At 33.2% G+C, this 69,590-nt stretch overlaps 7 protein-coding genes and 2 non-coding genes across 18 annotated transcripts in view; 4 read left to right on the top strand and 5 right to left on the bottom strand.

Moving 5' to 3' along the window:
- Positions 1 to 5,641, top strand: part of LOC8263847 (serine/threonine-protein kinase STY17) — an 8,326-nt gene extending 2,685 nt beyond the window's left edge. The window contains exons 5-16 of one of the 2 annotated variants that reach the window (XM_048373717.1): positions 133 to 187; positions 563 to 673; positions 1,200 to 1,250; positions 2,226 to 2,401; positions 2,477 to 2,584; positions 3,127 to 3,200; positions 3,621 to 3,796; positions 4,445 to 4,540; positions 4,836 to 4,916; positions 5,047 to 5,100; positions 5,193 to 5,327; positions 5,397 to 5,641. In XM_048373717.1, coding sequence (XP_048229674.1) covers positions 133 to 187; positions 563 to 673; positions 1,200 to 1,250; positions 2,226 to 2,401; positions 2,477 to 2,584; positions 3,127 to 3,200; positions 3,621 to 3,796; positions 4,445 to 4,540; positions 4,836 to 4,916; positions 5,047 to 5,100; positions 5,193 to 5,327; positions 5,397 to 5,477 — 1,198 coding nt within the window. In that variant the 3' untranslated portion in view covers positions 5,478 to 5,641. The remainder of the gene's footprint in view (positions 1 to 132; positions 188 to 562; positions 674 to 1,199; positions 1,251 to 2,225; positions 2,402 to 2,476; positions 2,585 to 3,126; positions 3,201 to 3,620; positions 3,797 to 4,444; positions 4,541 to 4,835; positions 4,917 to 5,046; positions 5,101 to 5,192; positions 5,328 to 5,396) is intronic. The other variant, XM_048373718.1, reaches the window with a different exon arrangement.
- LOC8267089 (protein IQ-DOMAIN 7) lies at positions 5,343 to 7,440 on the bottom strand. The gene is made up of 2 exons (XM_002530682.4): positions 6,359 to 7,440; positions 5,343 to 6,237 (listed from the first exon to the last, which is right to left on the bottom strand). The coding sequence occupies exons 1-2, from the start codon at positions 6,824 to 6,826 to the stop codon at positions 6,067 to 6,069; spliced, it is 639 nt and encodes a 212-aa protein (XP_002530728.2). The 5' UTR covers positions 6,827 to 7,440; the 3' UTR covers positions 5,343 to 6,066.
- A 122-nt stretch (positions 7,441 to 7,562) lies between these two features.
- On the bottom strand, positions 7,563 to 10,180 carry LOC8267090 (thiosulfate sulfurtransferase 16, chloroplastic). The gene is made up of 7 exons (XM_002530683.4): positions 9,822 to 10,180; positions 9,645 to 9,722; positions 9,428 to 9,538; positions 9,223 to 9,296; positions 8,598 to 8,668; positions 8,429 to 8,482; positions 7,563 to 7,872 (listed from the first exon to the last, which is right to left on the bottom strand). The coding sequence occupies exons 1-7, from the start codon at positions 9,905 to 9,907 to the stop codon at positions 7,798 to 7,800; spliced, it is 549 nt and encodes a 182-aa protein (XP_002530729.1). The 5' UTR covers positions 9,908 to 10,180; the 3' UTR covers positions 7,563 to 7,797.
- A 4,483-nt stretch (positions 10,181 to 14,663) lies between these two features.
- LOC112536608 lies at positions 14,664 to 14,859 on the bottom strand. Its single transcript, XR_003080595.2, has one exon. It is a non-coding gene; the product is annotated as a U2 spliceosomal RNA (small nuclear RNA).
- Positions 14,860 to 22,932: 8,073 nt separating this feature from the next.
- Positions 22,933 to 26,372, top strand: LOC8267091 (thiol-disulfide oxidoreductase LTO1). 3 transcript variants are annotated; one of them, XM_025159398.2, is made up of 7 exons: positions 22,933 to 23,152; positions 23,248 to 23,512; positions 24,131 to 24,387; positions 24,484 to 24,596; positions 24,952 to 25,102; positions 25,647 to 25,784; positions 26,102 to 26,372. In XM_025159398.2, exons 1-7 carry the CDS (start codon positions 23,045 to 23,047, stop codon positions 26,180 to 26,182), a joined length of 1,113 nt encoding a protein of 370 aa, XP_025015166.2. In that variant the 5' UTR covers positions 22,933 to 23,044; the 3' UTR covers positions 26,183 to 26,372. The 3 variants fall into 3 exon arrangements, with proteins under 3 accessions (XP_025015166.2, XP_025015167.2, XP_025015168.2); XM_025159399.2 differs by having other exon boundaries at positions 22,934 to 23,152; positions 24,955 to 25,102; XM_025159400.2 differs by having other exon boundaries at positions 22,935 to 23,152; positions 23,251 to 23,512.
- A 1,728-nt stretch (positions 26,373 to 28,100) lies between these two features.
- LOC8267092 (ganglioside-induced differentiation-associated protein 2) lies at positions 28,101 to 29,203 on the top strand. The gene is made up of 3 exons (XM_002530685.4): positions 28,101 to 28,386; positions 28,492 to 28,756; positions 28,860 to 29,203. The coding sequence occupies exons 1-3, from the start codon at positions 28,263 to 28,265 to the stop codon at positions 29,077 to 29,079; spliced, it is 609 nt and encodes a 202-aa protein (XP_002530731.1). The 5' UTR covers positions 28,101 to 28,262; the 3' UTR covers positions 29,080 to 29,203.
- Positions 29,204 to 35,622: 6,419 nt separating this feature from the next.
- Positions 35,623 to 41,783, bottom strand: LOC8267094 (ATP-dependent DNA helicase Q-like 3). 4 transcript variants are annotated; one of them, XM_015726341.3, is made up of 19 exons: positions 41,444 to 41,783; positions 41,248 to 41,355; positions 41,145 to 41,152; positions 40,968 to 41,072; positions 40,600 to 40,740; positions 40,426 to 40,460; positions 40,028 to 40,111; positions 39,828 to 39,916; positions 39,074 to 39,226; positions 38,864 to 38,960; positions 38,481 to 38,484; positions 38,251 to 38,400; positions 38,055 to 38,147; positions 37,911 to 37,976; positions 37,683 to 37,813; positions 37,177 to 37,265; positions 36,924 to 37,051; positions 36,420 to 36,526; positions 35,623 to 36,233 (listed from the first exon to the last, which is right to left on the bottom strand). In XM_015726341.3, the coding sequence occupies exons 1-19, from the start codon at positions 41,604 to 41,606 to the stop codon at positions 35,792 to 35,794; spliced, it is 2,193 nt and encodes a 730-aa protein (XP_015581827.1). In that variant the 5' UTR covers positions 41,607 to 41,783; the 3' UTR covers positions 35,623 to 35,791. The 4 variants fall into 4 exon arrangements, with proteins under 4 accessions (XP_015581827.1, XP_048230797.1, XP_015581828.1 ...); XM_048374840.1 differs by having other exon boundaries at positions 40,968 to 41,042; XM_015726342.3 differs by having other exon boundaries at positions 40,968 to 41,051; positions 41,444 to 41,782.
- Positions 41,784 to 41,842: 59 nt separating this feature from the next.
- On the bottom strand, positions 41,843 to 41,914 carry TRNAD-GUC. The gene has a single exon. It is a non-coding gene; the product is annotated as a tRNA-Asp (tRNA).
- Positions 41,915 to 43,375: 1,461 nt separating this feature from the next.
- LOC8263846 (protein ANTHESIS POMOTING FACTOR 1) lies at positions 43,376 to 47,815 on the top strand. Of its 4 annotated transcripts, none has more exons than XM_002530688.4 (13): positions 43,376 to 43,534; positions 43,620 to 43,711; positions 43,825 to 43,925; positions 44,333 to 44,433; positions 44,560 to 44,626; positions 44,731 to 44,830; positions 44,911 to 45,024; positions 45,136 to 45,273; positions 45,392 to 45,476; positions 45,818 to 45,867; positions 46,705 to 46,888; positions 47,035 to 47,128; positions 47,294 to 47,815. In XM_002530688.4, the coding sequence occupies exons 1-11, from the start codon at positions 43,528 to 43,530 to the stop codon at positions 46,846 to 46,848; spliced, it is 999 nt and encodes a 332-aa protein (XP_002530734.1). In that variant the 5' UTR covers positions 43,376 to 43,527; the 3' UTR covers positions 46,849 to 46,888; positions 47,035 to 47,128; positions 47,294 to 47,815. The 4 variants fall into 4 exon arrangements, with proteins under 4 accessions (XP_002530734.1, XP_015581815.1, XP_015581816.1 ...); XM_015726329.3 differs by having other exon boundaries at positions 46,705 to 46,895; XM_015726330.3 differs by having other exon boundaries at positions 46,705 to 46,921.
- The last annotated feature ends 21,775 nt before the right edge of the window (positions 47,816 to 69,590 follow it).

Below are 69,590 nucleotides of genomic sequence, written 5' to 3'. Positions count from 1 at the left end.
GTCATGTTTATTATTTTCATGAGCCCTTAGTATTTGGATTTTTGGAACTTGATGTTCAAATTTAAAATTTCTCTTTTCAGTTAGCTTTAATTCATATTTGACATTATTATTATGTGATTAAAACTCCTGTAGGCCTATGCATGAGATCACTTTTTCAACAGTGGATAGGCCAAAACTGCTCAGTGAGGTTGGTGGTTATTACTTGTACAATTTGCACCACATGTTTTGTCTTTGTGAATCAATTTTTTATTATTGTTGGTCTGGTAGGTAATCTATGATATTTTTTGGGTACAAATATGGTAAAATATTTTCAGATTCGCTTCACCTAGTAGTGCTACAGATACAATAAAATTATCTACCTTGTAGAACAGTATCTTAGAAAGGAAGCAAGGGAAGTGAAAATATGTACCCTTGAAACATTGTTACATATTTGATGATGGCACTTCAGTTACACTATAGTTCACTAGTTGTCAATATGTTTAAGAGATGACATGATTCATCACATTCATGCACCAGATAATAAATATGACCATACAAGTAAATACTTCAAATTATATTTCAGTTGACATTCCTACTTGCGGAGATTGGATTGAACATTCAAGAAGCTCATGCTTTTTCCACTGTTGATGGGTTTTCTTTGGATGTTTTTGTTGTTGATGGCTGGCCACGAGAGGTAAGGCATTACTTCTTGATTTCTTTCTCTCTCCTGTGCTTGCTATACACTATTATCATGATTTATGATTATCTTTTAAATCCTTGAGGGTCCTAAATTTCAACTACAGTGTGGTGAAAGAATGTTGCTTTTCAATTTTTCTTTTCCCAAATTATTGCACGTGTTCAGAATTATTATTTTATTCACCATATAAGAGTCATAACATTGATATTCTCACTGGAGTATGGAAATACTGATATTAATAGAATTTGAATTTAAGTTATAGAACAATCAAGACATGGCTTTGAAAATATTAATGATAATTAGTTTTATGTTAGCTATATCCATAAAACAGAATTTCATCATATCTTATCATTTTGATTTACTTTCCCTGTGCTTGGCTGATTAGCAGCGTTTACTTGCATTTTTATAGATTTTTTACTTGTGCAAACATGTTTAATCTTATCAATTTCCTTTATTTGGTAATTGCTGGACTGACACCTCTCACATATCTGTGTTGACATAATTGCATATGTAAAAACTTCAGGAAACTGAGGAGCTTAGAAATGCTTTGGAAAAGGAAATCTTAAAGTTTAAGGTAGTTTTCTCCGCACTACTCTTTCTTATAATACAATTTTCTTTGTCTCTAGAAAAACATCTTGAATGTGTCACTGTTGATTGCTTGAAGTTGGTAATGCTTTGTAGTGCTCTGACTGAATAAACCAGGGCTTATGTATACACACACAGTCACAGATGCAGGCGCACACGCACACACACTCACACATATATATGTTTATATATTTATTTATTTAGTTATTTATTTATTTTGATGCATATTAGGATAGTATGCATTCAACTGGCTGTAGAAAGTATGTCCCTAAACAGGGAGGTATCTATGCAGCCAACCCCAGCTTGATTGGGAATGAGGTACATGTGGATTGGATTTAGTCTCTCTGTTTGATACAGTAGTTGCTCTATCTTGCGTTTTAGAGGTCATTTCGAGTTCATTTGTATCAGTTTAGATTATATCTTCTAGGTCTTTTTTTCTCTGTTGCGATTGGCACGGTTGCAAACTAACTACAGTTATATGATAATCCTTTTAAAGGAGGAAGTGCTAACCAGACGTTGAAAGGAACAATATTAGTCTAGGTGTTCAGTCTTGCATGTTTGCTAGTAGTTTGTTCATTTTTTATTCTTGATTTACATTTTCTGAGGAATGCGGAAAGGGAGGTTCTCACCAAGGATTGCAACTTGTGATTGAATCATAAACTTTTGTTACCACTAAATTATTCTTTGGTGAATCTTGGAAACTTTGTCACTCTAATGCGGATTGTGGAAATTAGAATATGATTCTGCCCATTCATTGCTTAAACTAATTTCATTGTCTTGTAACTGTTAAATTCAACCATTATGATCGTAAGTATTAAATGCTGGCTATTATTTTTTGTATGTCTAAATAAGTTTGATCCAGCTATGTTGCTTTACCAACTCACTGTTACGTAGATATGTCATATTGTAGATTAACCAGAAGCAGGAATGATACGTTTCTCATAAAAATTATGATATTTTACAGGAGCAGTGTAGTTCTAAACAGCCTTCTGTTTCTGCTGTGAGCAAGCAGAATGACATAAGGGTTGAATCTCTTCCTGACTACATAGAAATACCTAGTGATGGAACTGATGTCTGGGAAATTGATTCCAATCAGTTAAAATTTGAAAACAAAGTTGCATCTGGATCATATGGAGATCTGTAAGTTCTGTCTGTTAAAAATGGTCTTTGCATGTTTTGCAGGTTCCAAGTTGATTTATCTTTTGACCTTATCAGGTACAAAGGCACATATTGTAGTCAGGATGTGGCTATCAAAGTCCTCAAGCCTGAGCGTGTCAGTGCTGAAATGCTTAGAGAGTTTTCCCAAGAAGTTTATATAATGAGGTTCGTCATGATGCGTGCTTGAGAGAGCCTGCTGCCCATTTCTCAAAATTTCATATTTTTGTACTCTGATTAGATTATTCATTCTTTAGTACTTCAAAAAGTAAAGCAAAAAGAAAAGACAGAAACCAAAAAAGAAAGAGTAGAGTTATTTTTGGTTGCATTTGTCTTCTGATTCCTATTGAAGTTTTGTTAACATGCAATAGTATAAATACCATGGGTATTTATCAGTTAAGTTTTTAGAAAACTATGGCAGGTTAACCCTCAAGTATCTTATTTTTACAAATTGTGCAACTTCAAATGAGTAAAAATGTTCCACTTGACTATCAATAGGCATAAAACTGAAGGCGATAAGACTCTTACCTATAGTGGTACTTGAGGGCCTCATTTTGACCCAAACAGTATTATCAAATACTGGAGTATACTTTACTAGTTTGCATGTTGCATTATTCTTCTCTCTCAAACCCAACCTCCTCCCAACCAACCACCCCCACCCCTTCTATTCTTTTATTATCTATTCTGCAGTGACTTGCTTTAATTTGCAGGAAAATTCGGCATAAGAATGTTGTGCAATTCATAGGTGCATGCACCCGACCTCCAAACTTGTGCATTGTGACTGGTAACTCCTAGTCCTTCTTTGACATCCATGTCTGTAGCTTAATGCAAATTTTATATAACTTGTTAAAAGTAGTTGATATTTGTAGGTTTGATGTAATGCTGTTAAGAATTTCGTTCCTCATACTTGAATACACCGTTTGACATTTGTAGATATTATCTAATGATGTTGTTGAGTTCTTTTCTTCTCCATCCCTTCTCTTCTTCTCCCTTTATTGTATATATACATTGTTGCTAATAAATAGGAATTTTAATGTCAATGGAGTGGTCAAGTGTGAGATTGGCAGAAAACCAAGTAACCACAGAAAGAGTTCTATGAACTCCAAATTCAACATTTAAGATTCATATTTGTTGGTTGACATGATTTGATTCTTCTCTCTTTACTAACAGTCACTGTCTTTGCGCTACATTTCTGCTTTATCAGAGTTCATGGCTAGAGGAAGTATATATGACTTTCTGCATAAACAGAAGGGTGTTTTTAAGCTTCCATCTTTAATCAAAGTGGCAACTGATGTCTCCAGGGGAATGAATTATCTTCACCAAAATAATATAATTCACAGGGACCTGAAAACTGCTAATCTTCTGATGGATGAAAATGAAGTAAGAAGTTCTCATTAATATGTATCACTGGGTTTCGTGATCCTTCTGTGTATATATAAAAAATAATATATGAATGCATTGTTCTTATTATTTCTTGATTTCCGATGCAAGAAAATTTCATATCATCAGTAATGCATTGATAATCATCCTTCATTTGGGTTTCTTATTCTTCTGCATCACTAATATAATCATTTATTGGTAGCACTCATGTTTTCATCATTTTATTATGCATGTAATTGCATAGAATGCACATTTTTCTTAGTCACATTATACCAATTAATGCCCAAAAATTACAGAATAAATTTGATTCTTCAGTTGATTTGAGACTCCAGCACCTTGGCTGTCTGCTGCAATATTTTAATTAATAGTTGTTGTTTCCTGCATTCTATTGGAGATTGAATAACCTGGTCATTTAATGCTATTAATGTTTCCAATATTTGGATAATGATTGGACTGGAAACATTTTAATAACATTTGGATTGGATGATTCTCTATGCTGCATATATCCAATAATACTTGTATGCAATTGTTCCAGCTGGTTCAAATGAATGTGAAACTATATCACTAAATATATATCCCACAAGTATTGAACTAAATGGAAATAATTTGGATTATGACTGTTCTAAATCCTAGTTCCTTCTGATGCAGGTTGTTAAGGTTGCTGATTTTGGAGTTGCCAGAGTGCAAACTCATTCGGGTGTAATGACAGCTGAAACTGGAACATACCGCTGGATGGCTCCTGAGGTATTCCTTTACTTGGATGTGGACTTCATGACACAAATTTACAGCATAAAGGGGACATCTGATCTTCCATGACAAATGTGTTATTCTATGTCTAATGACTTGCAATAAATGATGTTTTTTTCTCTATTATAATCGAAAAGACCTGCTCCCTAATGATGCAGAATCAGGCATTGATTCATGGAAAACAAATAACTTTTTGAACTAGTAACATTACTGATTAAATAAAATGATTCTCAATTCTTCCTTCTGTTTCTCCATCATCCTTAGCATTTCATGTTGTTTTGATTATATGTAGGTCATTGAACACAAACCATATGATCATAAGGCAGATGTTTTCAGTTTTGCAATAGTGTTATGGGAGCTCTTAACAGGAGAAGTATGCCCCTGCATTCTTTTAACAGTTTTTTTTTAATAAAAAAAAAAGGCTTTTCATGAAATTCTATATTAATTGATTTGTTGTGCACAAATCTTCTCTTGTTGATAACTTTATGTTACACTAATCTCAGCTCCCATATGCCTACCTAACCCCCTTGCAAGCAGCTGTAGGCGTGGTGCAAAAGGTAAATATATGTTCTCTTTCAAGTTAACGTGGAACTGAAACAATCTTTTTATCTTTAAATTGATAATTCATTTATAACCAACTCCTTTTTAGGGCCTGCGGCCTACAATCCCCAAGCATACTCATCCAAAACTTGCAGAACTGCTTGAGAGATGCTGGCGACAAGATCCAGCTCAAAGACCCAACTTCTCAGAAATTATAGATATCCTTCATCAGATAGCAAAAGAGGTATTTAATCGCCCATAATTTAATTTGTTCTCCCATTAAACAGTTCTACTTCTAATAATTAAACCACAGGTTCCAAATGAGAGGGAGGATAGACGCAAGGATAAATCTGCCGGTGGCTTTTTTTCAGCACTGATAAGGGGTCACCACTAAGTTGGGAGAAGAGACCAGCTGTTAATAATGCATCCATGTGCAGGCAATTTTCATCTTACATATATTTAAATTGTACAAATGCTTCTTCTTTTTTCTAACACAGTATTAGCTTCATGTTTTTCCCTTTTTTCTTCAATATAAGCTCATAGGTCTTTGTCCTTTTATTTCTTGACCCTTGCGTGACTTTCCTCTTTTCTCCATTCTCTTCTCACTGCGCATACTGGTATTGGTAGTCTATAATGATATATGTAAGTGTTATAAAACAGCTGAAACCAGTAGTGAATCCAACATTCTGTTGGTGGGTTATAGCTAGAACATAATGTTGAAGGCTCTTCATTGGGATAGTAATAGGGGGTGGATGGGGGTGTTAAATAGAGGACGCAAGCAGTCAACTTACAGTTATTGAACTAATTCGTCTACATTGTTGCTCCTAAGAAACTTTGATATCAATTGAAGATATCAATATGTAACAGAAGTTAGTTTTCCAATTACAAGTGGTCAGTGCAGATGATAAATAAGTTACCGGGTATGGGAGGTCAAGAAGTTTTATTGAGTTGTGAAGCACTATCAGTTGTTGAGATTCAGTGTATTACTCATCACTGCACCTTCCGAGGAGTTGCCTTGCTCGAATTCGGACCTGCAACCGAACAAGTGCATGCATGCAATGCAGGGCTATGCGAGTTTGCTTCCTTACGTACGCCCCTCGAACTAGTGCTTGCACTTTAACCAGACTTCTGAGTGCTTGAAATGCCCTTCTTGCCTGATTAGTGTATAAAAACCCAGGGAAAAGAAAAGGAAATAATGATCAGTTTATGTGCTGGAATTACAACCATGAAGAGATCTTTGAAAATGAAAGTGTAGTGGTGGATCAGATAACGTACAAGATGACCCCTGAAAGTTGCTTGGATTCTTAAAGCAGCTATATCTTCTTGGGTGATTTCTTTCGTAGAAGACAGTGAGATTTCACTCATAAGTTCCTCATAACCAGCTGTTTCATCCGTGACTCCACTTGTTTGAGCCTCGTCAGGACTTGAGCAAGCATTAGAATGAAGAATCACGGTGGTGGTTTTACGAGACGACCTGAAGAACTTCCTTCGAACAATGTCGAACCATTTCCGAGATGTTCTCATTCTTGCCATCTCTGAGTTATTGTCTCCTTTTCCTGGCAACGGCGATTGCGGCAGATTTAATGTCTTTCTCCACCCATAAAGCTCTGCAAGGAGACGCGTAAAGATGGGAGATGGTGGCCACCATGTTGGGGGTTGTTTACTTTGCAAAACGGTTGTCAGAAGCTGAAAACGTGGCTGGATGAATTCTGTGTGTCCCCAGTTTTTGTGTGTTTGAAGCATTCTAGCTATAACTTAACAACTTCAATAGAGCCCAAACCATAGAGGAAGTAAACCAACAAATAATAATGATAATAATAATAATTATAATAACAATATAATAATAAATTTTGATTAAGTGAACAGTTTGAGGCATACTTGTATTAGATTTTTTTACCTTATACATAGCATAGAATTGTGGGATTGTCAAATTCCAAATTTTAATTAGGTCTTTTTTAATTCTATATAATTGATATATTCATCATCAAATGAGTTAGACCTTTCTTCAATGATTTGGTAGATACTTAGAAGAGCTAATATATTAACTACTAATCTCTTTCCTATCAATTACTTAGTCCTACAAAAGTCCAAAAGCCTATCTATAAATACATATATTTAAACACAGATATGGAAAGTGCAAACTAAATATAATTATGAAAGATTCATAGAAGTAGTTGGTCATAGCCAATCAATTGATATGATAGAGAAATTACACCTGGGGAACAGCTTGCTGCTTAATTCTTAAAAGCCATATGGACTGAATGTTTTACATTGGAATGATCGGCACTCATTTAGTACTAATAATATGAGTCGATGAATTATCCATTGACTTGATATATAAACGAAAATATATATCTAAAATAGATAAATACTCGTAAGCTCTTATATATTTTCAAGTGTTTTATACTTAAATATCAGATGACTGACATTTAATTACTAATATATATATATATATAGAGAGAGAGAGAGAGAAGGAATCTTTTGTACAAAGTTGACATCTTATTCTCAATGACATTTACAACAGTACATTTGTTGATATTTACGGTCCATGACAACATCTACCCATATAAGCGCAATATGCATTACAAGATAATCTGGGGTAGTAATATGTCCTGTCTGTTACTATGCTGTTTCTGTTCACCACCTTCTCTGCTTATGACTGTTAACTACGGCTTATAGTAGCCATAACACATTATACTTCCAACAAACACACATCAATTTTCTGTTGGAAGTCCATTCTGTGTCCAAGCAGCATATCCCCCAGCAATGTCTGTAACAGCAGTATAACCCTGCAAAAGGGCAGGTTGAAGCTCAGCCTTTTCACTTCCCCCCAAAAAAACAGCAATGGTTATGAATATTTGTTAGGCGAGTCCAATTGGAAACTTATTCAAAGATTCCCAAACTGATCTTGCTTCATTTTAAACATTATTTAAGCGCAGTAGCGACTATTCAACTGTCATAGAACAAAATGGTTGGCCTAATAGCTCAATGATCGAGTGTGTGCAGGAGTTCATGGATTCAAACCCCTTCAAGTCCTTTTTCACCTCAACACATTGCTAGCTATGACTACAAGGAAGCTATAATTTAAGGGACTCGTACTTAAGATTTAAAAAAGCATCCCATTTATGATCCTAACCTGTTCAAGGATATATAAATAGTAAACTTTGCTTATATTAGATCTTTAGTAGGTGAAAGCAACTATCAACGCAAACCATTTTGTGCCTTCCAAGCAAACTTTCAGAAACACCTCTTGATGTTTGATGTCCTACCAAACTATGATGTTTAAACCTAGCAAATGATGAGCAAAACCAAGTTCAAGATTAATATATAGGATGATATACTTACAGCAGATAAGAGATCGGTTGCGGCCATCATAGATCTTTTCCCACTCTGGCAACCCTGTAAAGGCTGGAAGTTACACACTAGACCAGGAAAAAAGAAAAGAAAGAAAGAAAAAAAAAAAGAGTACAGTTTGAAGCCTGTGGAAATAAAAAATTTTACTTGAAACACATACAATGATAATTTCATTATATTTCCCAAAATGTGAAGATACTTGCTCCAGAAACTTGGTGTTCTTTTTCATTCCTACATCAAGAGACAGAAACATAATTAGATTTTAATAGAACATGAGAGATAAAGAGTAGTAGGTGGAATGGGAAAAGGAAGTAAAAAAAAATGCTAGTGTAAAATCCCAAAATACAAAATCTATTTTGGGACCACAGTCCTTAAATTCTGGAATCATTTTTGCACTTGCACTTGGAAATTAAAACAAACATTTGCTGTTCTTATTTGGCCTCTACTCTGACAGTTTTCAGAATATAATTGCATCTCTTTCAGAGTGACTAATTGAAGTCAAAAGGCATCAAGTATTGTCACTAGTTAAAATTATCAATTGGCATCTAACAAAGAGAAGGTAAAACCAATTGGGAATTGCAATCTCATTTCATAATGGCACCTACCAGTACAAACAGAGTAAATGAACAAGACTGCAAAACACCAGTAAGACTAGAAAATTAAAACAAGGCTTGATATTATACTCTTATATTGTGATTCTTGAGTTATATATAAGGAAACTAAGTTCATACAGAAATTCAAAGAAAACTAAGTTGCCTTAACATATTCAAGAAAAGAATAAGAACCTGATCCAACTCTGTACATATATGGAATGTTGATTGCCCCCACTACATGTCCAGCACTGAACTCTTCAGGAGTCCTACAACGTTTTCCATACGTAATCAAAACAACTGCTTTTCTTGTTTATTATTTAACCAAAGAAGCAACAGACATTTCGCTTGCAAAGAAGCAATGAAAATTACTTCCAAAATAGTTAGCAAGAATCAATACCTGACATCCAAATACCGGTGACCAGCAAGAAGAAGTTCATGTGCAACTCTAACTGGCACAGAAGTTGGAACTCCAACAGCTTCCAGATTTCCTCTCAGACCAGCCTTAGGACTTCAAAGTACCAAAACATTAAATCATAACCAAAACAGACCAAAAAAAAAAAAGAAGAAAGAAAAGACTACCCATTAACTGAAATCCTTTTTTTTTTAATCAATACCAGAAGCTAACACTTTTCTGATTGATACCAATGCTCAATCTCCTTGGATTATTTATTAAAGGCAACAGCAAAAGCTTCCTATATCAAGAAAGTAACAAGAAGTCATGCTTTCAAATTAAGCAAGAGAAATAAGAACAAGAAACTAATCAAAGAAGCCAAGAAATTAAGAGTAAAGACCTGTTATTCAGATTAGAAGGACAAAAGGATGGACAAAGTGAAGTGCTAGTAAAGGTTGCAGATGAAACAATAGACTTAGCTTCCATTCTGCTTTCAGGGTATTCTTGATTATGTAAATTTACTTACAAGAAGAGGAGTTTTGGGTTCTTATACAAATGTTAATTATGTTATAATAGCAGTAGCAGTAGTAAAGAAGAGAAATGGTTACGGAGGTTAGAGTGGATATGTGTGGCTTAAGTCATCAAGCACAAGGTATGGCTGCCACGTCAACAATCGCTGTTTCCTATTCAATTTTTACTGTGCTTTCTCCCCTTCTTCTCATATAAATCCAAGGGAATCAAAAACAGGCACACATATCCTTGCATAGGATAAGCTTTAACGAAACAAAAACTTACACAATACATACATATATAATATATCCAAATATATGCACATTTCTCAATGCATGGTGGTTCCTTGCACACGTGGCATATCCTGGCGGTTGGAGGTTGGAACAAAACCCTTGGTGATGGTGGCGGTGATGGCTAGTGGCTCAACTTGTTTTGGGGTTTTGTAGAGAGAGAGAGAGAGAGAGAGAGAGAGAAGAGGTGAGGGTGGTGGAGATTGTATTGGGGGGCTATTGATCAAAATCAACAAAATATCCAGTTCAATTTGTATTAGTAATTGTTGTGGTGTGGTCCAAGAAAAGATTTGTAGAGTAATTTGGTTCACAGATCATAGGTTGATGATTAGTACATGTTTTTGCATGTAATAATTTAGAGTTGCATTTTGGACAAGAAAATGGTCAGAACCAAACTGAGAAAATGGTCTAAGTTTATGATTTTAGTTCGTGGCCTAAATCAAGGGCGCAGATGGTGGTCCTGGTTGAATAGCTCCCTGGGATCATTACTGAATTTATCCAAGGATAAGTCTCTTAAAAATCATACCGGATCTGCCAGTTCAATTTATTAATCACAAATTATTAACTAAACCGGTTTAATTAGGTTTTAAAATCAAAATCTATAGTCAAATTAGAATTTGATCATATTTATTGATTGCACTCATGCCTAGTTAAATGAAATTCTGTTATTAATATAAAAAGTTGAACTGAAATTTTTTTTTTTTTTTCGAATCAATCAATCAGTTAAATCAATCACCAAGGTTTAGTTTTTAAAATAAAAAATAGTTACTGCATATTTTTTATATTTATTTTTTTCAAATTACACTGTTTATACTTTATTATTTAAAAATTAAATTTATATTTATTTTTTATTTTATAAATTTATACTAAAAAATTATTCCGTTAAATTGTTAAATATTTGTTAATTAAGTTTGAATAATATTATTATTCTTGAGTTTTTAATGTTATATATAAATTGTACTCTACGTTTTATTTATTATACTAGAAATTTTCTTGTCTTTTAAAAGTTAATACAATCAAAAAACTAAATTAATAAAAAAAACTTTTTAAAAATATTTCAAAATTAACAAAAAATATTATTTTACTGTGTAAACTTTTTTCAAAAACATTATTTTTAAACTTTTTTAAAATTTAATGTGTTTTTTTTTTTCAATTTTTCTATGGTTATTCCAAAAAAAATAAAAAAAATAAAAAAAAAATTATTTTTGTATTCACACCATAAAAATAATAGAAAATTTACATCGTATATTTATTAATTTTCAGAAAATATAATTTGAGCCTTAAACCTTTTTCTTGAAGTTGTAATTCTAATATAACATTAAAAATACGTATTATATTGGCAAAAAGTACAAAAATGCTCTTGAATTTATTAGAAAAGTTCAATTATGTTTTTATCCTTTTTTTTTCTCAATTAAACCCATTAACTTTTATAAAAAGTTCAATTAAGTTTTCATCCTATTTTTTGCTCAATTAAACCATTAACTTTTATAAAAAGTCCAATTAAGCCATAATATTAACAGCATTTAAAATGTCGTTAAGTGTAAGGGTTCCATTATTTTGAGAGCGCAAATAATAACATCTCTAAACGTTTTAGAGTCACGCCTATATCACGTGAGTGAGAGAAAGTCATCTATTCTTTTTTATTTTTACACAATTAATATCTATAAATCCTAATTTATAAAAAAAAGTAATGATTTCTTTCCTCATTTGAAATGAAAGTAACATTTTCGTCTTCTTCATCATGCTCATTTGTAAGTAGAGGGTGAGTATAAGTTATTTAGTTAAATTACATCCCGCCACCTCCAATATATTTTTGCAATAAAACTACAAAGATGCACACTTTATGGAGTTAGACTAATCCTAGAATGAGGTTCTACAGTTGTAGGAGCTATGATGTAAGTTAATAAAGAAGAAAAAATGATTTTCTCTCCCTCGCATGATTACTTTAAAATATTCAGAGCGGTTATTATTTGTACTCTCAAAATAATAAGACCTTACACTTAACGGCTTTGGACGATGTTAACATTAAGGGTTAATTGGACCTGTATAAAAATTAATGGGTTTAATTGGCCAAAAAAAAGAATAGAAACTTAATTAGACTTTTTATAAAAGTTGATGAGTTTAATTGAGAAAAAAAAATAATGATAACTTAATTGGACTTTTCTAATAAGTTCAATGACATTTTTGTACCTTTTGCCTATTATATTTATTTTTGAGAATTTAAAATTAAATTATATAAAATTTTATTAAATATAAATACTTTTAAAATATTTAAATTTTATTAAGATAAATTATACCAAAAATTAGAGTAAGTAAAAAAAATATTAATTAATTAATTTATACAAAAACTAAATTAATTTTTGCCAGAAAATTAAAATTCTGCTCTAACTTGATAAAAAAAGAATTTTAAAGAGGTATGTTACTTGATTTAAATTTCATAATTAAATTCAACGTAATTTTATCAACTAATTTTTTAAATTGTCTTGATTTTAAATAAAAGAGAGTTGTTATGTAATAAATAAAAGGCTTAATAATGTACAAATCAGCTCGCCAACTTCATATAGCATTCCAACTTTCAAGCCTTCGTCCTTTTTCGTAATAGCGTCAAATCTTTTGTCCACGCTTCTGAAGAAGAGAGACGAGTGTAAACAGTTATATATAATAGTTATTTTTGGACTCTTTTCCATTACACACGTGAATAGACTTGATAAAACCCAATTCTATCTTATTAAATTCTGAAAAAACAAGCACTTGTTGAACCAAACAAAACATTTCAGAGCAAAATTGAGGGTTCAGTGTAGAACTCTATTATCATTACATACCATTGAAGATGAAAGTTACATAGTTAATGAAAAGAGTATTAATTTTTTCACATGGAAAAATAGAATTGGATTTGTTCGACTACTACCTATGTGGATAATGAAAAAGAGCGCTAATTTTCTCTCTAAAAATAACTATTATATTATTTTAATCACATATAATTTCAAATAACTATTTACATTCATCTTTCTTGTCTAAAATATTAAAAATTAACTCCGCATGGATAAAAATATTAATGCCGTTATTTTTATATCTAAATGATAGAACACAAAGAAAATGAGGACTCATATAAGAAAAAGTGAAGATTGAAGTACTATGTGGAACTAAAATTGAGGGATCAGTACATTAAAGCCTAAATAAAATATAATTTATAATTTATATTAGACAAAATAAATCAGGATAAATAGTATATAAAAATCCAGTAATTGTATAATAAAAATTGAACGGAAGAACATTTTAGTGTATATTTATAAAATAATAAATAATAAATAATAAATATATTATTTTTAGAAATAACTAATTTAATATTTTAAAAAAAAACTTTAACGAACCAACACGCTATCATATTGGAGATCAGTAATGTATCAGATATTCTTGAACTGATAAGAATGTAAGATAAAGTTTTGAAAGGTCTTGTGTTTATCCATTTCACTTATTGTGTTATACTATTTTCGGACATCTGGGATAAGATTTGACGGTATTGGTATTGGCAATTTAATTAATTTCATTAACTAAATTGATTATATATATGTTTATAAAGTCGAAAAATAATTGAAATCACAATGGGCTATTTCAAAACTTTTGGATTCTTCTTATGTTAAAGTTTGTTGGCTTTTAATTACAAACGAGATTTTATAATAAAATTAGAAATTTTAAAAAAATAAATTCAATTTGATAAAATAAAATAGACTTGGAAGAAAGCTATTTATTTTTATATCTATAAAATATATTTTTATTATAAATTAAGAGTTTATGAGATTTTCATTAAAAAATCACATTATATAATATCCAAATATTTAAAAGTGGCAGTTACTTTTATATGAGATTTAACTGGTGAGTTCTATATGCACTAGCAAATAACTATTTAGTGCACATTAATGTTTAGTAGAATTATTATTATTATATAGAAATACTAATAGAAATTTATTTATTTTTTCTTTTATTGGGTCATGTCATAATTATATTTTGCAATTTTCTTTCATGACTTTGGTAAAATTTATATTGAAATGGAAAATGAACGGATGAGATAATTAGGAACAATTATAAATGAGTATAATTAAAGTTATTCGAAGAGAATGTCAACAAACAAAGCAAAATTCATATCATAAATCATAACCCCCTTTACTGAAAAAAAGATAGCCCTTATATTTATTTGTTTCGATGTGGGATGTGAGCTAGCCAACCATAAAGATATTCTCAGAGACGGACCAAACACTATTTTGGGCGTCCTGAGAAGCATGGTGCTTGTATTGTTCACTGACTGCATAGGAGGAAGGAATATATACATTTTGCCCTACTTTCGCCATGTGAGTGATGAACCTTGAAGGCCCACCCCTGATTCACAGAAAATATGGCTCGAAACCCCTGAAGAATTAGCCTAAAAATATTTTAAACTATAATTGGCAGGGTGCGCCAGGCCCGTGCAGTAGTGCAACGCATGGGCGACACATGAGGACTCCAATAGCAAGCTACTGTTGTGAGCCCTCCCCCTCAAAAAATTAATTTAATATCGTGTGGATCATTGATCCACGTATCAGATATTAAACTGATAAGAACAGATACTACACTTGATCTTAGCCAAAAGGCCGAGAAAGGTATGATTTGTAATGTTTCTCAAATTGCTCTATATAGGCCTCTTCTACTCTCCTATCCTTACTCATTAACGATGTGGGTTACATATTGCAATTCCCACTTAAGTCATGCATGAGTAAACCAGTCAAATGAATTTACCAATTGGCTCTTGTTAAGGGAAGAAGGTCTTTTGCTTGAAAAACTGCAAAAAAGAGAAAAAAGAAAAGAAAAAGAAAGGTAGTCATTTTATCTTTGATTAGTTGCATAAGCAAAATCATTCAATCTGAGCCATGTTTGCAGGTGTAAAGTTTGATCTTTAACTACAAAATCAAGACTGACTAGAACTTCAAAATCTATATGACCATTATTATCACCAACCAAACACAGGACAATCATGATTTTGAAAAGACGCTGGTGGCTCTGTGGAATTGAGAACCTGAAAATTGGATCGAGAAACTTGTGGATTCCAAAAATGACCAAGGACCCTTCATCATAAACAGGGAAACCATTAATCTTCTTCACACCATTAACTTCAATAATATATTATTCTTTGTTATTTCATCTAGGAGATGAACCCAACACTCATATTTGATCTACTTTAAGCATAGATGAGCATAAAAATAATGCTTCTAGTACCATCCAATTAAAAGTAATGAAATCAACTCTACATCTCAAATCTCTTCACAAAAAAATTTCTATAATTTTTAAGTTATTATTTAAATTATAGTGACTTTAAGAATTCATATGAGAAAAAAATTACTAAAACATAATAATTGTATGAATATTAAAGAAGTGGGTTAACTTTCTAAAAAGATATATATTAATTGGTATTAAAAATATTATATTTTTATACTTTACCATTTAATTGCTTTAAGTTATTTTTCTCCCCCTATCATCATAAGAATTATTTTAAATTTTTTAATCCATGTTATAAATTTAATCTAATTTTTATATGAAAATCTCTATAATTTCTCTCATTTATTTAATTATTTCAAAGATTTCTCCTTAATCTCTTTCATAAGAATTATATTAATATTTTTAATATAATTTTAATATAATTTTATATATTTTTTGTTCGATTTCATAAAAAAAACTCTAATTTTATATTTTAATGTAAAGATTTATATGTATATCTAAATAATGTATGATTAATAAATTACTACATCCATATTAATGTCTAATTCACATAAATACTTTATGACTAAATATATAAATGGATCTTTGAATTTATTCCGTTTTTACAATTGACCATCTGAACTCAATTTTGATTCAATTGGACTTCTCAGCTTTACAAGTTATTATTTCTAACCCCTCTACTAACGAGTAGTAATAAAAAATTAATATTATCACTAACAACGTTATTTATAACAAGCAACACACCTAATTAAACTATTGAACTTGTATTATTTTCACAATTGGCCTCCTAAACTCAATTTTAATTCAATTGCGCATATGAACTTCATGAGTTGTTATATTTAAATCCTTCACAGATGAAAATTAAATGCTTTGGATTAACCTCATGTAAAAAGTGTGTTCCACAAAATCTAATATATTGTTTATTGTATATTAAAAATATTTTATTAATTTATTAAATAAAATAAAAAAAATATAATTTTTAAATGACTAAAATAAACCATTGTAATCCTTCAACTTTTCTATCATCGAGTTTTTCTTTTTATAAATAATAAAGGAATATATACTTCATAAGTGATGAATCTAAAGTTCATGTTTAATGAATTTGACATTAATAATAAATGAATATATATCTTATAAGTAATAAATATAGCGTCTACGCATAAAACAAATAAGTATTCATTAATTAAAAAATAACAGGTTTATTATCTATAGACTATAAGTTGATTAAATGTAAACTTGAGGTTCATTTAATATAATACATATATTAATATTTATGAAAGAATCATTTAGTCTCAATCAACTATTTGTTCTTTATAATTAAGCTTATTAATTTTTTTTAATCTAAATACAATACTAAAAAACGTTATTAGTATGGAATGAAGAGAGTAACTATAAAAAAAATTAAATAAAACAATAATTAATATTTAATAATAAATAAAATAATTATTAAAATTTAATATTTAATAAAATTATAGTACAATGGAGATCATTTTATTATCTAAAGAGCTACATAAAAAACAGAAAAAATCAAATTAAATACAATTAAGAAACAATCAAACAAAATCCTAAAAAAAAAAAGACTACTCACATCTAAGATGAACCAGCTTTGTGTACTTGGTCGATGATATAATTTAGGGTTTACCATAAAACATATTAGATATCATACTTTTTAGTAAAAAAAAAAAAGAGTCGGATAATTTTCCATAGCAAACACAGCCGACCTAAAATTTTTCCCGTAAAAGCTCGAGAGTGGGTTGGGCCATGTGTCACGTGAGTTTTGTTTTATCCCCAAAACTTTGCCCACGTGCGGCCTAGCTCACTTGATTTCCCCGAAGTCAAGATTGCTAGTCAGCCTTCCCTCGGATGCCAAACTCGGCAAAGTTTCAGCAATTACGCTAGCGGTAGTAAGTTTAAGAAAGTGGCACAAAGAGAGCACAAGAGTTTTGGAAATGTAAGCTTATATTGCTTAGTTCTCTATCTTTCTCTCTACACTTCTCTCTCTCTCTCTCTCTCTACTTGTCACAAATGACACAAGGAGGAGGTATTTATATATTTCCCCCTGTTCACCAACATGGTCGTGCTCCTGGCCGTGTTGAGAACACGGTTTGGTGTTCCTGGCCGTGCTGTGGTCGTGTTCTCTAGAAGCTTCTGGCTCTTTCATGTTTTGATGCATCCAACACGACCGTGTTTATGGTCGTGTTGGCAACACGGGCTGTGTTGAATCCAGCAAGGCCGTGTCAGGGTAGCCTTCCTTGCCTAATTGTGAGGCAGGCCGTGACATTCTCCCCCACTCAATCTGGCAACGCCCCCGTTGCCTTCTCTTCGTAAGCTTTGATTTTCTCCTCGAATTGCCACAAGTCACGAATCGGCTCCCAACTTGCTTCACTTTCTGGGAGTCCCTTCCACTTGACAAGAAACTCCGTCATGGGAGGTTGATTGGATTGTGGCACCTTACGATGAGAGATGATGTAGTCCACCTCTTTGTCATACTGAGCCTGCACATTCAAAGGAGCTCTTGTAGACTTACCTCGGCTCGGGTCATCGCGATCCTCCCTATAAGGCTTCAGCATGCTCACATGAAAAACAGGATGGATCTTGATGCCTTGTGGTAGTTCTACCTTGTACACTACCTTACCCACACGCTTAATAATGGGGAAAGGTCCATCGTACCTTCTTCGGAGTCCCCAATGAAGTCTGTCGGCTTTACCATGCAAATATAGCTTGACAAGCACCTTGTCCCCTTCCTTGAACTCTATTGGTCTCCTCTTCTTGTCCGCCCACTTCTTCATTCGCTTGGATGCCTTTTCCAAGTAGGCTCGAGCAACGTCGGCTTGCTCCCTCCATTCCTTCGCAAGCTTGAAGGCAGGTAGACTTCGGCTTGACCAATCCATGGCAAGAGTGCTTGGTGTGTAGGGTTGTTGGCCCGTAACTATCTTGAATGGACTCTTGCTTGTAGACTCGCTTCTTTGCAAATTATAAGAGAATTGGGCAACATCAAGCAGCTTCGCCCAATCTTGTTGGTTGGCACTCACGTAGTGCCTCAGATATAGTTCCAAGAGTGCATTGATCCTCTTGATTTGTCCATCGGTTTGGGGGTGCATAATTGTAGAGAACCTGAGGTCAGTGCCTAATAGCTTGAACAACTCTGTCCAAAAACGACCCATGAAGCGAGTATCTCGATCGCTCACTATCGATCTTGGCACACCCCAATATTTCACCACATGCTTCATGAAAAGACGGCAGCTTCTTCGGCGGTGACGGCCTTTGGAGCGGGAATGAAGATGCCATATTTAGAGAATCGATCCACCACCACGAAGATCCATGCACAACCTTCAGATAAAGGAAGCCCTACGATAAAATCCATGGAGACACTTTCCCACGATCTCCCGGGAATAGGAAGTGGCTCTAACAAACCACTCGGGGCTTGTTGCTCCATTTTTTCTTGTTGACACGCAAGACAAGTCCTCACGTAGGCCTCCACATCTTCCCTCATGCGAGGCCAATAGTAGGCATTCTCCACAAGCGCCATCGTGCGTTGTATGCCGGGATGACCCGCCCACTTGCTGTCGTGACACTTTTTAAGGATCTCCTTTCTAAGATTGTCATGGAGCTGTACGTATAGCCTCCTTCTTTTGGTGTAAAGCAAGTCTCCTTCTAGCCAAAATCTTCGAGTCTTGCCTTCTCGAACAAGAGTAAGGAAGTTCTTGGCCATAGAATCATGCTTTAGCCCCTCCTTGATGTGCTCCACCAAGTTGCATGTAGGACGGCTTATATCAGCAAGCTCCCTCTTTTGGCTTAGTGCATCAGCAACAAGGTTTGCTTTACCTGGCTTGTACTCCATGACGTAGTCGAATTCTGCAAGAAAGTCTTGCCACCTAGCTTGCTTCGGTGTGAGCTTCTTTTGCGTTTGAAAGTAGCTAGTGGCAACGTTGTCGGTCTTGGCAACAAACTTGCTCCCAAGCAAGTAGTGCCTCCACGTTCGTAAGCAATGGACTATAGCGGTCATCTCCTTCTCTTACACCGCATACTTCTTTTTGGTGTCATTCAGTTTCCTGCTTTCGAAGGCTATTGGATGCCCCTCTTGCATAAGTACTCCACCAATAGCAAAGTAAGAAGCATCTGTGTGGATTTTGAATGCCTTAGTATGGTTGGGAAGTACTAGGACCGGCTCCTCCATAATGGCCTTCTTTAGCCTTTCAAAGGCTTGTTGGCACTTCATAGGCCAATCCCAAACACGACCCTTCTTTAATAGATCCGTCAAAAGAGTGGCAATGGAAGAATAGCCCTTGATGAACCTCCGATAATAGTTCACCAAACCAAGGAAAGATCTCAACTCGGTCACCTTGGTTGGCGGCTCCCAATCTTGGATGGCCTTCACCTTTGAACCATCCATCCTTAACTTTCCATCGCCAACGATATGCCCAAGAAATGCCACCTCTCGTTGAGCAAAAGAGCATTTCTCTTTCTTGACGTAGAGCTCGTTATCCCGCAAGGCTTTGAACACTAGCCTTAGATGCTCTATGTGCTCCTCCAAAGTGTTACTATAAATAACAATATCGTCGAGATAAACAACGACAAACTGATCAAGGTAAGGAGCAAGTACCTTATTCAAAAGTGTGCAGAATGTGGCTGGTGCATTTGTAAGGCCAAAGGGCATGACAAGGAATTCATATGATCCATATCTCATCACGCATGTTGTCTTTGACTCATGTCCCTCGGAAATGCGCACTTGATAGTACTCGGACCGTAAATCCAACTTGGTAAACCACTTAGCACCACCAAGTTGATCGAAGATGTCGGCAATGTTAGGAATCGGGTACTTATTCTTGACTGTGATCTTGTTTAACGCACTGTAGTCTATGCATAACCGAAGAGAACCGTCATGCTTCTTCTGAAACAAGACCGGCGCACCATATGGAGCTTTGGATGGCCTTATATAGCCTGTATCAAGCAGCTCCTTAAGTTGCCTCCTTAGTTCCTATAGCTCCGGAGGCGCCATACGATAGGGTGCAAAGGCGGGTGGTTTGGCTCCCGGTTCTAACTCGATCTCGTGGTCCACTTCTCGTCATGGAGGAAGCTTCTTCGGCAGCTCAGGCGGCATAACATCTTTGAACTCATCAAGCACGCCTTGGAAGTGTGGCATCATCAACATGGGGACCTTCTTCCACCTTGAGGGTTGTTAGGAAGGTTGGCTCCTTCCTTTTTACCCCTTTAGAGAGTTGTATGGCCGATACCATCATATCTTAGCTTAGCTCCCTCTTTATCGGCACAACACAAGGTTGGCCATTCTCCATTATGCACATGGTGTTGGCGTAGGGAACTAAGAATGCCTTCACCATGTCGAGGAAGTCCATACCAAGATAGAATCGTTGATCATCAATAGGAGCAATGGTGATATCGACCTTACCTTGCCATTGGCCTATACGGATGTTGGTCCCTCTCGCTATGCCAATGATAGGTAGCCTCTTCGCATTCATGCCCTTGATGAAACCCTTTTCCTTTTTATAAGGCAGCTTTATAGAGAGTCGGCCACCTCCTTTGCCATATACACCGTATCAGCCCCGGTATCCACCATGGCTTGGATGCTTTCGCTTCCGATGTTAGTCTCCACGTACATCCGACCACGAGGCTTCTGCTCCACTTTGGCTTGGATGACATTGAGGAGTCGAAGGAAAGCAATTCTTCGTTCTTCTTCTCGCTTCTCCTCTTCGGTGATTACTAAAGCTCCAAGCTTCCCACGCTTTGGACACTCGTAGGCACGATGAGGTCCGTCGCAGATGAAGCAAGCAAGCTTTTTTGGAGAAGAACTACGCTTGTCTTCCTTCTTCCACTTGCCTTTATCCTTATACGAAGCCTTACCATCCTTGGTAGAAGATTTTCCTCTATCTCCACCACATTTGTCACTTCCTCCGTACTTCTTTACTTTTGGCTTAAATGAGTCCTTCTTCTTCAACTCTATCAAGGACTCGGAAACCGCCATCGCGGTGGCAAGGTCCTGCACACCTCGCCTTTCTAGCTCTAATTGAGCCCACCGAGACAACCCATCAATGAAGGCATGGAAAGCTTATTTCTCTCCCAAATCGGGAATCTCCAACATCAATTCGGAGAATTCTTTCACATATTTCCGAATATAACCATCTCTATGTTGGAGTCGTCGAAGCTTTGACCTTGCCTCCTTCTCGGCATTGTCGGGATAGAATTGCTTCTTAAGCTCCCGCACAAAATCTTCTGATGTATTAATGGTGCAAAGGCCCTTTTTCACATCCTCGCACCTACGTCTCCACCATACGGTAGCAATATCACTTAAGTAGAGAGATATGGACTTTACCTTAGTGGCGTCGTCCACTATGCCCACTGCATCGAAGTATCCCTCCAAGTTCCACAAGAAGTTGTCGATCTCCCTTGCACTCCTAGCCCCACCGTAGGCCTTTGGTTTAGGAGCATCGACTTTGTGCACCGCATTGCCTCCCCACTATTCGCCAACGCGGCCTTGCACAAGTTAAGCTCCACCTCGAGCTTATCGACCTTCTCCAGGCATTGGGCAAGCAACTTCTTAAGAGCCTCATTGTCCCTCGCTAAATTGTCGGCGAGAACATTTAAGGCACCTTGCATCTCCCCGCGAAGCTCCCCATCGTCCTCCTTGGACTCTAGCTTCTCGATGCGAAGGTCCATGTTTTCGATTTTATCACACCAATCGGACATGGCAGTCTCCACCTTGACTAGCCTTTCCTCCATCACGCCAATCACGTCGCGGGACTTATCCTTACGGCCCTTTCCGCTATCCTTTCCTCCTTCCCTTGGAGTGGGAGGAGCGGTAGAAGTGGATTGCTCACCAACTTTGGCCATAATCTCGTGCAAGAATTCTCCAAAGAATTCAACCGCGCTCTACTGACAACTGGGCTTTGACACGAACCTGGCTCTGATACCAACTGTCACGTGAGTTTTGTTTTATCCCCAAAACTTTGCCCACGTGCGGCCTAGCTCACTTGATTTCTCCGAAGTCAAGATTGCAAGTCAGCCTTCCCTCGGATGCCAAACTCGGCAAAGTTTCAGCAATTACGCTAGCGGTAGTAAGTTTAAGAAAGTGGCACAAAGAGAGCACAAGAGTTTTGGAAATGTAAGCTTATATTGCTTAGTTCTCTATCTTTCTCTCTACACCTCTCTCTCTCTCTCTCTCTCTCTCTCTCTCTACTTCTCTCTACTTGTCACAAATGACACAAGGAGGAGGTATTTATAGATTTTCCCCTGTTCACCAATATGGTCGTGCTCCTGGCCGTGTTGAGAACACGGTTTGGTGTTTCTGGCCGTATTACTCTCTGTGGCCGTGTTCTTTAGAAGCTTCTGGCTCTTTCATGTTTTGATACATCTAATACGGGCTATGTTGAATCCAGCACGGCCGTGTTAGGGTAGCCTTCCTTGCCTAATTGTAAGGCGGGCCGTGACACATGGCGGTATCAATTTTGGTTTAAGCTACAAATAAAATTACCCTGTTAACTGAGAGCAGCTACGCATTGGCCACATGTTTGTTCATTAAAGAGATTGTTAAAGACGAACAGAGAAACAGAGGCTACAACAAATGGCCTCCTTCGTCACCTTCTCATCATCATCACCACCAGTCTTGTCCCAAACCTCATTTCTTCCCTCTCCACCATCTCGTTCCTTCATACCCATCACCCAATTCAAGGTGTTTTCCTTGTTTTTTTTTTTTTTTTGAAATTTATCAATTCATTTAATGTGTTAAAAACTGTAATAATAATCATTGTTTTCTTTTTCTTAAAGAAGAGTTGGTATTGGGGTTGGAGAGTGAATTGCATGTCCTCAGGTCCAACTCCAGATATTGAATCAGAGCCCAAAACAACAACGTCTTCATCATTCTCTAATTGGAGTATTTCTACAAACAGTTGGTGTGCAGCGCTCGGAAGTATTGGGTTTCTTGAAACTGCATACTTGACTTATCTCAAGCTCACTAATTCTGATGCCTTCTGCCCAATTGGGGGTGGTAGCTGCGGTGACGTTTTGAACAGTGATTACGCTGTCGTTTTTGGTATTCTTCTTTTAAATTTCTCTCTCCAATCTTAATCCAATTTAGAGTCGGAAAGACATTAAAATGCGAATTTCCATTTTTAGAAATTCTCTGACGTGAAATTTCAATATAAGATATGTTTGGAAATTTAAAAAAAAGAAGCAAGAACTCACTGGAAATAAATTCTTTTGGGCTAATTTTCATACTTGAAAGGTATACAAATTGTTAAATTTAAATTCTTTTAAGTTAAGAAAATACGTTATTTTGAAAGAAATGAAATGATGCATGTTGAGAATATGTTTGGAATTGATCATGTATAAGATTTCAATTGCATTCTAGTTGCAAAATCATCTCATTTTTGGCATGATTTCATTGCTTTCAAAATCAGAGTGTACTATAATCTTTCCAAATATGAGAATTGACAAAATAAAATTGAATTAAATCGAGCTCTTGAGATTTCAGGCTTCCCAAACACTACGGATTAAAGAGCATCTCAATGAACTTAAAAAAAAATAAAAAAAATTCAATTGAATTCTAGCACAAGAATTATTCCAAACAGTGGGTATGAGCTATATTGGTAGAATTTCTTTTAGAGAGAGGATTTTAATGATATATTTTTTTTTTTAAAATATTTGTCAGGTGTTCCACTTCCAGTAATTGGAATAGTGGCATATGGTTTAGTGGCCTCACTTGGTCTACTATTGCCCGGAAAGAATTTACCTTTTGGAATTGGGGAGGCTAATGGTCGTTTGATTTTGCTTGCTAGCACTACGTCCATGGCAGCTGCTAGTGGATATTTTCTTTACATACTTAGCACTAAATTTTCAGGAGTGTCTTGCTCATATTGCATATTCTCAGCTTTCTTGTCATTCACCTTATTTTTCATCACTTTAAAGGTATGCCTTTTGCTTTACTTTTCTCCATGAAATATCTAGTATTAGGATGTTGTGGTAATTGATTTACAAACGCTGAAATTTGCCTCTCTTTAGTAGGATTTTGGCTTGCAAGATACACAAAAAGTATTGGGTTTGCAAATTTGTGTAGCAAGCTTAGTGGTTGCTGCCTTGAACGCCTCATATGGTACTTCTCCACCTATCTCCTCAAGGTGATTCAAGTTTGTGTATGGTCATGGTGTCTTTGCTCTACTTTCATGAGCATGTTTTGCAAGCCTTTATTTTCCTCATCAAAAACTTAGGACGTATGCTTTTGTTCCTTGAGCACCTATTCCCCATGATTTCATAAGTGCTACTTACCAGATAGATGCTTAAGTGCTTAGAGTTTGACAATGTTATATTTTAGTATTAGTAAGTAAGAGGTAGTTAGTAGTATGTTATTGTTTGAAGACTTGTACATTATCGCTTGGCTGCTACGTGCTTTTTCCAATATACTTTAAGATGAATGTTTTGTTTGTTCCCTGCTGGAGCTTGTGTTCCTAATATTTTTCCCATGCTTTTTATTAGCAGTCTGGCTGAAGTCGACCTACCATATGTTACCTATGAGATAACTGCACCATCAAGCCCGTTTGCACTTTCTCTTGCAAGACATCTAAAGTCTATAGGAGCTAAAATCTATGGAGCTTTCTGGTGTTCTCATTGTTTAGAACAAAAACAGGTAATGTTGTCTTATGTGTTAAAATTGGATTCAACAGATGTGAGTGTTTGATATTTTGTTTGATCTTATCTCCTAGATGAATTGAACAAATTAGAAGCTGAAATGAATATTACAGGACATGAGAAAAATTGGCATTATTGATGCTAATGAGGATTGCATATGGTCATGAGAATGCTGTAGAAAACTTGTGAAGCTCGGAACTATAAAATAATGGGCACTTTTTCTTGTAGCTTGTATTACAATAGGCAAATTTATAAGGGGTTTAGAGGTCCATAAAGCTGCTTAACTTGTGTTTGATCATTGGGCAAAGTTAGCGTCTTTTAAGGTTGTTGAATTGAAACTTGAATCTAACCAACTTTCGTTATTTGATTGATAACAATAGTAAAGTTTAAACTTTCTCACACAAAAGGCTAACTTTGTAGAGAGTGGACATTTCTTATCAGAGCATCTCCCAGAAAGTCTGTTAATCTTTTTTTTAGAAAAGGAAACTAGTGCCCATCTTTGTCCCTAACCATGGTTTATCTGCTTTGTTGTACTCATACAGATGTTTGGGAAGGATGCATCGAAAATGTTGGACTATGTGGAATGCTTTCCCAATGGGTATAGAAAAGGAACTAAAATAGCCAAGGCATGTGCAGATGCTAAAATTGAAGGGTTTCCAACATGGGTGATTAATGGCGAGGTAAGAAAGACCATTATGCCAACCTTCTTCCTAGATTAAAATACATCATCTTTAGGTGTTTTCTTCTGTTATGGATTTGTTTTTCACTTGTCAATAACCAGGGATACAAAGCTTGATTTGGTTCATTCGTATAAAGATAACATGTATTCCAGGCAACATGGTGTGCTGAGTTAATTTAGATGTCTGCTTAATGATTCATAAGTTCCTGTTTGGATTAACTGCTGTGTAAAGTAGCCATTTAGTCATTGTTGAAGTATTGTTTTTTTTCCACTCTTCTGTGGGGAGGGTGTTCTCATTGTAGGAGGTATTTGTTGCAGGTTGTGAGTGGAGAACTGGAACTGTCGGAACTCGCACAACTTTCAGGTCTTGAACTTAGTAACTCAAGTCAACCTACTTAAGTCAAGAGTAACCTGTTGTGTAGCTTTAGCACATGTACAGCTTTTATAGATGATCTTAAACTGCGTAATCAATAGAATATGAATGGTCAGGATACTGGATTTGTTATTTGGTGCCTCAAACAAAATATTCGCTCTGGCTATTATTTATACAACAAGAGGTATTCTCGATGAAAAATTATGATTTTGATGATTCCATTTGTATCTTACTTTTCTACTCTCTACAACAGTATACAGGAAAAAGTGGGAGAGAACTTACTTGGTGTTGCTGGAATAAATGGATAAGGGAGTACTCTTAAGTTGCATTTTTAAGCCATTGAACATTTCATTTTTTTATTTATTGAGCTTCTTAATTTTCAATAGAACCTTTATTTTTAATTTGTTCTATTGAGCTTTTTTTTTTTTTTTGTTGTTGTTGTATTTTACTTTGACTTTGACTAAGGACTATTATCAAAAGCTAAAAAATAAATAATAAAAGGGCTTAATAAAACTGAAAAGTTAAACTTAGTAATGAATTTTGCCTTGCATTAAAGTTATCATGCATGGAGGCAACCTTATTGTTCTCTCACATTATAACATATGGTGAGGACTTAAATGGCCCAGTCCTTATAATAATGTGGACTCCGGTGCAGGATATATAAGTGGGGACTGTGCCCCCAGGCCAACAATCCATATCATCAGAGACGAGGCTCCTACAACCACCTAACCATTATAAACTGCCACAGTGGGATATTTTTCCCACTAGATTAGACCCCTATGAGTACATGTTATCGGGAGTGTATTAAAAACCGAACCGGGTGTGTATTAAAGACCGAATCGGTGATTGAATTCGTGAAGAATCCAATCGTTGGTTCAACTAATAAATCTTGAAGTCTAAAAAAAGAAAAAAGCAAAATTATATATTTATGCAGTTCAACCGGTATGGGACTTTCTAAAGAACCGAATCGAAATTTCAAGTTTATCACATAATTGGGCCAAACTGGTCACCAGTTGTCAATTAAAGCAGCTCGGCTGGTCCTATTTTGAAAATATTGGTTATCAAGTGAACAAGGGTACACTCGGAAATGGTTGATAATATTGTCGATTAGGAAGGGCCTTTTAACTCTGGATGATATTACCATTTCACCAAAAGCTAAAAAACATATTGCAGAATCATGAGTCCTTTTGACTTGGCCGATTGCCTATCAATGGATATGCAATTTTTAAAACTAGTTGGAATTCTGTTCATCCTTATCCATAACACCTTTCATATAAGCATTACGTGACATGTGCTCGCATCAATCAAAGTACGAACTTTATAAGAATGTACATTATATGGAAAATCCTTACAAATATATAATTATTGGTTGAATCACAATCATTCTAATTTATAATATTAATCACTTGTACCATATATAGATGAGATTATAAATTACTTTTCTAGTTTAATTAAAAATTTTAATTTAAATCTTAAATTTTTGAGATAAAAATTATTAAATTGCTAATCTTGTCTCTAATATCTCTAACATAAAGTAAAATGATTATGTATTTAAATATAAAATATAAAATACTTTTTAAGAGAATTAAAGTAAAAAATAAATGCGGATAAGGGTTAATCCAATAAATTATTAGAAAAATAAAGGAAAACCCCTCTTCTTATCCGAAATTTCAAAACCAACGGCGGAGATGTTACAAGTAGACAGATCAAACAAAAAGAATCTAAAAGAAGCGTCAGAAATCCAAAAAGCAAGCCAATAAAAAAGAAAAAAGAAAAAGAGGACAAGAAAGGAAGCAAAGGAGATCGGTCTCTAGCTCCGGTCCAAAATGGAAGATGCTTTCGAATATCCTAATTTTGACGGTGACTTTTCCCTCACTCATCACAACGTAACTTCCTTCGCCATTTATTTTCTTTTATATAATTCAAATTTTTTCCTTTTCTATAACCCCTATCCCTTAATTACGCTTGTCCTCACCTTCATTACCCTTTCTCTCCCATCACTTTCACAAGAAAAAGCAAAACCCTCTCTTTCTTTATATTTAGCCATACCATCAAGAACGCAAAAAAATTGAATCCAGAAAAAAAAAAAAAAAAAGAGAAGGAAAAATGTCGACTCACATTTCATATGCTGAGCAACATCAACTTATTGAAAAGCTCGAGATCTTCAAGATCCTTGGCAGAGACAAGCATGGCCATAACATCCTTCGCATCATTGGCAAATTCTTTCCTGGTGCGTATTCTATCGAGACCTTTACAGTTCTGGAAATGCGCCTGTTACTTAATTGAAGGTTTTCGAATTCTGATCTCTTTTTGTGTTTTTATGCATTGTTTTCAGCTCGGATTATTACTGTGGATGCGCTTAAGAGTTACTTGGAGGAAAAGATCTATCCTCGACTAGAAACGAAGCCGTTTTCAGTGTTGTACGTGCATACCGGAGTCCAAAGAAGCGAGAATTTTCCTGGAATATCAGCCTTACGATCTGTTTACGATTCGATTCCGATCAAAGTGAAGGAAAATCTGCAGGCTCTTTATTTTCTTCATCCTGGTTTACAAGCTAGGCTCTTCCTTGCCACCTTTGGTCGTTTTCTGTTTAGCGGAGGGTAGGTGCACAAGGGCGCTTTTAAAAAATTTCGTGTTTCTTAACTAATTTAAGCCGTTAATAGTAACAATCTCTGAGATATTGATTATGATTGTGTGTGGCAGGTTGTACGGGAAGCTGAGGTATATTAGTAGGATTGATTATTTGTGGGACCACGTAAGAAGGAATGAAGTTGAAATTCCTGAATTTGTTCATGATCATGATGAGGACTTGGAGTACCGTCCGATGATGGATTACGGATTGGAGAGTGATCATCCTAGGGTGTACGGTGCACCTGCGGTGGATTCCCCTGTGTCAATGTACTCCATGAGGTGTATTTCCTAATAAAATTATTATACGGGAAAAGTGAAGCAAATTAGGGGACTTTTTTTGTAGGTTAGTTTGGTTAATTTATGTGAATGTATATATACATATATATGTCGAGCTATTTTCTTTTTCTTCTTGAGAATTTTCCAGAAATCTTGATTTGTTCAATTTAGAAATCTTATCAATTTCTTTTGTTTATTTTTATAAAATTGCTAACTGCTATAAATTGGCAATTATTAATTTTAAAAGATTTTGAAAAAAATTATGTTCAAGTTGATTATGATATTTATATAGCCTAAGATTTTAATAAAATTTTCAATTATTAATTTTAAATTATATTTTTTATATTTTAAACATACGAGAATGCTAATCTATTTTAAAAAGCTAAGTTTCAATTTATATAACATACTATATATATTTAAATACTTTACTTTGGTTGATTAGTGACTTTAATATTTTAACTATTATTTTAATTTAATGAGTATTTAAATTTATTTTTATATTTTTTAAATATTTGTAATTTTTTAATATAAAGAGTATTCAAGTTTTATTTAATAATAATATTAAAATATCTATATATATAGTATATATAGATCTATTAAATAAAGTTATAATTTAAAAAGTATTTAAACATTATAAACGTTCATTAAATTTAATAAAAAATTAAAAAATTAAAAAAATTAAATAATCGAAGTTGAGATATTTAAATGTATGCATTGACAATAAAAAGAAATAATGGGTATTAGGTTTCCCCTCCAATAATTTGTTTCCTTTGCCAGCTTAATCTCTGCAAGTATTAATTATTGAGAGAAATCTTGCCAACAATAATAAGAACATTATTAAACATTCTATTTATATAATTATGTCTCTCGTTTTATATACTAAAATATCTTTATTAATATTTAAATTAATTTCATTAAAGTAACCAACTTATTTATCACACACCATATAATTAATAATATTTATATTTAATAAAAAATTATAATTAATAAAAAATTCAAAATCTAAAAATATGTATAATAAAATTTATAATTTTAAAATAAAAAATTAAATTTCTCAAAAAATAATAAAATAAAAATTTATTTTTAAATAATTGCATATTTATACTGATAAATGAAAAGCATTTGAACTAGTAATTATTTAATTAATAAAAAATATAATTAAAGCGGACAAAGGAAAGGAAAAAGAAGTAGCCGAGACGAGAGGATATATAAAAGGTAAATGAAAACTAATATAAATAACATCGATGGTAGAAAGGATACGCAATGTGAGAGATGGCTAGCAAAGTGATATATATACACGTTATTGTTGTTGTTGGTGTTAATGGAGTTGTACAATGTTTCGTGTGTAAACCAGTTCAAATCTTGGGCCGGGCCTAGATGGGTTTGAAATTTTCGTACTTAGATTTGAGTTCGGTTCAATCTGGTTATGTAATTCTAAGTTTTTTTTATTAAATCTGATCATCATAAATATATATATAGCATTTTTTAAAAAGTTAAATTTGGACGGATTTAAAGTAAAATTAGATGTTTAAGCCTAAAAATTGTTAGGTGAACTTAAACGGGCTGGATGGATACCCAACCCATGACCAGGCCCAGTTGTGTAAAATTGCAATTTGGTTCCTTCTTTAAAGAAACTAAAAAGTCCAATCACGAAAATATGGGAACAAAGGGTTGTTATATCAACCATGGCTTAATGGACATGCCAGGGGCCTCATATCATGCACCCCGCGGATTAGACTTGACACGTGCATTTCATATTTTTTAAAATTTATATTTATTAATTCAGTACTTAATATTCATTATATATATGTTTATTATTTAAATATCAAATTATTATTATTTATTTATTTTATTTTATTTAAAAATATTATATATCACAACATAAATATATATAAAATAACTTTAATTTGACCTTTTTTTTGTTTACTGATTGTAAAGACTGTTTATGTTATATATGTCTGTTTCAATAAATTAATAATATATATTATTATCTATAAATGATAAAAATCTATATCAATTATAAAAATATTTCAATATACATCACAAAAACAATGAATCTGACTTTCATAAAGAATCAAATATCATTTTCATATAAAAATAAATTTTTTATAGTGATTTGAGAAATATATATAAAATTATAATTATTGAATTTACAACAACAAATGAACGAACATGTAAATCATAAATGATGAATATTTTTTACTAAAATAATAAGCATTTAAAAATTACAAAATGAATATTATTATAGTAAACAATAAATATTATTTTATAAAATATGAATATTAATATCCATTATAAAAATGTAACACTTTTGGTTATAAAATGATAAATTATATATGGATAAAATTTTTAAATTATTAAATGTGCAGAAAATTAGTTTTATTCACTAATAATATAAAATTTTAGTAAATAAAAATTTTCTAAAAATTATATTATGTTAGTTTTAATAGATAATTTATTTTATTATTTATTAAAAGTATGTCGATTTTTAATTCTCTAAAGTATATGACTATATGAAAAATTTTAAAATTGTGGTATTAATTATATTAATTTTTAAATTATATATATATATATATATATAATTTTGAGATTTAAAATCTTTTAACATATTAATTTTTAAATTTTATATTTATACATATATACTTATAATTAATACTTGAAATTTAAATTTATATATAAAAAATTAAAAAAATATTAAAAATATTTAATTTATTATTATTTATAAAAATATTAAAAATATTTATACAATATTAAAAATTCTATCTTGATTTTATCTATAAACTCAATTTATATTATTATATAAAATTAAAATAATTATTACTTATACATATTTTGAAATATAAAATACTAATTTATTACAATTTATTTTATTATAAATTTAAAAGTAAAAGAAAAAAACACCTGAAGAAGCGGGATTGTTGTCCTGCACGCATCCCTGCTTCCGGCCCACACTTTGCAAGGCATAATTTCCCACGTGTCAAATGCTTAACTTTAAATAATTTATTACTTGATATTATAATTTACCTTTTTCTTTATTATTTAAACTGATAATTTTTTTATTGAAATATAAAAGAGATGTATCCACTATAATAAATATATGAGTAACACCTATGAACTTTACGTTTTAATATTAGATAATTAATATTTTTATTATTTAAATCTAATAAATATGTATAATTATCTTATTCGTTTAACGTACAAATAAAAATATAAATAATTTTTTTTAATAATATATAAGTTAATTTATTTTTAGCGTGCAGTAATTATATATACAATTTTAATAAAATTATTTGACTCTATAAATATTTTTAAATCCTTATAAAATTTATAAGATTGCCATTTGACTCTAATATTTCTAAATATTTTATAGTATCGTAAAGTATCTTCTTTTAACCCTTAAATTCATATCCCCAGTTCATGTATTCAGAATCGTCCATGTATGATAGTGTTGGAGCTTTTGAGTGTTTTAACTTGGCATCTCGTTTGTGGAAGACCCTCTCTCTTCCAATATACCGAGACGGGTTATTACAATTATTGGGTGATCTTATTTTGATTGCAATAGCACATGGTAATTGTCATTTCTACTGTTACATTGTGAACTCAATGGTGTCAAGCACACCAAAACTATTTTGACGATGAAAAGTATTCATCTTTTCTTTGAAAGGCTGAAACTATAGATGGTGAAACCTATACTTACATGTATTGGTGGTTGCTTGAGTTTGCTTTCACTTATGGAGATTATGTTCATTTATTTTCCTTATTTTCACTTAGAGATATAATTTTCTGTTTGTGTCGTGATGTAGTAGACAGTAAATCTCTTCGAATGAGTGTGAGTCCAAAAATTCAAGACTCGTAACCCTTAACCGGAGAAGATCTTGATCGAGTCTGCTCGATTGCACCCTACTCATCTCCAAACTCAAATTCTTCATAGATTTTTCTGCAGTTGCTTAGTAATATTTGTGAACCACAGAAATGAGGAAAGCAAGATCAGTATTTAGCTAGCTCTGTGTGTTCATTTTTGTTTCCTTTTTTTCCTTTTTGTGTCTAATAAAATGAAAGGGAAATCATAAGAGGTGTAGTTCATTTAGGGAAGCTATTAATAAGAGCATTTTAAAACCTTCAATTAATAAAATAAAGAATAAATCTTTTAAGTTAAGGACGTCATTTTGATCCTTGAATCCTTGATTCATGGTGAACACAACGCAAGTTTGAGACACGGACCAAATGTAAACAAGAGTTCCTCACTCCATAGGACTGTTCAGGGTCAGGTCCATGCAAAATAGCGTGTATTTGATTAATTCCACCCCTATGCTTCAACCTTCAAACCCATGGCTCCGTCAAAATCAAAACTTGGAAATACTTGCTATAATATTACTCATTCAATCAATGGTCAAAACACAACTGCAACCCTTTTCACTCTGTATAAATATATCTATATATAACCTCCATTTCTCTTCATTCTTACGTACCAATACTAATTCTGATTTCCTTTTAAATCTTGTGCCCCAGTTATCGAGTGAAAAGATACATCAACCTGTTCAGAAAACACTAATTGAAGAGATGGGTTTCTCTAAGAAAGACATGTTTATGATTCTTTTGATTGTATCCATTTCCTTGGCTTCTGTACAACTTGGTGCAATGAGGCCACTAGGAGGAGAGGAATGGTTGAAGGGTGACAATGGATTACTGGTGTTTCAGTCCCTTCAAAAAAGTGATAATCCCCAAAAACCTGGATCCAACCCATGCAGTAATATTCCTGGGGGAACTGGGGTTTGCTCCATGAACATTGCTGGCAATGTTATGGTTCGCGCGCCTGCATTTCCTAGCCTTGTCATGGATGCTGCTGCTGCTTCCATTGCGAACAAGATTGATCCAAATCATGCAAGTTCTTGAATAATTTTTGGACTTTTAGTTCAATATTTGCTGACATATACAGGTGCTAATCACCAAGAGGTTGGCCATCAACTGTAATCCCTTTTCTTTTTTTTTTTTTTTTTTTTTGGGAAAGTCTCATTTCATTCATTGTTTCATAGTATAATACACATTTATTGTAATAATTTTTTTTTTATTGGGAACCAACCCATTCAAGTAATTAGAGAGTTGGTTTGTCAACTAGATAATGTAAAATTTACCTAGAAAATAAACAAGTAAAGTGTTTGAATCATTTTGTAAGGGATTTTTATTCCTTTTCCTTTATGTTATGGTCAAGCACTCCATTTCTATTATGAATAGAAAGTTAAAAGTGTAAAATGCACATATATGAGATGAAACAAAATATACAAAGGACAAAGAGAAATGTTATGAGAATGAAACATCCTGAACCTGCAAAACATAACTTTATATATAAATATTTTTACTAGAAATTCTTATCTAATTTTGGCGCATGTCTTCACTCATACCTAATTTTATTTTGGCCTCTACTTCAATTTTCTTAAGTCGCTAAAAATATATATTTTTCTTATAATGAACCTATAACTAAATAAGAAGGAATTTTTATTATCTAATTTATATTTTTTAGATTTTAATTTTATTTATTGATTTTTATTTATCTATTATTTATTTAATATTTTTTTTGGAACTAAATGAATTTGTTGATTTTTGGTTAATTTTAAATTGCTGTTGATTGATTTTTTAACTTGTATAGTTGATGTTTAGTTAATATTTAGTTGATTTTTACATTTATAAAAAAAAAATCAATTTTTTTTCTTGAACTGTTTCGTTTAGATTTCAACTTCTTTTACATGTCATTTATAATAATGAATGATTTTTTAGCTTCACCATTAGAATTCTTTTATGCATTATGAACTGGTTTAGTATATACAGGACAATTCTTCAGTCTATGTATCTTTCTAATGAATTAGCATCAAATGAACTATTTCTACTTACACATTACAATATATATGATAAAGTCATTGTATAATGCACATTATTGCATAAATAAAAATAAATAAGAAATATACAACAATATTCGTGAGATAAATATTAACATTAAAGGCTATAAGGATATTCAAGTTGAACGAGTCATATTTACTAAATATATGATTTTTGTGGAGAAATAAAATCTTAATATTGATTATTATGATTAATAATGAATTAAATTATTAACAATAATTTTTTTAATTATGAGAACATTAAAATTAATTATTTAAATACTTACGAATTAACTTAACTAATATATTTATGAATGTAGTACCATTAAACAGAGACTATAAAATTTAGAAGAACAGATTATAATATAAAGATTATACAATTGATTAGCAGTTTGTATTTAGCTAGTGTTTTATCTTTTTATTGTAAATAAATAATAAGTTTAATCACTAACATTCACGCATAACACACACACGTGAGTAAAATACTAATATGTATAAAAGTGTGCAAGCTTTAGGAGGCAGTACTTTTAGCCTTGTATGACTTAGTTCTGTATGTTGTACAACTACTTATGATTGGTCATGACAAATCAATATGTTAAGAAATGTATCACTTATTTATGTATGTTGTAAAAGTTTTATATGTATGTATGTATGCATGAGTTCTGAGACCAGAGAGAAAGACAGATGCATAATCTAAGAACTTTTAAGTGAATATTGGCTACCATTAATTTTTCTTTTTCTTTCACAATATTTGTACTCTTAATTGGAAATTTCACAAAAATTTCTATGCTTCTTATCTAACAATTGCTATTCAAATACAGAGAGAACACTCCAAAATTTGACTTACCGCAACCTCATTTATCTTCCTGAGCTCTTCTTTAGTCTCTTAGGTGAATCATTTTGCGATGTATATTGATTATCATCTTTTGCCTTTTTCCTGTTCACAAACTCTGAAAATGAGGGAATTGCTGGCAACTTTGAACTCATAGAAGCACTTTGCGTTGGGGAAGCAGTCGTAGTTTCTGATGATGCAACACTGCGGTGAAGTTCTAGATCAGGAGTTTTCGACTTCTGCTCCATTGAAGATAATGGTGTCTCAGGAGGCTCTTCTTTGAGCAGAGTGTTCTTAGGAGGGGAAGGTGTGCTGCTGCTAAGCCGATTTGTCAAGTCAGTGGGATTTGTTGTTGATATCCACCTCACTGTACTTGCCACTTGAGAATAATAGAATGATTTGCCACTCTTCCCATACTTCTTGTAGCATTCGTTTTCAAGGTAGGAGGCTGATGCTTCTAATTCAATGCTGCCAAGGAGAATTAATTCAATGCAAACAAAGAAGAAAACCTTATCCATTAACCCAGTGGTTATTTGCCATACAGGCTAGAGCCCACCTCTAAATTATAGTTGGTGTTGCTCTGGGAAAGAATAGTTAACTAATAATCAAATGATGGACTGGACATGCAAGGTGCAAATGTAAATGCCATTATACCTTAAATTGCCAAGCTGTTGCTGGGCCTGCTTGAGAGCATTTAATAATCTTTGTTTGCTTGATTGTCTGAGAGTATCGGATATTGCATTCTTATCAGCTTTATTGACCTGTTGACAAGTAAAAAATAAGCATCTGTAAAGAGAAGAAATTCCAAGCAAGTTAAGTAAAGAAATTATAGCTTGTGAACCTGAGAAGTAAAAATAAGCATGGTTAGTGTTCCTGATTGTAATGTATCAAAAAGAGTTTCGCATGCTAATGAAAAACATTCACTATTATCAGGAAAATATATATGCACTTCAGAAATTTGATTCACAACATCAAATCAAGATGTCTAATGCCCCCAACAGAAAAAAAAAAAAAGAAAAAAAAAAAGAAAAGGAAGAAAGGTAACTTCCGTGTATTAGGATGTATCCTTAGCAGCATCTTTTCCTTATGCTTATGCTTAGTGAAAAGAAATGAGGTAAAACTTCCTAAAAGAACAGGGAAAGGGAGGTAATAGTAGACCTGTTTATCAGAGTTTCTGTTCTGATAATAATTTTCTTCAGCATGCTGCAAGAGCTCCATCCTTTCATTTACTCCTGACTTTCTTGACAACTTTGATCTGGCCAGGCTCTTGACAACCTCAGTACCATCTGTCAGTTCAGAAACACAACTGAGATGATAAATAAGGGCACTTCAGAATTTCCAATTCCACCCTTAAAGCTAGCAGATAATAAGTCCCAGAGATGAAACACAGGAATTTTTACAAAATGATCACCATCAGAATCAGATATATCTTCTTCAGAATTGCTCACTTCATCATCACGATTCCAGAATTCAGAGAATTGACCTCTATCTTCTGTGGAGCTGAGATAGAATTATGAAAATGAATTAGGTCACAAGATAACCCAATACTCGATTGCTTACTTCCTATTAAATAATATAGCAACAAAATATTTTTAAACATGTATTTGAAAAATGAAGAAAATGGCATGTGCGCTTGTGTGTGCATGCAAAGCAATTAGAAAAGTTTTATGCTATTAAATATGCTTAGCAACAATTAAAAGTCATAAAGAACTCCTAAGGTTAACCAATATTCACTAGAAATAGCAATTATCTATCCATAAAATAAACTAAGAAACAACAGCGAGAATAACAAGCTGTAGTGCATCTTCATAGGAAATCTTGTAACATGAAGGGAAAACAAAGAATATTATTTTTAACTCCCATGCTCTTTAGTGAGTAGATATTCCAGAATATGATTCTACAAGGGGAAGAAAACACCTGCTTATGAAAATCTGAGAAAGGCCAGCTCTACGAGCAGTACAAGCTGTTTTGAGCTCCTCCAAGTACTTGGCAACTAGATTTGGATGTCTGCAAGCGTCACAAGTTTTTTTACATAATGATACAGGCACCTGTTTAGGCCAAGGAGAATTAGTAGTTTCACATGTGTTAATTAAGAAAAGCATCTGACAGGATGCACAACTGAAAAGTTTGTCTCAATCACATTACCTGTTCCCCAAAACTCTCAAGTATCTTTTTCCTACGGCATCCAGAACCCTCACAATACTCAACCATCTGAATGTTATAGATATTTTACATGAAGCATCGTTTCCACAGATGATTCAAACAGTATAAAAATGTATTGTAAGTCACCTGCTTGAAGTCAGAGAGGGATTTTTTTGACAATCCATCCTGTGAACTAGAGGACTGCAACTTCTTGCTCCCAGCAGAACTTAGTATAAATTCCTGCGACATTTATATATTATTGGGGGAAAAGCACCTATGAGAACCATCCAACTCATGGTAAACACAGTAATGAAGACAGAAGTGGTGAAGCTGGTGGGCATACCATTCTTTTCTGATCATCAACTCCATAGTACAACAGACTTCTACAAGGCAATTGATCACGACCAGCTCTACCTGACTCTTGATAGAAGGCTTCCATTGACTTTGGAATATTAAAGTGGCAAACCAGTTTGACATCCTTTCTATCTATACCCTAGAAAATATCAATCAGAGTCCCATTAGTTTCGTGTGGTATATAGACTTTAGAATTCATTGAAATGTTTAGCTGCATACCATCCTGAAATAACCATTTCCTCATTTAGTGGCCTTGCACCCAAACAGCTCCAAGCAGAAGAGTAAAAGGAAAACAAACAAAATCATCACCATCTGTGGCAATAGGATATAACAAAAGAAATGGAGTAAAGCACTTAAAGGAAAAATGACATGCTTTTGTGAAACTCAAGAAAAAGCATAAAAACCTTTTTCTCTCACAGTTTATGATTCCAATTAAATTCACTATTTTTTCTAAATCAACATATCTAGACTGGTGCATCAATTTGCATATGTTTGAAGAAAAATGTGAGAAAAATATTACTTAAATTCCAGGAAATCACACATAAGAGTCATCGAGGAGAATGAAAGCTGTTAATGTAAAGTTATGCAGTCGAATTTATTACCCAAAAGCCACAGTAGCAACAACAACTTGTATTTTAGAAGAAATCCAGTCATCTAAGACAGAGCTCCGCAATTTATTATTCAACCCTGCATGATAAGCTGAAAATGAAATTGTCAGTGTCACTATTATATTTTCATTGATGATAGCAATAGAAAAAGTTCCAGGGACGCATGAAACAAGAAGGAAAAAAGAAAAAAAATCATTTAATTACCAGCACAGGAAATGCCATTCTTGGAAAGATGGGCAGCCAAGCCATCACAAGTTGTTCGCTGAAGGCAGTAAATAATTGCACAGATATCCCCACTAGATTTGAGCACAGAGGATAAATCAGCATAGGCATCATCCAAAAGATCCTTATATCTAACTGCACTATTGAGAAACTAAATTAGAAGCATACAGTTGAACACCACATGGTATTTGCATCTCACATCAAAATGAATGCTTTAGGCCCATAAACTAATGGACATTGACAACAATTATCAAACCAGCCATTCTTTTCTAATCAGTTCTTGTACTCCTTTCTTTATCACAATATGCCCAAAATTATAGCTGTATTGAATTTATTAAATCTTGTTCTGCAGTGCAAGTCTTAGTTTTATGTGCAGATACACACACAAAACCTAGAGATGTTTCAGTTAGTTCTTCAACCCATTTTCTTCATACATATTGTTTGGCTTCCTCATATTTCAGTGGCAGGATTCCACTTATAAATACACATTAGTCAAGCTACACAATTATGTGCATTATTTCAGCATCCTCAAATTTCTACTTCATATATCCAGTATCTATAACAAAAATAATCAGATGAAAAATTTAGATAACAGCACAATTTAAAATGCTTTACATTATTCAGGCAGATTTTCCTTTTAAAAATTAAAAAACTAGGAAGCAACTGAATATTTTTCTAAACAGAGCATTTTCTATATTTCACTGTTAATTTTCTAAAACAAGATAGCAGGACCTACCTTCATAATATATATTTGAACGATTAAAAGAAGATTTCAGAATCAAAGGGTCTTGCAGGCATAAGGACTCTATCACATCCTTCTGAACTCTGGAGATAAATGACTCAAAAGTTATCATCACTCCTTACTTTATTTGTCAGAAAATGAAACTATGATTCTTTTATGTAGTGTAAAAGAAACATAAGAATAACCAGACCCACTTAGGAACAGCTGTAGCAGTTAAAGCTAATATTGGTACATCTGGAAAGAGATTCCTCAAAGATGAAAGTTTACGATAGCTAGCCCTGTTTATAGAGAGAACAAATAATATTCAATAAAGCATTCAAACAAGAACCCAAGTAGAAACAGTTTAATTATATCTCAGTTAACCACGAACATCAAAAAATGCAAATTCTGATTTTCAATTTAATGCATAGCATGGAACAAGAGGGGAAAAGAAAATTTAATTGTATCTCTCACATGTTTGATATATCTGGAACAATGTTGTGCGAGTGTGTGTACAATCCCATCAGAGATTACAGCAGTCACATGAACAAAACTGACACAGATATCCAGCACAAATATCAACTCTCACGAATATGAAGAAGTAACCACAAACCTGAAATCATGGCCCCATGTTGAGATGCAATGTGCCTGAAACAAAATTTGACGTGGAGAATTAGCATAGGCAAGAACCTTAATGTCCTCTTGAAAATGACTCCAAGTTCACCTTTATGTCCTTTTGAAAATAACTGGAAATTCACTCTTTATATAGTAATTTTTAGTTTCAGACCTCATCTATGGCAATGAGATTCAACAACCCTCTAGCATGAATTCTTGTTAGCTTTGACATAAATCCAGGTGTAGCAATCAGTTCTGGTGTTACATACAGTAGCCTTATGGATGGTTTCCCAGAATCAAGGTCTTCGTGAATCTAAAAAATCATAAATTAATTAATTAGCAAATAATACTTACTTTCAAAATCCAAACTATCTATCATTATCTAGATATAATAAGTCCTAGACATTGTAATGTTCAAAAAATAAACTAAAATAGAAAAACCAAAAAATACAAACTTTTGATCAAGAAGACAATAAAAATTCACAAATTAAACTTATCCCAAGTCATTAAGCACAAGAAAGTGAATAACCAACAACTCACTTTAGTTTTGAGCTGCGAAGTTTGGGTTGAGGAGAGAAATTCAGCAGCAATTTCCTTCTCCTTCAATGCCATTACCTGATTTTCCTGATTCAAACCAAAGATAACCTATATATTATAATATCAATTTCTTTTTCTATATATTAAAAAACGAACTTAAATTAATTATACTATACTCACCATCAAAGCTGCAAAACAGCAGTCAAAAAACAATGCAAGAATAAATTAGAGATAAGTTTTCATTTTTAATTCCTCAAAAGAAAAACAGAGCAGTGATGATCACCTATTAATGGAGAAACAACAAGAACAATCCCTGGCCTTGAAAGAGCAGGAATTTGATAGCACATTGATTTGCCTCCTCCAGTTGGCATTAAACAAAAGCAATCTCTCCCTTTCAATCATCATTTCAATTATAATCAAATTCAAAATTACTGAAATAATAGTAATAATAATAATAATGATAAAGAAGTAGTGGTAACCTGATAATACAGATTGAATAGCTTCTAATTGCTTGCCTCTAAAATCAGAATGACCAAAATGCCATCTCAATAGCTTCACTAATCCTTCTTTTCCTGTTATCATCTGTTTCCTTTGCTTATCATTGCTGCTTATAATTTGCACTGGTAATGGCGATTTGTTCATTTCTGTCACTGACTCCACAACGGTATCAGACGTCACCGTTTTACAACAGTAAAAGTATAAAGCCTTGTCTTCTGATAAACGATTGATTCTATGGACTTGTTCGAGCAGATAGGGAGCAAGAGAGGGGCAATGTACGACACCGTATATTAGAGAAACAATCGGACCTAAGGAAAATACACGCTGTCGTTTGATTGCTTTATTAAGACAAATCGAAAATAAAAATTAGTAAAAAGACACGCCGTTGCCGGGGATCGAACCCGGGTCACCCGCGTGACAGGCGGGAATACTCACCACTATACTACAACGACTCCATTGGTAGTTACTGAGAAAATATTATACATATCCCATTCCTCTAATATTTTAAAATTTTATAGAAATTTTTTCGATAATGAAATAAAACTAGCTTAGTGATGATATTTCAAGATTTATGTTTGTTATTTTAAAATTGAATTAACAAGATTGAAATTAAGTATTTCAAATATTTATATGTGGTGTTCATAATATTATTATAATTTATAGCTAGATTAATGTAAAACATAAGATGTACCTAGCTCAGTCATTCAAAATATACATGGTGAAATGGGATTTTTGGAATCAGGAACTTCCAATGAAGGGTCCTTCAACATATGTAGGAAGGAAAATATATTACATTAGATTTTTGAGAAATGAAACAACCTGAAATAATAATAATTATTTACTTATTTTGTTATTTGATGTATTTTAAGCTTACTTTAGTGATATACAATTTAAGCCCAAAATAAAATGTTACTAATACTAAAGAACTTTAATTGAACTCAATTGAGATCAAACAAATAAAGATAAAAAGAAAGTCTCAAAACCTTTTATAGATATCTTAAATCCTATACTTTAATAATTGAAAACAGAATTTTTTTTTCTTAAAAGACTTTTGTTAGGGAAACTCAAAGTATAGTTTTTTATATTATAGTCCTCATGCTTTTAAAACTTCCACATTTAGCAATTTCTTTCAATTTTATTTATTAATTAGCTTAAGAACATATATATAAAATCTCTACAACCAAACAACCAATTCTTTTTTTTGAAGAATTTTATTTTTATTAAATTATAATATCTCAACAATTATTTTCTTAGTTATACTCATTTTTTATGTAAATACTTTAGATGTGAGTGTTGTATTCTTAAATTTATAAATCTAGTCTTATTATATGTCAAATACTCTTAATTCAATTTTTCAAAAATATTTTTTATTAAACTGAAAAGTACAATCTAAACTAAGTTAGAATAATTTTTTCTTACATTATTAATTTACTATTAAATGACTATTACACAATGATTCATTGTTCTAAAGCATAATATATTTTAAGTAAATTGGATTTTATTATTTATTATAAATCTATCTTTACCTAGAAAATAACTTTTTTAATTAAATTATGATTTATTTTATTAAAATAAATAAAAATACAAATAATATTATTATAAACTGCCAGAATAAAGAATTAGTATCCTATTATAACTGTAGGGAATATAATTATTAATAAAATTAAAAATTAACCAGTTAATATTTAAACTTGGGAAAAATAATAATGACCATTGTATTTTTTATTTCATTTAAGTAGAGGGCATTTTCTTTTCATTTTAATATAATGGCAAGATTAATAGAGCGGGAAACTAGTATATAATTACAAACTACAGGGAAATTAGTATAATTCTGAAAAGTAAGAAACTGACTAGTGTAATATGTTAAATCTGAAGGGGGCAAATAATAATTACTTAAAAATATACTAAGGACCTAATTGAGGTTTATTCCGGACTTCGTTAATACTCAAAACAACCGCCGAAACAACACACTGTCGATCATCTCCGGTCACCATCCACGGCGATTTAAGACTTTATTCTGGGACTTCTACTACCTAATACCATCTATTATTGACACTTTTGAAAGATGGTTGGTACGTATGGATTTCTCTATTAGAAATTTACATTTTCTATTGTTAGTTTCAGCTTTTGATATTTTTTTGTTTCAATGTAAAAAAGGGGTACAACCGGAAAGAGAAGAGAAAGTATCGTTAGAACTCACTGAAGAGATTCTGCAGAGCATGGAAATCGGCATGGTTTTTAGAGATTATGTGATTATCTTCAAACCCTAATCTTACTACATCTGTTCTCTCTCTCTCTGTATATATATATATATATATATATATATATATAAAATTAATTTTTGGAACTAAATTTTGTACAGAATGGTAGAATCAGTTCAATGGATTTTCACAAGACGTCGAGTTATTTAGTAACTGCTAGTGATGATGAATCTATCCGTCTTTATGATGTTTCCAGTGCTGCGTAAGTCACGCATTTCATTATTTAGTTTGTTAAAACTACGAAATTCAATTCTGTTGAGTCAATTCTCATGCTTGGAAAGGTCACTGCTGGCAGTTTGAAAGAAATCTAAAATGACATGAATTGAATTCTTGCAAATTGTTTTATTCCTAACTTGGTTTTAAAACTTCGCATATGGGTTTTGCTTGATGCACTTATGGGTTGGCCATTGTGTGTTCAAATGTTAAACATTTGACACATGTTCACTGCTATTACTTGGAGGCATGTAGCTTTTTAAGCCTTCTATAACCTACAAAGTAGTGACATTGTGAAGTATCTGATATATGTAATAAACGGTATGTCTTTTAATTGCTCTGCCCAGTTTATGTTAGTAATGTAAATTATTTAGATATTATTTGTTCCAATTGCAGATGTTTAAAGACTATCAATAGCAAGAAGTATGGGGTTGACCTGGTATGCTTTACTTCTCATCCTACAACTGTTATATACTCCTCGAAAAATGGATGGGATGGTATGTTTATGACAACGAAATACTCATTTTTAATAAAATTTTATAGTCTGATCATATATGTTATTCAACTGCATCACAATACTCTGTTTGGATCTTAAATTACATTTATGTGATTCATTGGTTCAGAATCTCTGCGGCTTCTCTCATTAAATGATAACAAGTACTTGCGGTATTTTAAAGGTCATCATGACAGGTTTGGTTTCTGATGCAATGACAATATTTATTCATACTTTGAAGTGATAGCTTATGTTGGTCATGTCTGTGTCATAAAAGTGACATTTTATGTAATGCTTAAAGGGTCGTCTCACTAAGCCTGTGTGCTCGTAAAGAATGCTTCATATCGGGTTCTCTTGATCGAACTGTTCTTCTTTGGGATCAACGAGCTGAAAAGTGTCAGGTTGATATCTTGAGATGTACCCACCTCAGAGAACATTTGGTATCCTTTTTTCTCTAAAGCTGATCTTTCATGTGTTCCAGGGTCTTTTACATGTACAAGGAAGGCCTGCTACTGCTTATGATGATCAAGGGCTAGTATTTACAATTGCCTTTGGAGGATTCATAAGAATGTTTGACTCTCGCAAGTATGAAAAGGTTAGAATTTTACATGTGAATGTATGAAGGGTTAGCAATTATAAAATTTGTTTTATCACTTTCACAATTATTTGTCATGCACTTAAATTGTTGAAACTCAAATCCTTTTAGGGTCCTTTTGAAATATTTTCTGTTGGGGGAGATGTATCTGATGCGCATGTTGTAAAGTTTAGCAATGATGGAAGACTTATGCTCCTCACAACTGTGGATGGGCACATTCATGTACTTGATTCATTTCGTGGCACACTTGTGAGTTTCCAGAACTTAAAAGTTTTCAGACAGATGTTTCTCTCTTTTTTCCTATTTAATTGATTTAAGATCTTGGTTTACTGCCTTTGATATGCTTCTATTTTTGCTATTGTATTAGTTATCCACATACAATGTGAAGCCAGTTTTAACCAACTCTACATTAGAGGCCTCTTTCAGCCCTGAAGGAATGTTTGTTGTGTCAGGTACTGCATCAGCCATCAGTTTCTTTGAGAAAATAACTTGATTTTCCTTAGCTTATGTTGAAATAATTGTGCATTGAATACTAAGTAACTTCTTACTAGTTATGCAAGTAGAAGACTGAATTTTATGTCACAATAACTTTGGTTTCCTAATCATTTGTGGCTTTTTGAACAAAGGGTACTGCTGAGACTCTATTTCCTTAAAATTCCTGGCTTAAGATTAGTTGTCAATGGCATTCCAGTGCGATATAAAATGGCATTTGACTTGCTGTCAAACCCAAAAATGCTCTGGCTTTTACCTATTGTGTCTGCTAATAAATTCTTAGCATTCAATATCTTGACAGGTTCAGGTGATGGTAGTGTTCATGCTTGGAGTGTAAGGAGTGGCAAAGAGGTACCACAGATCATTTTCTTGTATTTCATGGTTATCACCCTCTATCTCAATAAATCATCATAGTTCGTATTTCCAGGTTAACTATTGCAGAGCACTATCCCTTATTTCTTAGACGGTACATAGGCTGGACAGTGGAATATAATTTTGAAATTGCAGATCATTTAAAATCCCTTGAATGTCTCATGTTGTCCCCTAAATTTATTAGCTTAATGTTATGAAGTACAACATTGACTAAATACCAAAATCTTGAGTGTTAGAACCTTTTAATGCTGATTCCTAATGTACCATTAGAAAAAAGACATATAATTGATTCATTTAGGGGCTGAAGTGAATGTATTTTCAGTTGGAGGTCTTAAAAACTGGAAAACTACTTAATGCCTTTGACATTTTTTAAGCCAAGAATATTGGAAATGATGACTATAATGAAGAACCAAATAGGCCCACAATAAGTATGGTTGTGCTTTATGTGATTTATTTGGGATTGACCAGCCATTGCTTAAGATGCCTGATGGTACTGAAGAGTTTCTTGGTTCAGTCATCTATTTTACCCTCCCTTACTTTCTCCAATCACATGGTAGGCTGTGGAGAAATCAAGAGGGAGCAACATAGATAAGGAGTGTTATTATCATTGTTATTTCTTGTTGTATAAGCAGAAACTTGTATGTTTTTCATCAATTACTAAAACCATTTTAGTATCAACCTCTCAAACAGACAGAGTGGATGCAGTTTTGTAATTGAACACATAAAATGTGTATAACACTTATTAACTTTTATTTTCTGTCTTCTTAATCAATTAGTATTTTGCTAGTTAATAGATGTGGTTTCCATGATATCTAGGTTGCAAGTTGGATGACTTATGAAACTGAGCCTCATGTCATAAAATGGGCCCCTGGAAGTCTTATGTTTGCAACTGGGTCTTCTGAGCTATCATTTTGGATTCCGGACTTGTCTAAATTGGCAGCTTATGTTGGAAGGAAGTAGAATTTAGCCGTGATGCCCCAAAAATTTCAAGCATTAAGCAGTATGAGGTTCTCTCTTTTAGATGAACTTATTGGTGAAAATTACTGCCAAAAAACTTACGCAAGTATATTTTGTTATTCTTCCTCTGTCCCTTTAGATCGGGGACATTTTTGTCCTCGATAGAAATCTAATAGACCTGTATGTCAGGTTGTAAGGATCCAGTTGCTTACGGCCTGTATAGTGTCAAATGTAAAACCTCACATCATCAAAGGTGCTTTTGCGGACAGACATTGCAGTTCAGGTATCAAATAGCAACTCTCTACAATCTTTCTGACCTTTTGATCATCTGGTTTTACATGATGTAAATATCAAAGCAGGCTACCGAAATGCAATTAATTGTATCTTTATATTCCTAATGTCAAATAATCTCCCAATCTACTACTTTTGACAAGCATCTAATATGCAGGCTTATCAATGCTTGATCGTGAGGGTTCATTCTGTTAATGGCCATTTCTAGTTGGCAAAACGGCAAGGTCCTTTGTTGCCTTGAAGCTCCTGTGCATGTATTTATGTAGCTAACCCTGCATGTGTCGACGGGTGCTAAGATAGTCATACGCTTCCAATTTTCAAACTTTCAACTTTCCGGCGCCTTTCTTTTTCTCTTTTATTTTCATTACATAGAGCTTAATGCACTGAACAAATTGGCATCTTTTAGCCCATGCATGGTGGCATCAGAGACATATAGATGCTTGCAATTCTCCTCTATCTATGGTCGTGTGTTCCCTAAGGTTATATTGCGGCCGCCATTGACTGCAGAACCACAGTTCCGGTCTTGTTTCAGTAAAAAAAAAAAGGTTTTCTAGTTGTGAAGTGTATGTAGAGCATATCATTTGATAGAACACCAACTAAAGCTTTGAAATGTATATGTAGCATCTGCCTCTGCATTAATAGCAATTCAGAATGTAAGTTGATCTTTTCTTTCTTTGTACTTATTTTAGCGGGGTAATTACTGGCTACTCCTGAAATTTGCCATACTGCATATTAACGGGTTGTCACTTAAAACTTTCATTGAAACATCTCTATCTTATGTTATGTTAATGGTAACATTTCCTTTCTTCAGATTCTAGGTTAATCTGCCATTAACGTTAAATGACATATCTGCTCTTTTATATTCATCAATTACTGTCCACCACCACCGTTACTACTCCCAACAGCACTGCCAATCTCGTCTTTTACTTCTCTTTACAATTTAAATGAAAAGAGAGAGAAAAAAAAGAACAAAAGATTGAACTTGAAAAAAGAAGTAACCCAAAAGAATCAAGAATTCAACAAAAACTGCAAGTCAAAAGTGAATAAATCCGAATTCAAACAAGATCTAGGAAACATAAGAAAATATTAAGCAGTGAAGATAAAGATCAACAAGTTTCTGATGTGCAGGATCCACAGACGAGGCAAGCACAGAACATACGCTTGATGATGAGGAAAGAAGAAGATAGATAAAGAAGATAAACTTTGAATTGCTTTATTAATAATAATAACAGACTTTGAACATGAACATATAAACAACTTTGAAAGCTTTAAACAAATATACAACTTTGTAAAACTTTGAAACAGAAGAAAAATATAGACTTACAAGAGGAGTTACAAGATTTCTCTCTTTCTCTCTACTCACTCTTTTCACTCTTATCTTTCTTCGTTTTGATGAGAACAAGATAACATAAGAGCTTATCTCTCTATGCTGTCTACTTCAAGTTCTGAGATCTTCTTTGGAGGTCTCCTCTTTATATAGAGGTCTCGGAGCTTTGGATACCTTTCACGGGCTTTGGATGCTTTGGTTAGTGGAGTAGAAATGATTCCAGTTGTTTTCCACTTGTCTTTGAAGTCTTTCGAGTCTTGTGATAATGGCAACCACCTTTTGAGAAAGTTGTCGGCCACGCTTTGAAAGATTCTTTTGCTTTTTGACTTTTTCTTTGTCTTTTGTCTTTTCTTTTCTTTTTTTTTCTTTTTCTTTTCTTTTCTTTTTCTTTGGGCTTTTGATATGGGCTTTAAGCCCATTACTAAGATCCTTGGGCCGCCGTTTCCGGTTTTCAACCCATGGGCTTTAGCAAGGAGATAACCTTATGAATTTTTGAATATCCCATAACAATCGTCTCCAGCTGAACCATCCAAATCAAATGCAGCAGTACTGGCACTGGAGGAGGATGATGATGATGCTTTGGATTTGCCTTTGGAAGAAGCTGTTTCAGACAACTGTTTTATTAGTTGTAGGAAATCTTCCTCTGTCTGGGCAGCAGCAAGCTTTGGAAGGAGAAATGACTTCTGTGCCAAGAACGTTGTTTGTTCTTTAGGGGGAGGCAAGAAGCTATTTTTGGTAAGGAAGTTTTGAATGGCTTTAAGGGACAGTTTGTCCTGGTGGTTGAATTTGTCCCACCATTTTACTTTGAATCTTCGGATAAGTGTAATTTCACCATCTGGTAATAGATTGAAGTGAAAGTACCATACACATACCCAGGGCAAAAAGAAGTTTGAACAGAATAGAAGAAGCGGAGGAAAACGCCTTTCTATTGAGTTGGGTTTGTAATTTGCTTTGAAGAGATTGAACAGGGGTAAGACCTCTGGAATGATAGTCTCAGGGACATTACCGTAGTAATTCCACCACTGTTTGAACCAGTAGGGGATTTTGGAGGTTTGGATAAGACTGGTGTCGAAGTAGAAGAGCCAGGAGTGGCTTCTTCCTTCATTTAGAATGAGAAAGGTATTGAACCAGGCTTGCTGGTAATCCCAGTAAGTGAAGGAGGTGTTTAGATTTGAAGGGTAGGTTCTTTTGATAGAAGTTGGAAAGGAACGAGGGGAGTGTAAATCCATACCCCAATCAGACTGGTGAAGGATTCTTTGGATTGTGCATGATGAATATGCAGGGTCTTTGTGGGTTTTGTCTTTTTTGAAATGTTTAAACTTTGCGGAACCAGTAACCTCGAGGATTGATTGGTAGTAAGTCTGAGGCTTTGAAGTGTTCCAGGGTTTGAAAAACCAACTTGGAGGGAAAATCTTTGAAACCAGTTTATAGGGGCTTTCTGTACAGAATCCTTCCTCAACTGTTAAAACATTTTGAAAAATTGGTTTTTTCAAATATTCATTTGTTTTAAAACGTTTTGATTGAGTCAAAACAATTTTCTAAGAATTTGGTTTTGAAAAACTGTTTGAACTTTGAGATAGATTTTGAGGGAAAATCTCTATCTCGGTATTTTGAAAAGGGATAGAAAGTATACCTTTACCCTTTGCAGAGGAGGAGGACGACTTTGGAGTCGCTTCTGTCTTTGAAATTATTTGCTTTGAAGATGGTTCGGATAGGGATTGAACCATCTGCCTTTTATATTCTTCAATTCTTTGAAGGAATTCAGGGTCTTGCTGAGCAAGCCATTCCTGAATTTGTTGGGCTTGATCAGCTTTGGAAGGATCCATTTGTTGTTGAACTGGATCTGGTTGAACAATTTCCTCTTGGATAATTTCAGTCCAGGTCCTGATAGGCTTTGAAGAAGAAGGGAGAATTTCCTTCACTGGGCTTTGAATTTTGGCCGGCTTTGAACTAGCCGTAGACTTTTCTTCTTTGGACTTTGATTTTCGTGGCATTTGTTCACTTCTGTTTTTGCAAGAATTCTCTAGTCAGAAAAATAGGAATAGAATTTGATTCTCCTCGAATAAATTCAATTTCAAAATAAAAAACAGACAGAATAGCTTGCCAACGGGCGAAAATATGTTTTGAAGCAATATTTTGGACATCTTTTTGTAAAACTTCTTTTGCAGACTTGCAATCAATCCTTAAAAGAAATTTTTGATTCAAAAGATCGCTTTGAAATTTTGAAATACAAAGAACTATCGAAAGGATTTCCTTTTTGATAGTAGAATAATTCTTTTGAGTATCATTCCAGTGAGCAGAAGTAAACTGGACAATACACTCTTTGGAATTTTGAACTTGCTTTAGAATCCCACCATATCCTAACTCTGATGCATCCATTTCTACAATCTTAAATGCAGAAGGATCAGCTAGATGCAGGCATGGAATTACCAAAACTTGTTTTTTAATGCTTTGTACTATCTTTGTATGCTGATCGGTCCAAGGAGGGGGGTTTTTTCCTTAGCCTATCATGCAGGGACTTTGCAAGACAGTTTAAATTAGGATAAAAATCCATAACATAATTTAAACTACCAAGAAATCTTTGAAGTTGAGTTTTTTCCAAGATTTTATCTGGAAACTTTGAAGTGAAAGCAAGAGATCTCTCAATTGGAGTAATTGTACCCCGAGAGATAGAATGACCAAGAAATCTAATTTTCGTTTGAAAAAGAGATATCTTAGACTTTGAGACCACTAAACCATTCTTTTTAACAACATAGAAAAATATTTCTAAGTGTTTAAAATGTTGTTAAATGGATTTTGAAAATATTAAAATATCATCAATGTAGACAATGCAGAACTTTGAAAATGGATTAAAAATGTCATTCATGATCTTTTGAAATTCTGAAGGAGCATTTTTCAATCCAAAAGGCATCACATTCCACTCATATTGACCGAATGGGACTGTAAATGTCGTTTTGTATCGATCCTTTGGATCAATCTGGATTTGCCAAAATCCCGATTTCATGTCAAACTTTGAAAAGATGAATGCAGAATGCAGTTTTTGAAGAAGATCTTTTTTATTGGGAATAGGATACCTAATCCACTTTAAAGCTTTGTTCAAAGGTTTGTAGTTGATCACTAGCCTAGGAGTTCCTCTTTCTATCTCGCTATTCTTATTGACATAGAAAGCTGCACAAGACCAAGGTGATCTAGACTTTGAAATCAAACCTTTAGACTCAAGATCTCTAATCTCGATTCTACAATGGTTTTCTAAAGACTCATTCATCTGAATGGGTCTGGCTTTAGTAGGGATTTGCTTATCTGAAAAATCGTTTTCATATGGCAAATCTACCATATGTTGCTTTCGATTTCAAAAAGCATTTGGAAGATCAGAATAGAGTTCATTCTCAATTTTATTTGAAAATCAGAAATTTTTCTTTGAATAAAATCATTTTGCAGTTGATCTAGGATTCTTTTCAAACCCACATCTTGTTGAAGATGAGAAAGATGGGTCTGTTTTCCTTTGATCAAAGCATTGATTTCAAAATTGTAAATAGAATGGGCTTTGATGAGATTCAAATTTCTCTTTTTTGGTTTTTCTAAAAAAGGAAAAACAATCTTTGAATCTTTAGCTTTGAAAATGATTCTAGCAGTTGTTACTTTGAAGGGAGTTATCAAATTGATAAACGGAGTCCCTAAAATAACAGTTTGCTGAAGATCCTTTATAAGAATAAAAACATTCTTTAAAGCAATATTGTTATTAAGAATTGCGGCTTCAGTTTTACTGGCAATCTTAATCTTTAAAGAATTGGCTGAAGTCAGCCTTTCTTTTGTTTCTTGATGAAACCTTTTAGGAACCAGTTCGCAGTTGATACAATTGAGGTCTTCTCCTGTATCAAACAAGGCGATGGTTTCTATCTGGAAATCACCAGGGAAAACAAGCTTTATTTGAATCAAATATTTTCTTGAAGTAATTTCCTTTAAAACATTGATAAAGTTTTCAGGAACATTTTCAGATACTTCAAGGTTTTGAAAATCATTTTCCTCATCAGAATCACTATTCTGCTTGAGGATCAGGCTTTAAAGCAAAACAGAATCATTTTGTTGTTTTTCTTTCAACTCTTTGAGTTATGTTTTGATGGTTTTAATCTCCTTCTGGAGTTTCTGAACAGTAGGAAGAGGGTTTTTCAACTTCTTCCCTTTGTCCAAAATCATAGTAAGATCATAAGTATTCTTACTAGAAGAAGGAACTAGAGATTCAGTTTTTAAAATCTCTTTTAAAACTTGTTTTTGAATAAAAGGATCACTAATATGCTTTACAGCTTCAAGAAGAGCTTCTTGTTGCCTAGTGAGCATATTAATGTTCTTTGAAGAGCTTTCTGAATTTATCTCAGAACAATCAGTTGAGGTTTTGATTTCATCAATTTGAAATTCTTCCTCACTGTTTGAGAACTCTGATTCAGAAGAATCAACTAGAAGAGCAGAAATTTTTGCTAAAACTTCTTCTTCTATTTGGAGCTCATGGAGTCTCTTTGAAAACTTACAATACTTTGAAGTATGGCCTTTCTTACCACATTTAAAGCATGTAATTTTTGAAAAATCTTTTTTGGAATCTTTCTTTGGAAATTTTGAAAGAAATTTGGAAGAAGACGGTTTTTTATAGAAATTTTCCTTGCTTTTAGAAGGCTTTCTATATTTGAAAAATCATTTCTTTTTGAAAGATTTTGAATAAGAATCAACTTTGCATTTCCCTTTGCAACTAGACACGGGCTCTATTGGGTTGTATTCAAACGTTACGAAACTACCTAGTTCTGCCCTAGTCTTTTTCATCTCCCATTTGAGCTGTCTTTGAAGCTTAAGGTCATGACAAATCTTTAATCCTTCTTTCTGGGTTAGACTAACTAACTCACCATAAGTGTAGAAATCATAAGGGATTTGACCGTTATGGGCTTCTCTTATGGTATTCCTAACTCTTTCACCTAAAATCTAAGGTAAACCGGCTAAGAACTTTTCTTTCCAGAAAGGTTGGCTAGAATCTTCCCTAAGCATGACTCTGGTTAGGAAAGTGTCTTTGTAACTTTGGAAGTTGCTAAGCTTCTTACAGGTAAGGTTGCTAAGGAGCTCGGCATTTTTGTCTTTGAGCAGAGAAGGGTCTCCTATGAAATGAAGGAAAATAGTGAGGATTAGAGTTGACACTGCATCCTCAATTGGATTTCCTATTTCATCTAGAATGGGAGTTCCTTCTACTGTGGTTTGGATAGCACCTAGGATTTGGAGTTGCTGTGCTTGAGTGAGATGATAATCCCACCATCCTTTAAGCTGGCCAGAAAATCCAGCTATCAGGAGCTCAACAATGGCTCTATCGGAGGTACCACTTTGGGTTTTATAGGCATTGGCTGCCATGGTCATCTGTTGCAAGAGACCAAGGATATTGTACTCAGACATTCCATCTATATTCCATTCATAGACGAAAGAGGCATTGAATCTAGACTGGGTTAGGATGTTGTTCCTATTCTCAATTCCTAGGTCTGGAGCAGTACTCCTAGGAGTATTCCAGGTCAATCTAGGGGTTTGGATTCCCAATCTGTTGATATTGAAGGGTTTTTGAATAGGGCTTTCAAGCTCTGAATCATTAGACTCATCGCTTTGGGCTTGTCCTATAGCACTGATATTCCTACTACTTTGAGGAGTATCTGGTACTAGGTTTTTGGATGACTCAGAGGTTGCTAATCTACTTAGCTGTTCTCTGACTGCTTTGGCAAACTCAGTTTGCTTTTGGAAATGGTCTTGGCTTGGCTTTGTAAGCTGATATGGCTTAAAAACTGAGTTTTTAAGCTTTTCTGACTGGTTCGACACATTTGGTTGACCAGTATTGGGGATTGGAGAGGTCACAACTACAAGAGGCTTTTGAATATGGTTTTCTATCCTAACCAGTTGCTTTTCTATAGTGTTTAGACAGGTATTTGAGAAATTGTTTTGCTGAACAATGTTCTTGACATTCCTATCTAGGTCTTCACTTACCAATTTGTAGGGTGTAGCCTCTATCTCACTCTCTCCATAAGGAATGGTTATCTTCCTAAGGGGAGGATGTTCCGACTGGACAGTTAGATTTTCTCCTACCTTTCACTCAAGGGCTTTGTTCCTTACTGTGACAGGACTAATGGTCTTATCCTTAAAGGGATAAATGATACCATTTTCTTTGCAGTAAATTTGAAACCAATCAAAAAATTTGATTTGGGCTTTGTTTTGAATGCAAAATTGATAGTATCTTTCTTGTATACTATCCTTTTCTTTTAAAAAATTCTTAAAAAACCAAAATTTTTTAAGATGGTTTTTCTTTGAATAGAAATCTTCATGCAAGAGTTTTTTATCAATTTCAAACTCTTTTGAAATCATGTTGATCTCTGCTTCAAGGTTTTGGGTTATGGCTGATGGTGATGGTGAAGATGGGGTAGAGGTTATCTCTATATCTTCGCCATCTTTCTTTGGATCGATGTAAACCGTCAGGGATATTGCTTTGGTAATCAACATTCTGAAGTGTATTTGGAACATCAGATGTTGAAAATCTGGGTTGAGTTTGAGATGGAATTGGTTCTTTGTAAGGAGCATAGATAACAGAAGGTATTTTGGATACCCTTCCAATATCTATGGTCGAGGTTGAAGAACCATCATCAGAAAATCTGAAGGAGGTTGATTTTCTGTTGAATGTGATCTTTACCTTTCCATATGGGTATTGGGCTATGTGTTTAAGGTTTGTGTTTGGTTCTGTTTACTTTGGAGATGTAGGTTGGGTTGCACCTTCAAGGATCCATTCTTCTCGAAGTGTAATGTCTTTCCATTGAATGGTTTTTGGAATAGTTGCGTTGGATTTGGATAGATCTGTTTGTAGGAACAGCGTTTCTCCTTTTGGTGAGTGAAGTTTGTGTTTGGAACCAAAGGCAGAAATCATAGTTTTGTAATGAATTTTGAAAATTAATGCTATTGGAATAGATCCTTCAAGCATTTTGTAATTGTGTGTCTTTATTTGGAGAACGATGCTCTTTAAAACATTTTTGTCGTTTAAAGAAATCGTGATATTTGGAAAATAATTGAAAGAAATAGGTCCTTTATTGAGACTCGACTCAACAGTACCTAACAAGGAATCATAGAAATTTGTAAACCTAGCATCCTTAAGGACTCCTAATATGGAAGTATCTAAACCTTCTCTGGTAAGGGGCTTTATTCCTACCTGGACTAGGCCTATATGGATATACTTATAATCCTTCTCCATATGCTTTTGGAGGGTCTTTGGATTTAAGAGATAAATTTCTTCAAAAGGCTTTGAAATTTGAATGTCTCTTTCTTCAGTTTTGATTGTAAAATCAGTCTTGAAAAGAGGGAACTTAGAAAACTCATAAATTTGTTTCTTTTGGACTTTGGAAATTTTCCAATCATCTATATGCTTTGAAAAATCTTCAATAGTGATTTCTTCACTATTTACTAGACCTTTGTACCTCGATGATTCAGAGGCAGAAGAATTTGAGAAAGAAGAAGATCTACAGAAGAAAGGTTCTAAATTCATTTTAAAATAAACCAAAATAACTTTCTAGACAAGCCTGGACCACAGCTCTCAGCTTTACTGCCCTGTCCGTCGGGTCTTACTACTGCGTAAATAAATTAAAACTCTTTTTTTTTTTTCAAAAAGAAAATTAAAACTCTTCTAAGCTGTTAAGGTTTGATCAGCTAGAAGCTCGTTTAATAAATGAGTCATATTCAAACTAGATGAAATTAGGCTTGTTAAGCTAGCTAGTTAACTTGTGGATTAACTCGTAAAATATGTTGTTAATAGTTTGTTATTTAATTTGTAATTTACTTATCATAAATGCAAAATATCTGATTAAACTTTTTTGTTAGAATAAAATCATAAATTTTAGTAGATACAATCTTTGTTGTAACTATTTTATTTAATAAATTGATGAATATAACATAATTTAATTTACAATTTATATTTATAAAGTTCATCTAAACTCGGCTATAAGTTTGGTAAATTTGATTCGGATTCGGTTCAATACTAAACGAACTAAATTTAAAGTAGTCAAAGTTTAGCTCAGCTGAGTTCAATTATATTTTATGTATTAACTTTTATATTTAGTTAAAATTAATTTAAAAAATTATTTTATTACGAATGAATTTTTATATTTCATGTATTAAAAAATACTGTAAAATCACTTTAAGTAAAATAAATTGTATATTTCAAATAAATTATAATAAAAGAATTCATGAAGAAAAGATTAAAAAAAAATGAAATGATAAAATTGAATAGTGATTTTTATTTTACACAATGCAAGTTGAAAATGAAAAATCCAAATCTAATACATTAATTCCACTCGAGATCAATTTTATCTTGAAAACAAGATGCATGATAGAGTATCGTAATTTATAATGACGTAAATCTTTTAATGTTTTTATATATTTATTCAATGAGATAAATTTTAAATTAAATTTATGTAAAAAATTTAGTATATAATTATATGTAAAATTTATTTACTAAAACTTCTATGTAAATTGCTCAAAAAAATATTTTATGTAAATTTAATTTAAATTTAGTTAATTTTCTTTAAATAAATATATAAAATGAGTCACATTAAATTAAGACACCCTATAATTTACCTGAAAACCATAGCTTAAGATAGAGTATTGACAACAAAATGAAGGCAACACCAATTACATAGAAAAGAGAAGCAAATAAAAGTGTCTCATAAATGAAGTTGAGAATAAGTTGACAGTTGATTCTCGATTAGAAGATGACAAAGGAATTAGTGGAGTTGAGGATGGAATATTAGGGTTTTGTCATTGATCCTAATGTCATGCTCAACTACCAAAGTTAGTTATGTTTTGTTCATACGATTTTAAGAATATTTTCATATACCCATAAATTTAATGTGTCGATTGAACTAGTTTTCAAGTACAATTTTCTTTTCTCAGTTGTAATTAAGAAAATGTATTACTTTCCTCCAAGGTTCACCAAGCTATTCTTAGTTTTTCTCTTTTTACATTTTTGGAAAGGCAAGTGATAAAACATGGGGTGCAAGAGAAACCAAAAAGACTGATGGTGGCGGTGTAGTGGTATGGATGATGGAGGAGATGTACATTACAGAAAATGGGAGAGATTAGTGATGGTAACAAAAGATGGTAGTAGAAGGTGGTGAAATGATTTTGTATAGGTAAGAAAATATGGGAGGTTGGTTGTTGGTGGTGGAGAAGGTGGTGGTCAGAGGCAGACATGGTGGTCGCAGTTGCTGGTCGAAACTTTAAAATTTTGTAAGTTCAAGATTTTGATTTGAATTCTATTGTTAGATTCAAAAGAGGATGATAGATAATTAGAAAGGTGAAGAAAAGTTAAGGAAAGTGATGCTTTAATATAAGATTTTTAATATATTTTCAAAAAAACAACTTATTTAACTAAAATAATTAGAAATCTGATTGAAATAAAAAAAATTAAAATTTTATAACTAAAATGAAACGAAATGACTATTTATATCTTTATCTCAATTAATTTGTCACACTATATTTAGTTAGTATAATGGAAAAGCAATTATACAAGCAATGGAAGAAACAATTATCGTTTACTTTGTGTGTAAAGTAAGTAATCCATACATATAAGTAGAGAAATGATTCCACCATTGTGAAGTAAACCTTTTGCATTCAAAGTTTTATAGTCATGTGAAAAATTTGTCAAAAAATATTAAAAATAACGATTTCAGACAAACTGAGTATTTTTTAATATATTTTTTAAAAAATTAACCGACTTAATTAATATAATACTACAAAAATCAGAAATCACCCCTACCTTAGTCTAAGAAATTAATTTGCCACACTAGATTTAGTTAGTATAATAGACAAGCAATTTTACAAGCCATGGAAGAAATGATTATCATTCACTTGGTGTGTAAAGTAAGTATTCCATAAATATAAGTAGAGAAATGATTTCTTCACTTGTGTATAAACTGAGCATTCCACCATTATGGAGTACACATTTTGCATTCAAAAATTTATAATCATGTGAAAGATTTAGTACTTGCATAGAAATATAAATATTGAGAAACAACAATTTCAGATGAACTGGGCATTCTTTTTCTAGGAACTAAAAATTTTAGAGCATATTCACCAACTCTTCACTCATTTCCCTGAAAGCCTCAAACTGTATGTATAATAATAATCTTTTTGCTTTTTAGGGTTGAAAAGAAGGGAGATTAAGAAGGCATTCACTCATTGTCTAGTGCATAAAAAGGAAACTATGTACAACAAACATGCGTATACAGATGGCAGAAACTTGAATATATGCAAGCTGTACTGATAAAAATGGCAAGAAAACCAACTGGGTTAAACCCTTTTAGAAACCCTTTTCATAAAATTGGCTGAAAAATAATGACCCATGTCATGCTTCAAATTTCTAGTAAAGGACATTACGTACTTCAAACCTAGAAAAGGTTTGAAGATTTTGCTTGATCCACAGCTATATCTCTGTGCTATCTCCTCTACCAGGAATGGAAGCAATATTGTCTGCAGAATTTTCTTTTTCTTTTTCTTCTTCTTCTTCTTCTTCTTCTTCTTTGTCTTTCCATAGGTAATTAAATGCCCTTTAAATGCTATGAAGTGTGAAATTTTGTCAAAGTAAATTAAGGGAATACATCCATTCAAAATCTTGTTGATTGGGACCTTTCTGATTATGAAAAATCTATTCACATTATTTTTGGCCTACATTAGAGTCGGGAGAAAAATAAAATTTTTGAGAAACAGAATAATTAATTTCTGCTTCTTGAATGCCTGTGTTCACATCATCACATCTAATATTTGCCGTCCAAATTTATTAATTTTCATAATAAATTTCATGGTATTTCTTTTAGGGAAAAGGCTCAATTTCGCCCTTAATGTTTATAGCAGGGAGCTAATTGGCCCCTCAATAAAAAATTTATCCAATTAAGCACGATTCGTGCCAAAATCGCATGTTTTGGCCCCTCCTTAAACGGACAGCTAACTTGCCTCTTCTTTCCCATTAGTACCTACTGATGTGTCAAATAAAACACACAAAAATGCAACTGTAACCTGATGTGTCAACATCTTTACCTTAACAGTAATAGGAACCCTAAAATATCAATTTGTAAAATTAGAGAAATTCCTCTTTAAATTTTAATTACACTTGCTTTTGTCATTAACAACTTTAGTTTTAGAGTGAAAATATTTTCATCTTCGTCGTCAACATCAAGAATAGTGAGGAGCAATATGGAACTCTATTATGAGGGTGAGGTTAAATACTGTAGATGTCGAATAAGAGGCTGGAGAGTGAAGGCACCCAGATGAATGTCATGGACAAGTGACAATCCAAAAAGAAGATTTTATAGATATGCAAATTATGAAGTAATTATGTGCTGAGTAATGGGTGTAATAAAATTAGAAATAAGATTTGAGTAATTTTTGTGTGTAAATTGCAGGTTAAAAGCTATGGTTTTTTTGAGTGGCACGATGAGCCTATAAGTGAGAGGTTAAAGGATTTGCTCAATTTACTCATTAAACCATTTGTCCGCAAGCGTTTTGTTTTCCTTAATCTTACAAATAGCCTGTAATCTAATTTCCTCTAGTGTACTGACAATTTGTTTAAATCTTGCTTCCAAAATCCAAGCATTACAATTTTCTGCAATGTTGTTATCTACCATATATGAACTGCATTTGTTTGAGAAATATGCTCTACACCATGTATGTGGAGGGTATTTCATCAAGTCCTCAGCTCCTTTTTTGCTATATTACCAAGCAACTCCAAATTTACCTTGAATTCTTCAATATAAGTATTCCAAGCACACACCAAGAAATTCGTCTTCAATTCCCCTCCTCTCTATTTCTTACTCCTGTTAAAGTATATATGTCTTGCACAAAGTCTATGCTCAGCTCGAGTCAAAACATTCTTACTAGCATTAATAAGTCCCTGAAACATGTTGCAATAAGTATTAAAAGTTGATCCATCTATATAACCCCAAAAGCAAATTAAAGCATACTAAATATACACAGCCCAATAGTTATACAAAACTCAAATATCAAATGGAAGCACAATAATTATATACAGCGAAAAATAACCTAATAAGCAATTAAAAGATAGTTGAAAGTGGCATAACTTTTGCATGTCAGACATTACTGTCAACTTTGCTCATCTTCAAGCTCCAACTCCTGTCTTAACCAGTACAGAAACCAACTCCAGTTGTTGATGTTTTCTTTATCAACGACTGCCCAAGCAATGGACACCATTTGATCAGCTCCATCTTTTCCAACTGCAATTAACAGCTGCCCCTTGCAAACTCCCTTTAAGAAGCAGCATCCAGTCTAATGATTGGTCCGCAGCCTGACATCCAGTTCTTTTTACAAGCATCAAACAAAATGAACATCCTCTTAAACACCCTCCTCCCGTTGGTCAGCTCTTCTTTACACAGTTCTATTTCTGCATTTGTGCCAGGGTTGCTTCTCTTCAGGGCAGCAGCATATACTTCCAAATACTAAAATTCCACCTTATAGCTCCCATCCATTTATGAGATAATCATTTTCTTAGCCCTTTTGCACTTGGCCAAGCTTACATTCACTTTTAGAACTTCTTCAGCCTCACTTTTCATATCTTTCACTTTAAATATTGGCTCCCCGTATACTTTATTCCTGAAATGTTTGGCTAAAAACTTGGCAGTTGCACTTGGCACCTTAAAGTCCCTAAAACATCTGTGTTCAGCCCTCAATGTTTTCATAGACAATCCAGGATTTCTGCCATCTTTAGAAATGAAGAGCAAAAAGGGGCAACCTTCCTCATTAACACACCTCACCCTAAGTCTAGAAGGTTCATTAAGGTTAATCTTCAATTTGTAGCCAAAGGTAACTCCATATTGAGCTATGGCATCTCTTGCCTCAGAAGCATTAGCAAAGGTCATTCCTAGTAGGAAATGACCTTGACTATCATGTCTATCATACCTTACTATGTCCATATGAGGAGCATCAGATTTTGAGGCACTAGATTCTTCACCACCATCTTGTCCTTCATCCTCTTCATCATTGCTCACATATCCAGCATGACCTATATTTGTTTACTTCTCTACAGAACAGTTATATGTTGTCTCATTCTAGTCTATATTTTCACTCACATTCCCTGCCTCATTGAAAATGGCATAGCTCCATTGTGTAGCTATGCTAATATTCACTTTTGTAAAGCCCTCACCTAATTGCTCACCCCTATCTCCTTCATTACCTCTCATACCCTCATCAGCTCTAACAGGGCCCTCTAACATTACAATATTAGGTAAAATAATCAGTTTATCAACTTCATGATCTGCACATAAGTCTATTTCCCACACCCAAGTATAACTAGCAATGAAATCCAATACTTTCCTAATAGAACTGTCATCTTCGACCAGAAACAACCATTCCTCCATTTCTTTCCCAGGTTCTAGAACAAAAATGTTCCTCAAAGTTATAAAACCTAGCACATTCCTGTGTCTATACATAATACCACTATAAGACATATAGTCTATATCAAAGTCCTCCATAATATCAACATCACCATCAATATACTGAAGTTTTGGTTTCAACACCCATTTACCACCATAGTTAAATCTCGAATTAACTCTGTTTTCCATGCTGTAAGTAAGAAAATAGATCTATCACCATCAAGCATAAATTAATAGACAAATTTATTAATTACTTATTTTTTAAAAAATTTCCTAAAAAGCATACAATAAAGAACATGAGGACCCTTTTTTTCAACATTGACTAATAGAAACCCTAAACCTTTTTAGCAATACGGTAAAACCTTTACACTAATAAAAAATGGCTATGAACCCACATGTGGGAATCTTACTGACTTGTATTTGCAGATGTAACATAAGTGACCCCCACGAAGTCACACTAGCTTTCTTCTTTTCACTTGAGTTTTTCCTTCTGGTTCATTTGTAATTTCACTCTAGCTTAAGGCTTCAACGACATTCTCTTCAACTAGGGTAATGGAATAGGTTAGCTTGTTTAATTCTAACAATGCCGTTGTCAGTTGTTATTACACCATCAACCATCATTTATTATAGGCGGTTTAATTTCCACCCAATTGTCCAAATAACAGTTGATGTGGCGCACACTGGGACCCAATTTGTGTGTTTTACTTGACACATTAGCGAGTACTAACGAGAAAGAAGAGGCAAGTTAGCTGTCCGTTTAAGGAGGGGGCAAAACATGCGATTTTGGCAAGAATCATGCTTAATTGGACAAATTTTTTGTTGAGGGGTTAATTAGCGCCCCACTATAAACATTAAGGGTAAAATTGAGCATTTTCCTTTCTTTTATAATTAATGAGAGAACGATGACTCAAGCTTAGGATATCATTCAAATTGAGATAGCTTAATAAAATTAAGCTAAGTTTATTCATGCAATTTAATGCTAATTTCTAATTGCACGTGAGTCCTTTAAGGAACACTTAAATAAGTGTTTTATGAAATATAAATTGTAATAAATATCTTCATTATTCTATTACTATTAAATTTCAAGAATAAATTGTAATACAGAGATTTAAAGTCAAAAAAAAATAAAAGGGCAGAAATTTAAGGTTTAGTGGAGGAAACTCAAAAAGATTATTTAATACTCTCATTATTAACGAAGCTTTTTGCACGCGCTTAACTACTGTTTAATAAGAACTCGGTATTAATGTAAATAAATTAACATTCAATATTTATGAAAATGTAAAGGGTTAGTCTCAAATAAAAGGAAGATACTAGAGATGTATTTGAAACATAGCTTAAATAGTAATAGTATTTATTCTCAATAAGTAGAGATTTGAGTTCAAATTCTTATTTTCACACTACGCCATTTAAAACATATATAAAAAATAATTATCTCTACTATATAAGATATAGTTTATTGATTTTTATAAATTATTAGAAAAATGCAACTGCATATTTCTATAGGTATGAGTTGACACTATACATATTTTAAATTTTTTATTCTATTTTATCTAATATTATAATAAATTTATTTTAATAATTATATATATTTAAATTTTAAAATTAATAAATATATATCTATGTAGACATAAAAGTATTCGGGCAGAGTATACAAAACTTTTTCATTTCTTTCTGTTTTTCTAGGTTTTTTGTATTATGGAAGATACGTATAAAGTATTAGGGAAGATTGAATGTGATTGGATGAGAACATTGTAGAAGGTGTAGAGTGGCTGGGATTAGGATTATGATGGTTTGCGCCGGTGGTATGATTGGACATGCACATAGGATTGTGTCGGATCTATGGACCCGATCCTGCCACAGGCCCCCCTTAGGCTCCTCCGAATAACTAATATACTACCACGGAACTTTGCATCCTCACTCTTGCATTTATTTAGTTAGTTTCTATATTTGTTTTTGCATTATATATAATATCAAAATAAATTTTTATATACACCTATTTACCTACATTTTGTTTTTCATTTAACTTCTTTTAAATTAAGCAATAATTTATTAATAGATTATCAGTTTTATTATTTAGCCGTTAGATAAAAAAATACAGTCTAGTTCTTATAAAATTCTAAATTTCTTTGATAATAAAATTATATTAAATATTTTTTTATGCAGTCAGTCCTTCTTACATATCACTATGTCAATTATTTTATAATTTAACGTATTTTTATTTTAGAGTATGTGATTTATGTTTTATCATTTTGGTACCCTGTTAATATAACCGTTAGCAAATAATAATCAAACTACACAACACTATTAAGAAATTCTGACGTGCAACGCAATAATCGTTGTAACACCCGGAATTTTTATATCTTTAATAAATGAGTTATTTTCTATACCCAATTAGTTTGAAATTTTAAGAAATTATTCAAGTAAAATTATATATTGAAAAATTTTGGAAGAAATTATAAAGGATGTTTTTATAAAAGAATTTTGAGTTGGAAATTGATTATTTAATTTAATTGTGTGTTAGGACTAAATTGGAAATTTATTTTGGAATAAGGATTGAAAGTATAATGTTATTTTTATGGGGTTTTAATGGAAATTTGTGAGTTTGGTATTTTCGTAAATAAATATGTCGGTCAGGGGTATTTTTGTAATTGTGTATTTTCAATAATTTGGATTTGGCCCAAATTAATTAGTTAAGGGCTTAATTGAAAGGCTAAAAAAGAAGTTTGAGGGACTAAATTGTAATAAGGAAAAGTTCGGGGGCCTAATGTCGATATTGAAAGAAATGGAATCGGGGAGAGAGAAAGGAGATCGGGAGAGAGAGAGAGGGCGATGGCCGAAGAAGAAAGGGAGGAAGGCGGCGGCGTGCGGCGTCGGTGACGAGCTCCGGGGGCGCGGAGCGGCGAGCGCAGCGGCGGCGGCAGCAGCGGCTCCAGCGGTAGCGTGAGGCGACGAGAATCGCGCGTGTGGCAGCGGCTTCCAGGCGTGTTTCCGGCGTTGTTGGCGGCCGAGTCGGGTGGCGATCGGCTCCTCTCGGCGAGAGCTTTCTTTTGGCAGCAGTGGCGACGCCTGTGGTGGCCGGAGACGGAAGATCCGGTGGAGAGAGAAAATGGTGGCAGCCGGCGTTTTTCAGCTTTTCCGGCGAGATCCGGCGGAGGAGGGATGATCGGAGGACATATCCCGACTCTCCTCATCTCAAGCTTCGCGATGGCACCAGTTTCGTGGCGATCGGGCTTCGTTTGCAAATCGACGGTCGAGATCGTCCGCAAATTTCTCCGGATGGTCGGGTGTCAGATCAGAAAATCGGAAGCAGGGATCGTCATCAGCGCGTCGTTGTGAGTCCGATGGTGTGTTCGGATCGTCGATCAGACTCCGGCGGCTGGAGGCGAGTCGACCGAGCGATCGAGCGTCTCGGTAATTATTTTTGGCCCGTTAATTTTGGAATTCTTGGTTTAAATTGTGTCTATTGGATTATATTGAGTATTTGATGATTTTTGTGAGTCAAAAATAATTATCTGTCAGTTTGCCTGCCCCGTATTTTGTGCTGTGTGGCGGAGTCGGGAAATAGTGAAGTTTGGGGACCCGACTCCCGTTGTTTAAATTGTTGGATATTTAGAGTGTTTTTCTAGCAGGTCCTGGAACCGTTTTTACGAGGGGTAATGTTCGTGTTGTAGGGGAGGTTCTGCCGAATTTTCGGTAGTTCCTGAGTCGAGATTCTTAGACAGTCAGTCCTAGGAATCTAGACCTAGGATCTATTGTAATTGTTTCATCGTTTTGATAAATTGTTTTCCGTGTCTAGATTGTCAGTTCGTTCGGCTCGCTCCTACCGAGGCACCGGAGCAGAGCTAGGAGGTCGCCAAACCTGTGAGTTAAAGTCATTTAATCTTTGCGCTATTGCTAGTCTGATTCTAATATGCTATTTAGAATTTGTGCTTAATATGATTATTAGTATCGCAAGATAAATGATTTCACTTGATTATTAATATTTGAAATAATATAAATATTATTATTAGTATGTTATAATAAGATAAGCGTTATTATTTTTCCCCTCACAAATTGCACGTTGTTTTACCTTAAATCTTTAATCTTTATTTCGATATGTGTTGGTTGAATTCATCAGATAATGATATTTATTATATGTGATGATTGCGAATTGGGAAATGTGGCTTGTAGAACATGCCGCCTGATGGGTTACATCAAGACCGCGTGCGCACCGGTAATGATCATGGACATGTAATAAGATATTTATGGGTTTGCCCTGGTCGAGCATGGCTCTCTGGGCTGATTTGTGTAAATTGCCGGAGGTAAGGTCCCTGGTCGAGCATTGCTCTCGGGGCGCCAGTCTTATTGGATTAAGAGAGCCGAATGGCTACTAAATTTCTTATTTGGATACTTAAGTGACCAGACTGGAGGTAAGGTCCCTGGTCGAGCATTGCTCTCGGGGCGCCAGTCTTATTGGATTAAGAGAGCCGAATGGCTACTAGATTTTGGGGTTTAGGGTTCTACCGAGCCACTCGTCCCGTAAAAGTAAATATATATTTTTATTTATTTATTTATTATGGTATTTGATTATAATGTGATTTGTATTTACGTGCATGGTTGATATTTTGATTCGAATGATTAATATTTTATGTGAAGGAAATAGTAGGGTATGATTATAGTATGATTTGAATAATCTATGTTTTCTGAGAAGAAGCAATAGTCCCTAGATTATTTGATTTTAACTCACTCTAGACCGAGTCTCCATTTATGTTTTTTTTCAGGATTCGTGGATCGTTAGTTCTCCATGACTCTTATTCAAGAACTCCTTCATCATCGGGTGATGTATTGATTTGGTATGTAAATTGGTAAATTTTAGATTCTCCGCAGTAGTAATAGTAGATGTATCAGTTGTAAATTTTCTGAGTTTCAGGTCTCGCCTAGTTCTTCTGGCAGACCGATTAAATTATGTAAAATGTAGCATTTAAGATAATTTGTGGCTTTATTAATATTAATTTGAGATGAGATTTGTTTAAATCAGTGAGTGTCAGGCTTACTACGGGTTTCGGTGGCCTTAAGCCTACCCATTCCCTAGTGCCGGTCACGGGCCCACGGGTGGGGTCGTGACAATCGTTGTTCTTCCAATTGTCACGTTAGCATCTATTAACGGTGTATTGCAATTTGACTGTTATTTGCTAATGATCATACTCATAAAGTACCAAAATAATAAAAAATAAACCACAAATTTTAAAATAAAAATATGTTCAACCAAATAATAATTTGGTGAAGTTTTTCTATTTTTCTAATAGGCTAAGAGACACTCAATTATCTAAATCTTAGAGAAAGTAGAAAACATTTCTCATTGATTTCACTTATAAAATTATGTTTATAGTTTATTTTTTAATAAATGATTACTCTATAATTTATTAGTACTATACTAATAAATACATTAATACTGTTTGTTAATGCTCATGTACCTTTTCCAATATATTATGTGGTTTTTATTTATGATACTTTTTAATTGTTATTTCATAATACAGTGTTGTTTAAAAAAGACCACATAAATTCGAATAAGGATTGAACCATTTTTTTTTGTCATTAAGAATTTCTCATTGGGATTTTCTTTGTCATATTTTTTGTTTTATTTTTAGGAAAATACATAAATAGCCTCCTTTATTTGTCTAATTTTAGAATTGATCTCTTAAGATGAACTTTACTTTAATTGGACTCCTCTTTTTTACGGGTTATGCTTTTTAACCTTTTTCACTAACTATTGTTAATGTATGTTCCTTAATATGGTTCAAAAGCACGTTTACTGAAATGTTTATGTCTTTTGAAAAGTTTATTAATAAATAATAAATTGAATTAATTTCGAAAAAAATTAAAAAAGCTTACTTATACTCACTGTATTAGTATTAGATATATGACAAAATCAAGTTGAATGAAATGGAACCCTAATTTGACTTTCACCCAATATTAATTGTAACCTTTAACAACAGTGAGAGATCAAGATTGTTCTTATTTTCTGTGGTGCTGCAAGATCATTTAACAACAATTAGAGAGCAAGACCTCCCAACTGTGATACTGCATTTGTAGTGTGGTGGAGCTGCCCTCAAATGTGCTTCCCGACGCAATATTTTCCACGATTTCAACAATTTCATCAAACACTATGAAAAGAATGGAGAAGAAGTGTGAAGATTTGAGCTAAGTTGAATAGAAAGGATAGTTGGTTGTGATGGAATAAAAGAAACCCTAATTGAATAAATTGGGGATTTTAAAACCCATTTGTTTTCTTATTTTTAAATTATGGATAATTTTATTATTATACATAAATGCCAGTCAGTGAGAAATTTTATTTTCTTATTACTGCAACTAGTGAAGGAGTTAAAAAGCATCACACATGGAGTAGAAAAGTCTAATTGAAGCAAAGTTTAATTTATGAGACCAATTTTAAAAAGAGAATGGATCATTTATGTATTTTGTTTGATTTTTATTGTTCTTTCTCTATTATTATTATTATTATTATTATTATATGCATAAACCTTTTTATTTTTATATTATTTTTGAGCTAAAAACTACTAAAACTTGAAGGTAATAAGTATTCATATGCCTACTCAAAAAGTAGGCTACTGCATTGGTTATAATTAAATAAAAGAAAATAAAAAATAAGTGACTTAATGGAGGCTCAAATTTGAATAGAAAAAAGAGAAAAAGGCCAGAAAATCCTGTGGCTTAATCCGCAAAAAGTGGGGGGATTGGTAGAGTGGCTCTTCTCACTTCCCCGCATTCAAATTTTCGTACTTCGGAATTGATTGGTCGGTCAATCATTTCTTTTCTATTTTTATCTTTGGGAATGAATCGGTTAAAGGTTCGATTATTAGTTTAATTAGTTCGATTGGTTGAATCATTGATTCCCCAGAATTTGTTACTTCTTAAAATGTCATTTAATTAAATAATAAATTATTTTTATTATATAAATTTGATGTATATATCATAATAATTAAAATAATAAAAATATATATATTAATATATTATATATTAATATTAAATAATTGATATAAATTTCACTATTTAAAAGTAATGAATATTCTTTCTATTTCATACTAACTGTCTCTTTTTTAAATAATTTTTTTAATTATTTGTCACTTTTATATATTCAATGCTACATTATTTTTATTTATTTTATCCTTTTTATTGAAATAAATGTAATAAATTTTACAATATTAATAGAAGAATGATTTAATCTAATTTAACTAATTTTTTCTTATAATTAAGCATATTAAATGCTTATTAATCCAAATAAACTATTAAAAAATGACAGTTATTATAGAATAAAGAGAGTATATGTCAATCATCTATCGATTAGATGTATAATGAAGACATACACCATGATTGAACATGAATTTTTCCTTAATTAAAGGCCCAACAATATGAATTTATGAAAAGATTTTGGTCCAAAACTTTTAAGATTATCAAAGTAGACTTAAATTGTAAAGTTGATTTGATACCTGAATTAGCATTCATGTGGGTATCGTTGTTAGCTGATCTAAGTATTGGATAGATAAGTATTATGTAATAAGAAGAGTAGTTATGAATTCAGGACCTAAATTGGTAGAAAAAAACCGACAACCTCTTGAGATTATCCTGTGCTTGAGAAGTAACATATTTAAAGGATCTAATTAATTGAAAAAGTTCTAATTTCCTTTGTACATTGGACA

This window comes from Ricinus communis, chromosome 5, assembly GCF_019578655.1.
Source record: "Ricinus communis isolate WT05 ecotype wild-type chromosome 5, ASM1957865v1, whole genome shotgun sequence".
NCBI lineage: Eukaryota > Viridiplantae > Streptophyta > Magnoliopsida > Malpighiales > Euphorbiaceae > Ricinus > Ricinus communis.
Note: the sequence above shows the minus strand (reverse complement) of the source record. Positions and strands in the feature narration are given on the sequence as shown.

Coding starts and splice junctions, on each gene's coding strand:
- LOC8267089 (XM_002530682.4), bottom strand. CDS start 6,826: ATGCTTCAAACACACAAAAACTGGGGACACACAGAATTCATCCAGCCA. Junction 6,238..6,358: donor CAACTTTCAGGGGTCATCTT/GTACGTTATCTG, acceptor TACACTAATCAG/GCAAGAAGGGCATTTCAAGC.
- LOC8267090 (XM_002530683.4), bottom strand. CDS start 9,907: ATGGAAGCTAAGTCTATTGTTTCATCTGCAACCTTTACTAGCACTTCA. Junction 8,669..9,222: donor TATGTACAGAGTTGGATCAG/GTTCTTATTCTT, acceptor CTCTTGATGTAG/GAATGAAAAAGAACACCAAG. Junction 7,873..8,428: donor CAACCGATCTCTTATCTGCT/GTAAGTATATCA, acceptor GCCCTTTTGCAG/GGTTATACTGCTGTTACAGA.
- LOC8267091 (XM_025159398.2), top strand. CDS start 23,045: ATGGCCTCCTTCGTCACCTTCTCATCATCATCACCACCAGTCTTGTCC. Junction 23,153..23,247: donor TACCCATCACCCAATTCAAG/GTGTTTTCCTTG, acceptor TTTTTCTTAAAG/AAGAGTTGGTATTGGGGTTG. Junction 24,597..24,951: donor TCTCCACCTATCTCCTCAAG/GTGATTCAAGTT, acceptor GCTTTTTATTAG/CAGTCTGGCTGAAGTCGACC.
- LOC8267092 (XM_002530685.4), top strand. CDS start 28,263: ATGTCGACTCACATTTCATATGCTGAGCAACATCAACTTATTGAAAAG. Junction 28,387..28,491: donor CATTGGCAAATTCTTTCCTG/GTGCGTATTCTA, acceptor CATTGTTTTCAG/CTCGGATTATTACTGTGGAT. Junction 28,757..28,859: donor CGTTTTCTGTTTAGCGGAGG/GTAGGTGCACAA, acceptor TGTGTGTGGCAG/GTTGTACGGGAAGCTGAGGT.
- LOC8267094 (XM_015726341.3), bottom strand. CDS start 41,606: ATGAACAAATCGCCATTACCAGTGCAAATTATAAGCAGCAATGATAAG. Junction 37,814..37,910: donor TTGAGAGTTTTGGGGAACAG/GTAATGTGATTG, acceptor TGGCCTAAACAG/GTGCCTGTATCATTATGTAA. Junction 36,527..36,923: donor ACAGAAACTCTGATAAACAG/GTCTACTATTAC, acceptor ACTTGTCAACAG/GTCAATAAAGCTGATAAGAA.
- LOC8263846 (XM_002530688.4), top strand. Junction 44,831..44,910: donor AACGAGCTGAAAAGTGTCAG/GTTGATATCTTG, acceptor CATGTGTTCCAG/GGTCTTTTACATGTACAAGG. Junction 45,868..46,704: donor GTGTAAGGAGTGGCAAAGAG/GTACCACAGATC, acceptor CATGATATCTAG/GTTGCAAGTTGGATGACTTA.